General features: G+C 40.7%; 5 protein-coding genes across 6 annotated transcripts; all 5 read left to right on the top strand.

Annotated features, from left to right (window-relative positions):
- Window positions 1-27,659: 27,659 nt before the first annotated feature.
- On the top strand, window positions 27,660-33,955 carry csf3r (colony stimulating factor 3 receptor). Its single transcript, XM_070912058.1, has 15 exons — window positions 27,660-27,723; window positions 27,923-28,219; window positions 28,434-28,566; window positions 28,726-28,892; window positions 29,731-29,900; window positions 30,037-30,187; window positions 30,477-30,559; window positions 30,680-30,887; window positions 30,974-31,162; window positions 31,366-31,467; window positions 31,844-31,990; window positions 32,063-32,203; window positions 32,308-32,404; window positions 32,485-32,563; window positions 33,264-33,955. Exons 1-15 carry the CDS (start codon window positions 27,660-27,662, stop codon window positions 33,744-33,746), a joined length of 2,511 nt encoding a protein of 836 aa, XP_070768159.1. The 3' UTR covers window positions 33,747-33,955.
- Window positions 33,956-34,736: 781 nt separating this feature from the next.
- Window positions 34,737-39,203, top strand: mrps15 (mitochondrial ribosomal protein S15). Its single transcript, XM_070912242.1, has 8 exons — window positions 34,737-34,966; window positions 36,893-36,961; window positions 37,044-37,119; window positions 37,210-37,258; window positions 37,433-37,517; window positions 37,638-37,696; window positions 38,211-38,402; window positions 38,677-39,203. The coding sequence occupies exons 1-8, from the start codon at window positions 34,825-34,827 to the stop codon at window positions 38,785-38,787; spliced, it is 783 nt and encodes a 260-aa protein (XP_070768343.1). The 5' UTR covers window positions 34,737-34,824; the 3' UTR covers window positions 38,788-39,203.
- A 927-nt stretch (window positions 39,204-40,130) lies between these two features.
- Window positions 40,131-41,956, top strand: LOC139290608 (cornifelin-like). Its single transcript, XM_070912434.1, has 4 exons — window positions 40,131-40,153; window positions 40,915-41,087; window positions 41,215-41,351; window positions 41,562-41,956. Exons 2-4 carry the CDS (start codon window positions 40,976-40,978, stop codon window positions 41,664-41,666), a joined length of 354 nt encoding a protein of 117 aa, XP_070768535.1. The 5' UTR covers window positions 40,131-40,153; window positions 40,915-40,975; the 3' UTR covers window positions 41,667-41,956.
- A 752-nt stretch (window positions 41,957-42,708) lies between these two features.
- oscp1b (organic solute carrier partner 1b) lies at window positions 42,709-48,901 on the top strand. 2 transcript variants are annotated; one of them, XM_070912183.1, is made up of 11 exons: window positions 42,709-42,820; window positions 43,323-43,352; window positions 44,261-44,415; window positions 44,885-45,052; window positions 45,706-45,786; window positions 45,890-45,993; window positions 46,516-46,644; window positions 47,077-47,146; window positions 47,428-47,567; window positions 47,682-47,745; window positions 48,560-48,901. In XM_070912183.1, exons 1-11 carry the CDS (start codon window positions 42,709-42,711, stop codon window positions 48,677-48,679), a joined length of 1,173 nt encoding a protein of 390 aa, XP_070768284.1. In that variant the 3' UTR covers window positions 48,680-48,901. The 2 variants fall into 2 exon arrangements, with proteins under 2 accessions (XP_070768284.1, XP_070768285.1); XM_070912184.1 differs by lacking the exon at window positions 43,323-43,352.
- Window positions 48,902-51,941: 3,040 nt separating this feature from the next.
- Window positions 51,942-67,841, top strand: stk40 (serine/threonine kinase 40). Its single transcript, XM_070911979.1, has 11 exons — window positions 51,942-52,106; window positions 55,626-55,752; window positions 56,203-56,288; window positions 56,954-57,097; window positions 58,236-58,460; window positions 58,814-58,866; window positions 62,841-62,956; window positions 64,371-64,515; window positions 64,955-65,074; window positions 65,394-65,478; window positions 65,753-67,841. Exons 2-11 carry the CDS (start codon window positions 55,635-55,637, stop codon window positions 65,969-65,971), a joined length of 1,311 nt encoding a protein of 436 aa, XP_070768080.1. The 5' UTR covers window positions 51,942-52,106; window positions 55,626-55,634; the 3' UTR covers window positions 65,972-67,841.
- The last annotated feature ends 2,902 nt before the right edge of the window (window positions 67,842-70,743 follow it).

The raw sequence follows: 70,743 nt of genomic DNA, 5'->3' as shown, positions 1-70,743 counted from the left end.
AAATGCAAGAACTGACTTGCAGTTTAAAGAAGAGGAATTGTTTTTATGTGTGCTACACTTTGCTGTAGACGTCCAAATAATTAACCTTTAGACCTCATTTTTCTGAAGGGGAGAAGATAGTTCAAAATTTGAGGAAATTAGTAGCTGAAGGAGGTTCAGTGTCACACTTTCTCAGGGGCTTACTATGAATGTCCCATTTCTGCTGTGTATGCACCTGCATGCATAAGATGTTTTCATTGATATTGTGAGTCAATTATATGTTGGTGTTTCATCTGAAACATTATTGAAGTTTATTCGCAGCATGCTCCAGGCAATTCCTTCAGGGAATAGTCTTGTTCTTTGTCACCTCCTCAGCATGCAAGCAGCATATCAATCCATCTTGCAAATCCCTAACGCTAAAACTTCCACTCATATAGAGTGCAGGCTCACAGATGTTCCTGCCACGTTACTATTGTCAGCTAAAAAAAAGACAATTTTTGTATTTTTATGTATCTTACATTAAAATAAGACAATGATGATGCTTATTACGCCCCATTATTATTTGCTCATAAAATGGTTAGAAAGGTTAGATTCTTCCAAAATGTCATCTGGCTATTACATTACTCAGTATCTTGTGTGCAAGTACAACATTTTCGTGGGTGGTAGCACAAGATGAAAAGCTACAGATTTGACAAAATTAACAGGAATCATCCTCTGGGGACCATGACTATCCATTAATTGAATTGCAAGTATTACAAATACTTCAAATGGCCGACACACATTGGCATCTTTATGCCTTGGAGTTGGCAGATCAAACATTCATGTACATTGATGACAAAAAACACCTCTGAAGGTAAAAATAAGTGTTTTTAGACAACAGTGATATTTAAGAATCCCCAGTATAAGAAGGGTGATCATCACTATCATCCAACAGTCAACAACACTCAGTGTTTGTGGATTTGTTTTGGATATGTGGAAAAGTGAGACGGAGAAAACTGTCTCCTTGATATGCCAGATGTTTCCTCAGGAGCTTCTCATATTGCCCCAGGCTAGACAACAAAGAGACACAGAGAAGAAGTTCATTGAATCATAATTCTGTCTCCTCTTCCACAGAATGCTAACTTCTAGGGTTGTTGTTATTGTTGAGCTGCGTTAGCTTCAACATATACATTATTTGGTAGAAAACACCTTTCCTACCTATTGAAAGTTGTAAATATAAAAGTTATATTTCCTGGCGTAGCCTTGCATTATCAGCAGAACCTTGACCCTTTACATAGATGCCTACACTTTGCATGGATGCAAATATGAATCCAAAAGTATGCAGCGATTAATTGTGTCTCATTCATTCCTTGTCTGTTTCAGCAAATTGAACCCATTACATTGCAAAATGTGTCAACTTGTTTTTTTTAAACCATACAGTCAGCCACAGCCACAAGAATTACACTAAGTACACCATATGGTTCCTGCGTGTTGCAATCTGTGATTATCATGCAACAGTAGCTTCAGTGCGTAGTCTGTTGGTATGGATGGATGCATGAACGGATGGTCTGCTGAGGGTTGTACCTTACCTCAACTTGTGAAGTTTTGCCTGATATGCCTCCAACAATAGTTGACACAGAGCTGAGTTGAACCTACTAGTTCAAAAAGTCAGATTAACAAACAACAAATGCATTTATCGATCAGTTCAGAACAATGTGCTCCCAACCATGTATTTCTCTCATTAGTATGTACACCATTAATATTGTGTGGTACCCATGCCAGTACATAATCACACTCTACAAAATGAAGCATGTCAGTGTGAATCAAAGCAGCAGTTCACATCAGATAACCCGAGTTCTTGTGCTTTGGGGAGCTTGTGGGTTGACACAGTACAGGTAAGTAGACCTGAGGCACATCATCCCTTTTCACTCTGCAACTACCTCCTTATAAATATAGCATCAATAGAGAGCCTGTCTGGTGTTTTGGGTGAGGAGAATGAAGCAACTCCACCTGAAGTCTCAGTGATCTTAGATGAATGGGGTGTCATTCAGGGAATAAGCAGGGCAGAGTAGGGTGGATCTAGGTGCTGCAGCTGCCAGTGAAGGCCATTCCTCTCAGCCTCAATCACTTTCTAAAGCTTAAACCATCTTTGTGCTCCTTTGCGCGGCTCTGTGGAGGAGCCTTTCATGAGCTCCTCCGCTCTTGTACAAAAATGTTTAACCTCTCTTGCAAAGAGGACTTAATGTACCGACGCAAATATCTTGTAACAACTTTCAGTCTTCAATTATGAAAAGAAATCTCAGTGTTATTCCAGTGAAATTCAACTAAAATCTTAAAGAACGATGCACCTCGATTTACTTTTTTTTAAATCCCCTTTGGCTGAAGAGTATTATATTATCATAGTTACAAGGAGACTCATGAAGATGCATAGAGGTGCTTGGTCAAACCCAAGTCAAATGAAATGACTTGATGCTTTGCTAAAAGATTTGAATGAAGAATAACCCAGGATACCAAAAGGACGGGGAAAACATTACTTCTTGACCACATCAAAAGTTTGTTAACCACCAATCACCTCTGACTACTTCCAAACAGAGGCAGTTGAACTATTATGCAGGTTAACAGCTAAGGAAACATAAATATTAACTTAAAAAATGTTTTGAATGGATAACGGCAAATGTAGCCACATGGCATTTTGATAGAAAAACAAACAAAACAGTCAGAGCCGTGCCAGCTAGTTTCACAGGAAAAGCTGTTGAAGTCTAACTAAGGTTTTCCTAAGAGAATTATGTTAGACTGTGCACAGGTGGACCTATCAATCTAATGCCTGTTTACATAGCTGCCAGATGTTAGCCACCGTGACCAAGAGCAATCCACAACTTAGCTTTTTTACTTTTAATGAAAGACGGATATACTCCTTGACTCAAGTCTTTTAGTATTTATTAATATTTTATTTTGTGTTATTTTATGTTCAGTTTTTGTTGAAACTGTTTTAAAGGTGTTAATTCAACTATGGTCAATTTGGAGGACGTAGTTTATGGTATTGAACTCTCATTATACGGAGAGGTGTTTCTGTTATTTAGTCTACCTTCATTCGTATAAATGGAGTCGACAAAATATTAGAAACACCTGTCAGTATCATCTTCATGAAGATGTGATTTGTTGCAGGACAGTTGTATTAGACTGCATTAGTTTTTAGCTAGGAGCCCCTAATAAACTGGAAACTGAGTGTACATAGATTCTCTTTCCCAAAAGTCACATCATTTGGGGCAGTCCAAATACATGTGTGCATATTCACCTGTTATACCACGACTAAGGTTTTTTTTTTTTTTATCTCATTTTAACAGGAAATTGTAGTACAGACAATACATCAACCTTGCAGGTAAAGTAACACTCGTGTTAGAGATCAAGCCAGGTTAATCTCTAAACAGGACATGACAAGACAAGACAGGGCAGCACAGGACAAGACAAGTAAACAACTGGTCAAAACACACTGCATCACTGAGCAGGACGGGACAGGACAAGCTGGGATGTCACAAGACAGAATTGGGACACAACAGACCATTGGACATTTTAATGTGGTTGTGTCCTTGTTGACTGTGGATGCTGTCAGCTGCAGCTCCCTCAGCTTAACAAACATGAGCCACTGTTTAGTTTGTCGCTCTAGATGAACACTAATTGCACTAATAGTTGTGTTGGTGGTAGTTGCAGAGTCATATTGTGCCCTGGCCAGTAAAACAGCAATAGTTTGAGAAAGGGAGCTGGCAATGCTGCTGTTTCAGAGCAGTGCGTATCAACGTTTGTTTTTCTCTGGTGTTTGTGTTCCCCAATCTGTGTTTCTTTATCTGCCATGTTGTGAATGCTGATGCGTCTCTGCCTCCTGCAGGAGGACACACCTGGGGTTCCTCAGCAGTAAAACTGCAGAGAAACTCCAACAAGTTTGCATCTGGCCATTGGCAACATAGGTGAGTTTAGTTTAACTGACATTTTTCATTTTGTGTGGCCATTTCATGATAAAATCACAGTTTTGTCCATAGTCGAGAGATACATTTATTTAACCCCTCCATTGTACAGGATAGCTCAAGACATGAAATTCTCGCTAACATAAAACAGAGATATTCTATGATACGCTTTCTCTGTGTCTTGTGTTGAAGGTTTTTCGCATTATGGGGACCACTCTGTTCCCACTTGGTGTAATTTAATTACAGTGGACCTTGGCATACCCAGGCAGAGCCCACGCAGAGCTGTGCAGAATGCCAGCCGGGAACATCCTGTCTTAGGCGACAGGAACATCAGACGCGACAGATGGCTCATAAATCATGGAGGTGCGTCCACAGTGTCAATGGGAGGCCTTCCTCTGGAGAGCACACTGTGAGCAGGTGGGCAGAGGGAGCATCAGCTCAGCAACATGAGCCCTGGACGCATTACCACTCTGACTGGGTAACTGCCTGGTGTCACAGAGGCAGAATCAGGACGTACAACATGGAGAACTGCCTCCACTGTTCACTTTCAGTCAGCTTGTGTCTCAACATTTTAAGTTGTGTAAGAACTTGTTTTTATTTTGATTGGACCTGATTAAGATGGATCAGATTAGAGCTATGCAAGCATGCTCGATAAAGTTTTTACAGTCTCACTTCAAATGTGCACCATATGGCAGAGCTCTCACCTAACAAACTGGACCCAATTGTTGTTAATTAAAACTGATGTGGGATTCCTCTATGAATCTAACAAGGAGAGGAGCCAGAATAAAACAGGTTGAGCGTGATGCATTTTATACACAGTATGACTCACTATTCTCGTCACTGTTTTTTTCTGCAGCCCCTGACACAGGGAATTCATCAGTGTTATTATTTAGAATCAGGATCAGAAATACTTTATTGATCCCAGGGGGAAATTAGACAAAAATTTGAAAAAAAGGACCAGAACTCTCTCTACCAGCATGTTTGGAGAGGGTGCAACTTCAGAAAGTTGGTAGTTAAAAATACAAAAGTTATGATAAAGGAATAAAGGAAAAAAGTAAGAAAAAATAAGAAAATAAACAGGAGTGACTGTAACAGGCTGCATGCACTGTCTGCACATGCGCGCACAGGATTTATTAAATTTATTAAATGTATTAATTTATTAAAAAATTAAGATAAAACTAAGATAAAAATTATTCAGAAAAACAAATATCTGGTAAAAATCACCTTTTTAATAATGCAATTTACAGAGCAAACACTTTTAACCATCCATTACTTACTATATACCTGCTTAAAGTGACTGGAGCATAATGAGCAGCTCATTCACATTCTTCTATTGAAAACATTTTCTGAGCTGTTCCTTCTCTGGCTATGTTTACTCCTAAACTACTAAACCGTAGCATTCGCTTGCAACAGAAAACATAACATTTTGGAGCACAAAGACATAAATCTATTGTAACCAATCTGCAAACAAAAAGTGCATATATTTCAGTGAAAATTGGTTAAAACATAATATTATTTGTACTGTAAATTGAAAGTTACATGGTTTACTCCGCAAGATGAATCCTTGAATTAGCTTGACTCAAAACCAGGATTAAGAGGAAAAGGTCATGTATCTGTGATTAAGCTTTCATTGTGTCCTGCATCAGTTCTCCACCTATGCCTCGTAAAGCGTTTGACTCTATGCATCAGGTTTCCCCTCCACCACGTTTACTCATTTCTCGTCTGTTGTGAGTTAATTAAGACACCACCGCATTAATTGATCCCGATATGCTATTCATTCATAGGAAAAGTAATTTCCTTTCTGATTGCTAACTGCCTTGGCTTCTAATCAACGTTTTACTTTGCATTCACTCACTTGAAAGAGTTGCTGCTCCCGCAAGCGTAAGGCATAGTGCAGCAGGTGACAATATGCTACATAAATAAATAACAAACCTCCATTGAATAGGAGCTTGTTTATTTCTCTTTGAGTCCACATATTTGGCAGTGGGCGCATCTCAAACCCCAATGCACTGTGACACAGAGTTGTTCAAGTTTATCTTTAAGTTCTGCATACGACTGGCTCCTCTTTTTCTTTCTTTTGAGATATTAATTAAAAATATATAACTTGAATCAACTTAATCTCATACATGCCATTTCATTGATTTCATTTTCATGAGAAAAAAGTGAAGTATAGCTAATTACAATGCAAGACAAATGAATAGCAAAGATGTGATATAGCACAATGGAATATACTCCAAGATTAATAATGTGTATTTTTTTTATGGTTTGAGAACATGTGTTGTTATGCAGGTCATTCACTTGTAGCACAGTCTGGCATCGTTGAGCAGATGAACATGTGAGCAGCTGAAGTGGTGTTTTTGTTCCAAAACAAATAAGGTTTAAAAGCCAGACATCACCAGCTGGCAAAGAACCAACCCTGCAGATATATTATGGTCATTTAATTCTATCAGACAATAAATATCTTAGTTATTGCGCCTTAAAGCAAGGAAGACTTGATGAATATGTATGCAGCGTAGCATGTTAATTACACCCGGGTCAAATAGCATTTGCATATTATTAGTGTTTTGGAGGTTTGGACCTGCAAGGAGCAGCAGATGATTGGGGTTTACTTAATCAGAACGTTTTTTTTTATTGTCTGATAAGTTGGCAGTAAGTAAAGAATAAATTACTTTTCAAATATTACCACAGCATTGTGAAAAATGTAGAACACTAATTGCTTTGCTTGCATGCCAACATCTAGCCGTCTGTTACTCACCGTCTGTATGAGCTAGGTAAGGATTCATTCTAGGTAAAATATATTGAATATGTTTTTCTGTTTGTTCAAAGGAAGGAATCGGTCATGAAAAAAATAATTCAAGCCAGATTTGCAGGATGGTCCAAGTTCCAGTTGATGCTGAAGACCATTATGCTGGATCATCAAGATCTGAAAACCTACAGGAACAGTCAGTTTATGTGTCCAGTAGAAATGTTTATCTGCCTTTTTTCAGTTTTTTTTATCATCGTCTTAGAGCCATTATAATGACTTTCTCTACACGGTGAGCTCAGGAAGGTTACAGCTTAGCCTAACAATGAGAAAGCCAGACCTCAGTAAAGGTTATCATACCCATGCATTACACCTGCTTGATCAGTGGGGTCACCAGGCAAGAACGGCAAGCGAATGAAAAATTCAAGATGATTTCAATTAGTGACAGGGGAAACCCTTTGATAACCGGATATGTGGCTAGATAAACAGACTGACAGATGAACTGATGAATAATACACTAACAGACTTTATAAGTGAGATTGATTCCTTCTCAGATCAATGCTTCTCATACTTACCTTGATGTGAAAGTGCAGGTATCGCCATTCTGAATCAGAGCACATCACCGGCAGTCTCTAGGGAACCCCCGCTCTACAGTGTAAAAAGACTAGCTGAAATATTCAGCACTAAGTCCACTTAAAGCCAATGTCACTGGTTCTCCATTCTCCAGCTGGCTTGTAACACACACAAACACACACACACACACACACACATACACTCACACTCCTGGGTTTGCATGCTAATGTCTGTGTGCTAAACACCTTTCCATCATTCTTCTGATGAAATCTCTAGGCGCACACATCCACCGTTGTTTGAATTGTTTGTTTGGTGTTTGTTAGTCGCTTGTTAATGAAACACAAATGCACACAGCATCTTGACGTGAAGTGTGGCATGCTGTCGTACTCGGTCTGTAACCCAGAATAGGAACATCAAAAAAATCTCCAATGACAATTTATTACTCTGAAAGACGAATGTGGGTTGAAATTCGGCACGGCGAAGAAGCCAGGTGAATGATTTTTAGCACTGATTTTAAAGGAACATTCAGTTTTTAGCCACAGTAGTGGCGTGGCGCTAAGGATGGCAATGTCGGTTGGTTATTCGGTTGGTCCAGTACTTTGGTCCAGACTGAAATATCTCAACAATGACTAGGTGAATTGAATATAAAGGTGAATATGCCCAAAACATGTGTTTCCATTATTATTGGCCATCACTTTTTACTATGGTATTATATCCCCATGCTGTTAAAGGAACAAATCTAAATAATGTTTAAACAATTTGGGTAATGAACCCCTGTTGTTTGGGTATTTCCTTTCAAATAAGTGGTTAAGTGTATGATTTTTTTTATCTAGTAGTCATGCACATATTCCATTCATACATATCCCAACAATTAAGTTAATGATAGCTAAAACAAAAAAATGAAAAACCTATCTATAAAAACACATCTTCCTTTAAGTAACTTAAAATACCTTTCAATAAGTCAATATTTTATCATAAAAGTGATCTTCAAGGTAGGAATTTGAAACATTAAAGCAAAACCTTGTTAATCTTGAACCTCATATTTACCTCCTGAAGTCACTCTGGGATTCAGGGAGTAATAACTTCATTCAGCACATATCAGTCCATTCATACCACCAAGTATACTTTTTGCTTTGCTGAATCAAGAGTTGCGCAGTTTGCAATACTGTTGACTGACGAAAAGCAATCTTTTTTGTCTGTGTGACAGTGACTGCCAAAGTGATAGCTGTGATTAGGCTGCATTTTAAGGAATCATACATAAGGTGTTTGCTCAGCAATCAAAGTCTGCTCTCTGTCTTTGTATTTGGTGTTTTTTTTTCCTTTTTACCCCAGTTAGTCTCTTTTGTATGTTTCTACAAATACAAGCTTGTGGTGAACAACTTACCATATTGAAGTGCTGATTTGAAATGCTTTTTTCTCTGTCAGGCGGTTTTCTGTTTTTTAATGCTGAAGCAATTTACCACAACAAACACCTGATTACAAATGAGAGAGGCATGTAGGAGTATTGTAGTAGAGTAACTTGTTTCGGCCATTTAGATTTTAATTAATGTCATTATGTTTTCCATAGTTGTCTGATTGTGGGACTGTGGCCATGCATGTATTACATCTATTATTGTTGGTATCCAAAGGTGTGACTCAATGTATTAGTACCATTTCTCTCTCTCAGATGACATTTATTTTTCCCCTGCATCTTTGCTTATGGAAAGTCAATTAAAAGCTTCAGTAAGCAAGTATGACGTTGGTTTTGAATTTGAGCATATGAAAGGAGGACAAAGGTAAAGCATTGTAACCATAGTGCTATCAGCACAGTCTCTAACAGGCTGCGTAGGCTTGACCATTCTAAAAAGCAGCACATTGGAATTTGCATTTATTTTAAGCAGCTCATCCCATGGTACCAGCACTATGTTTGGCTGTTGTCAGCCGACATCCACCGAAACAGTAATTTTAGGAGCTGCAGGAAGACAAAGTTGGAGAGTGTTTGGTGGAAAAGATCCTTGAGTCTGTAAGGCATCAGGGAATTAGATATTTCTCAGTTTAGATGACTTTCCTGAACAGGTCATGTTTCACACATTTTAGTTGATCTTGCACCTGCAGCCTGGAGTGGATCTCCCGGTCTCCCAGCCAGTAGACGTTATAACACTGTCAGGGTGGAGCTGAACTTTGCTATGTTGCATGTCAGAGGCAGCAAATGTATAACCCATTTGTAACGAATAGTCCATCCAACCCCACAGCGCGAAGCATTGTTGCCACTTCCGGTCAGATTGACCGTGAGGAGTGAGTTAGAGACACACTCCAATTCTTCATACATTATCACTGTAAGTAGCAGATATACATTTGCTCCATGTTTATGCTGAGTGATGTTTGTTGTGTTATTGTTGTTGTTTTTAAGAGCATCAGTCCATCAGAGCAACTTTTAGTGCAGGTCTTTCAACAGCATTGACATTTCCTGTCAGCACACATACGACATTGCTCCATGAAGTTGTGGTTGTTCCTGGAGTAGATTTCCGCTGTATTAGCAGTACTGTCTCCTTTCACCACAAGGATGCTGGCCAATTAAAATCTCAAAATCTGTATTATTCAGCAAAACCAAATGACTGTTGACTGCTGTGCAGAAGCCTACAGTGCAGAGGACTGAACTTCCTCTGAAAAGTTTAGGGGTGAGCTTCCAGATGGTCGACAGATCTGTTTACTGCACCATAGGGGAGAATGTGACTACTGCTGCAATGAAATTACTCTAGTCGCATGTGACACTAAGTATTACAGCTAATTTTAAGGAAAACTTGACTAGATCCTATTCTTTACAATACATGAATACTTGTTGAAGAATTAAAGGGGAGCTCCACCAATTTTACACATCAAGGTCTACAGGTCTTGGGAGAACTACTGCATATGTAAAAAAAAAAAGTTGTATAAAGCCTTTTGTGGCTCCAGAGGGACCTGCGTGAAATCTGATAACTTTGCATGTAATGTGAATTGAGGCAGCGTCGGTTTGGGCTAAAAACTACAAGTTTGAAAATGTAAAAAAATCTGGGGGGTGTGGAGTTAGAAAGAAAGAAGTGAGCTTACCAGACCTCTGTGACCTGATCCTCATCTCTGCTTGAGGCTAGCAGCTCGAGGCTACTTGCATAATCCACCTGAATCTCCAACCAAACTGTCGATGGTTTAGTTGCATTGTGAGTAATGTAGGTGCTTTGACAAGGAAGAGGAATGTGCCAACAATGTTATAAAAGTGCAATGCTAAATCAGTGAAGTACTCTTCACTCTTCAAATCTCAGAATTTCTACATGACCAGGAACTGCGAAAGTGTTTCACATCAAAAATTTTATTGGGAATTTCTGTTTCCAAGTTCATTTTAATTTCATGGTGTCTAAGCGGTAAAACAGTGTACGCTGCCAGGTCTGGAGGCAGAAGGGCAGGTGGGTGCTGACAGAGACGGGTGCACAGACACCATGAGGGAACGAGCCAAGACCTGCCATGCAGACACAGACACCAGCAAGGCCCCAAATGACACAACATATGGAGTACCGCTGAAAAATCCCTCCACCCTTCTCCACCCGCCATCATCTCATCCTCATTTCCTGCCACACAGCAGCTCTGTGAAAAACAGGCACTGAAGCTGTGATAGCAAGTGGAGAATTTGAATATCTATTTTTGTAACAATGGCAACCATGTTAGGCATTCTCAGAAGACATGCTAAATCGTATCCCAATTCATACTGAGAGTCCCTCTGCTGAAAACATCTAATTCTGTATAATAAGTGAATCAGTGAAGCTTGTTAGGCAATAACATTTTCCCCTGCAGTTTCAAAGACTGTGAGGTGATACCTGAATACTGCCTTCTTGGGAGGACAAAGAATATATAAGAATTCAGAAACGCAGAATCTGAGTGCTGTTAATTGTGATGCATGTTTCTCTTGATACGATCAATATCGTCGATGTGCTAACCTCTACAAGTGCTGTCCACCTTTCATTAATGAGGCAGAGGCCGATTTCCACCCAGACCACCTTCCAAGCCTTCATTAAAGGCTCACCCCTTGTCTGCGGGCCAAAAAGGAGACAATGGAAAGAGTGCGTGACCTTCACTTTCCACCACTTCACTTTTTTCAAGGCAGATCTTGACAAAAAAAAATATTCCTGCCTTTCTTTGCCAGTGAAAGAAATATTTGTCAGGGTTTCAGTGAGATAGAGATGATGGAGGAATCAAGGCATGGCAGCAATCTCCAGTATCAGCCATCACAGCCGAGCGCTCCGTCTATTTCAGTTTTTCTCTCTTTCTTTCTTGGCCTATTTTTCCCTTTCTAGGCTTTATTTTCTACCCCCGTCTTTGCCCCCTCTCCTCACTGTGCCACTTGGTGCAGCACCATTGTGAAAGCATCCAAAACTTTACCACCTACCAGACCAGCAGCATGGCTATGACTGACTGTGGGGCATGTCCAGATGTGCAGTGGATCAGACCGACGTTACCAGCAGGCCTCACACCCACAGACATTTAGCTGATTCACAGGGTGTCACAGCCAGCAAATACATGCTTGAGGCTTCCCAGTTATGGGGCATTCGAAGCTGATCAAGGTCCAAGTAACTTCCACCCCACTGACTCGCTCAGTTCATCTCCTCTTCTGCAAAAAGCAAAAATGGGATTCATCCCTAAAGCTTGCCTGAACCCTAATCTGAGTTTTACAGATGGTACGTTATAAAATCATGATAGTGTTTGTTTGATGGCAGTTGATGTATTCAGTGCCAGGACATGACACCGCTATGACCACTTACAGTATTCATTACAGATGTCTTTCGTGGGGGAGAAACGCCTGTCGCCATCTGTCATCCCCCACAAACACACAGATGAAATGGCTTATGGTGGGCACATGGAGAACATGGAAACAGTAAAGTTCAAAGTACTGAACCATGTAGACCAGGGTCCCCCTAAATGAGGCCTGGCTGTATTAGTTCAGCGAGAGTCAAGAAGTAATGCACTGTATATACATGTATACTCATGAACCTAATGGGCCATTGTTAAGGTGTTTTCAGACAGCAAAAATCTGCCGCCCCTTATGTTTATCAATGTGAACACGACGGCAAGAAGAGGGAGGGTGGCTACGATGGCTGTGATGGTTCAACTTTTTCAACTTGCCGTTGGGGCCCACTGTGGTTTCTGTGGTTGCCATGGTCACAGCGAGCCATGACAGCAAATGATACAGGAGCTGATTTTCCAGGTATCTGAATTGACACTAAACCAGACAGCAGCCGGCTACACAACACAAGAGCCACAACAACCCACATTAGCTTTCCTGCGAAAGTCTCCCTCTTATCTAACCACAACCAGTTTTAGTCAGTTTTACCTAACCGTACTACTGCTATCAGACTATCCTCTGAAAGTCACTACACTAGAAATCAACGCAGTTGGCACTGAATAAGAACGTAACTTTTCTCTGTTTGGTCATTTGCAGAAATGCTTCATTTTCGCTGAATTTGAAGTATAAACTTGAAAGAAACACACGTTAGTAATCAGGGGCTCTTAAACAAATCTCGAAAGTCACAGCAACTGCCTAGACAAAGATGTGTTAAAAAGTGCTGAGAAGACATATGCTCAAATGACAGCCTGGATACTGCAATATACAGTAGCTCATGAAAGGAGTGAAAATGAAAATAAAGTGCAATCCTGGAATAGTACAGAAAGTAAAACTAATTTGAGGAAGGGGAACTGGAATTACTTGGCTGCCTTTACGACTACTGCCTTATTTGTTATAATGGTTATAATCATAATTAATATTGCTGTGAAAATAGTGAGACAGTCGTTACATTTATGAAACAACGTGAGGCTCAGACACTGGCAGCTGGCTTAGTTGGTGGGAAAAAAAACATGCAGTATGTACAGGTAATAAGCTGTGGGCAAAATACACTAATAATTTGAATTGAAGAAAGTATGCAGCGGAGACTTATAGCATAAATTGACTTGCATAATTAGCTCACCAGACTTAAACCATATAGTAGAGTTGCATGTGGCACACGTTGATTTGCTGCTACAGTTCAGCTTGTCAGAATTTGCTGCTGAGCATCATGGGAATTAGGGTGATGCCTTTGCTTGGATAGCAAAAACAGTGTGAGGAGAAGACACCTTTGTTGATTCATCATTACTCTTTTCTTTCTCTTGACTAGCTTGCTTGGGTTTGACGGCCTCTGTAGAACCAGTTGTGGCTAATTAATCTCCGACACGGAACCAAGCGTGGGGAGATGGTTTGGGACAGCACCATGCAAAGTGTAATCCACCACATCCAAATGAGGCCTGACAGGTGACCATGTCGCCAATGCAAGCCACTGCATGCATGCTGGAAGCAGCCACAAGGGGCATTTGTTTAGGATATCACAAGCAGTATTTGCTGACTGACTTTCTTAATTGGTATGGAATTTAAAGGAACCATCCTGGTGGTGTCATTGTTAATTATACTTCAGGCCTTACAGCACTTGTTGTTGTCACTTTTATTTTTCTTGTTATGGAAAGCCTGGAGAGAGGGACAGATTGCAAGCAACAGTCTATGTTCACTTAGTTAAAAGATGAGAAGGCAGGCTCCAAAATCCAAAATTAATTGTTGTCTCGAATCGCAGGCTCAGCATGCCCGGTGCAGGCAAGCCTCTATAATGAAAGTTGTATGAACAGGAGATGAATTGGAGGGTTTTCTAATTTGGTAATGTGGAAACAAATGGCTTGCTTCCTCTTGTACACAATCATTCTCTGTCATGTTTTTGTAGGTATCTAACTCAGTGTGTATTTTGACCATTTCTTTCTCACAGAAACTGTTGCTCTTTGTGTGTGTGTGTGTGTGTGTCTGTTCCTCCTCTCCTTTCCCTTGCTCCCTCTGCTGATTGCTATTTGTGCTTTGGAGGCAGCCTGAGCCCTAGAGCTCAAAGAGTTCAGTATCTGTTGTCCACAATGCTGAAAGGAAGAATGAGGAAGCAGCAATAAAATAGTAGAAATGGGACTTGAAATTCAGTTAATAAACGTATATTCATCTAATTATTGATCATTTCCATGAAAATAAAGTCCTGTGCTCTTATCTATTGGAAATATATGGTTGTAAGAGGTTGATAACACTTATTTTTAGCTACCATTCTCACTGTAAATCTTTATTACATACAAACTTGAGATATGTTTTTTCTCAAACAGTATCATGTGTCACTGTTTCTCTCATGTCACCTTCCAGCCTTAAGCCTTTATAGTGTGCTTTGTCTCTGTTATTCAGGCTCTTGATCTCTTATGTATCTTATACAGTTTGAGAACAATAATGCACTACCCACCGGCAATCATATTGCATATATTATAATGAATATAAATAACAAACATATATGGATATAGATTTATAGAGGCATTATTGTCTTGGATATGTGCTCTTTTATCAGAGATGACAAAAATACTTTGGTACTAATGTATGCACTTCGCCTTTAGCTGTTTTTGTCTACAAGAAAATTCACTGTAGCACTATTAAGCCCTTTAAAATAGCAAATACAATGTCTGTAATTCCAATTCTCTTGTCGTCTGCTACCTCAGTATCTGGAATAAGTCCTGGAGATATGCTAACACGTAAAACAGATGCACAAAAACATATTAAAGATTGCAAAGCTGCATGTACTCTTACTCTTTATCTCTCTCTCTCAACTCGTACATACAAACAAGCACGCACACACACACACACACACACATACGCCCACACACAACCACCGGAGAAGGCACTCTGGCAAATACTGTTTACTGATATGCGGATTGGGTTTAAGACCGGAACGCTGAGCATTTCAATCTAAACAGTAAACACTCTTAATTGGATTGTGTGCTTATGTGCTTTGATGTGAATCCTCTAAGGACTGTATATTATTAGGCCTAATTGATTCTGATACATATTTACACGACTTTGGAAAATTAGTCCAAAACAATTGTGAGTGGTTTCATCATGAATCTAATAGCGGCTTCATTACATACCACCTTTTGGTTGAGGTAGCCATTACTGGAACATTGTGCTGATGAAGTGTCAGAGTTCACTGGTCATTTGGCAGTCTGGTGAGGCTGCTCTCTCTGTGTCAACATCTTGTGGAAATGACACCGCAGACCTCCTGCTCATCACAAATGAGGCCCAGAGGGGGTGATTGGAGCTGAGCGAGGGGTCTAGTCGTCACTCTGAGGTTGAGAGGTGGAGCACTGATCCTCTGTTGCTGACCTCCTGTACCATCACCTGCCTCCAGAGGGTGTATGTCAAGTGATTCAACCTCACCCACATGGGATATAGGTCTGCTTTAGAGTCCCTGGAAATGTCAGCCAGTGCAAGGCAAAGTACAGTCATTTTTGCTGATGGACAGGTTGAACGTGTGGGTTCGTGTGTTTGACTGTATAGAAACCCACAAGTCAAATAGCAAAGTTCAAGACAAGTCTAGTCCATCCTTAACAACAGACAGGAGCAGAGGATTAGGTCTGTAGGTTGATTGAGGGTTGGTGCCACTGCATGTTCTCCACCCTCGGTAACACTGTGGTGAGAAAATAACAGGAGCTCCTTGACCAAGCGGGCATTCACATCTTTGGTTTCGCATCACCTGCAATTTCAATTCCATTACTTGCCGTGCCACACTTCAAACAAAGCTTGGGCCTATTAATTACCAAAGTATGGGTTCAGGGTAAAGGTGAACGTGCAATTACAGAATTAAATCAAGCCCCCCGTTTAGCTTGTCAGGCCTGACAGAAATCATTTGAGTGAATTATTAAATGCTTCCACTGCTCTCAGCTGCTTCATTGTTGGCTCGGTCATATCCAGTTGCAAGGATCCAAGCTTTGCTCCTTTCTCTTTTAAAGTAAAGCGATTAATTGTGCTTGTTTTTAATTAGCCTTGAACTGTACTAGTTTATGACAAACAAAAGAGAAACTGTTACTGCTGTACGTATGCCTCCAAATGTTTTCTGTGCTCTTTGAACCGTTTAATAAAAGAGGTCAAGCTTAATGAGATCATTTAAAATTTGTGGTGGTTATGGTAATCATGCGGAAATTGTATATCATTATCATGGTTTTAGGTCTAGTGAATTAGAAGTTTTAATTAGATACCTATTCAGGTAATTTAAAGTCCTGAAGTGATGTTATTAATTATGCTGGGATTGCAAACTAGATAATATACTACTCATGCCTATTTACATTACACAATTTTGTATCCAAGCCATCACAAACTTTTCTTTCGCAGTCGTATATAAATAAGAGATGACAGAATTTGCTCAAAATTGCACTGAACCATACATATTTGCATGACTCTTATCTCTGCTGCTCACATTGCCATGTTTTAAATGTGTGTTTCACTCCACTAAAATGAAAATAAACAAAAATGTCTTGTTTTGTCAAATTCTGCCGCCAGCAAGCATTTTAACTAATTGCCTGTAATGAAGCAATTTGCCAGTGGCTGACTGGATTCAGTGGTTGAGTTTTGGTCTCTATGACAACCAGCTGTCTGTAATTAGTAAATCAAGCCAGGGTGAGGTTTTGGGCAGTCAGAGTGGCTGCAAAAGAAGTCAAGAGTGGCAAGTGTTTTGAGTAATTGCGTTGCCATGAAGTTTATGCTGGCATAACAGCAGGGATGTGTGTAACTCTGGAGGTTTTTCTCAGGTATTTTAAACCTGAATGTTTCCTGTGGTTAAAAAACAATCATAGCTGCTCAGTGCTGTGTTGTTTGCCTTACAGTGCTTCGTTGTCTTTTGCAGCGCTGTTGTGCTTCACTCTGTGTCAGCTGGAGGTGTGTATTGTGCTAAAACAGCGAGAGGTATGTAGCGTGCTTTGATTGATGTTACTATTTTCTTATAATTACCAATTAGCAGGTATATTTGACATTTCAAAACAATGAAGCAGCACTCAGAGCAAATATAGTTTATTAATATTTCTGTGTGTGGTTCTGCTGTAGCCCGTGCAGCTGCCTTGGGTTTGGATTATCCTGGAGTCCATGGAGCCCCTGACCTCTATGGACCAGCTCACCATGGGATATACCCCAACACAATGCCTCTCAGACCTCAACCTTACAATTCCAATGATGGTGAATTGGCTAAGACTGAAGCTAACATGGCATATAGACAAAGTCAACCGGGAGTGAGCTCGCTAGATGACAGAATACATAAACAAGCACACCCCAGACGTTCTGAATCTACCTTTTTACTGAGCCATGACACTTACAATCCAGTTCAAAGTGAATACACCACTGACCAAGTGCTTAGCTTTCCCAGAGGACAGTCAGTTATTAACCGCGAGTTCAATTTTGAGGAGGTCAAGCATGTTGCCCCTCCGACTCTGTCTAAAGCCCCAGGCCAGCCTGACCTTGTGAATTGGGATCCTCAAGGTCGCAACAAGCCGCTCTCATTTGTCTACAATGAGCATGACCTTGTTGTTGATGAGTCTGTTCCAAATAGACGTGGCATGTCTGTGAGTGGTCTCCCCCAGCCCCAAAGCCAGGGTCATGGCACTTACCAGAAGGGTCTAACTGGATATGGCCTGAGAAGAAAAATTCCTGTCCTTGGTTCATCTCGGTTCACCAACAAAGGCCGCATCAGAGCGATGACTAGACGAGGTCCTGCTGTTGGTAGACTGAAAAGGATTAGGTTCCCTGTCCATCTTGCTCAGCCTCTGCACAGAAGCCTCAATGTCAAACAGTTTGTTCAAGGTAACCCTGTTCTCAGACATCTGACAAAACCAAAATCAGGTCCAGTTAGAATAAGTCAGTGAACTAAAGGGTCTGACGCATGGCTTGGCTGTCTTGTCAAATGGTGTCCCTGTGGGGAGTTCTTAAAGTTAACAGGCAGGCATGTTGTGAAGGAAAAACAATGTGATTTCAGAATCTATTTGTCTTTTTCTCTCTAATCTTCACTGAAAGAGGCAATGTCCAACTTATCTGTGTACAAGCTCCTGCACTGCTGCTTCCTCACCTGTAACACACAATAAACATAAAATTAAAAATGGTTATAATTCTCAGTGCCTCTTTTTTTTTTTTTTTTTTTTAACCTTCCCATCATACACTGAGGTCTGGATGTTACCAGAGTGCCATCTGTTGGTTTTAATGGGTAGATTTCCTTTTGGCTCACATTGTTCTACACAGGTGCTGCTTAACAGAAGGTCAGCCTTTGACAAATCCCATAATCTGTTTACAATCTGTTGTTTGCAAGTACTACTAGTGGTTATGCTAATTTCCCCAAATAACTTAAATCTTTCAGTGATGGCATTTTTCACTGGTGTTCTGGCATGACTGATTGAGAAAATTAGGTGTTTAAAATGCAGCCTTAACTTTTGGGTAACTGTGATGGCAAATATGGAATATTTATCCTCACACTAATTTTATTTTCCAAGGGAGAGCACAGATGGATTTTTCTAGACAAGATTAGTTGATGAAAAGCTTCATATGTGAACCCCTGGCTGTGATTCCTCACTGAAAGACATATGAATGTGTGAAATAATAGGCGGGTAAGGTTACCCAGTGATTGACCCATAAATCAATCAATCAGGAGTCAGAAAGTGAGTCTGTTATGAGCTATGATAAGGAAATGAGCGACAAAACAAAGTAAAGCAATCAACTGTTTATGGTGAGCGGAGGAAGGAGGCAGCCAAGAGGCCATACGTCATACAAGATGTCAGGTTGTGCAAAAAAAGAGGACGTTGGGCAGCAGCAGGCAGCCCCTTTGAAGCCCACCTGGAGACCACACATTTGGTGATGTCAGGCTAAACTAAAAACCTAGAATTATAGAGTATGTCTTGCATAAATTATTTTGATCTCTGAGTACCACATGAACCACAAAGTGAATGCAAAAATACAAACCTTTCCAGCACAACTTCAGCCGGTCCACACTGTCACACTGATTGCTACACACACACTTTTAGGGACCACATGTCCTGAAAGGTGCAATGTAAAAGGTGCATGTGCTTTACTTTCTGTTGATATCACACACTAACCATAACATATGAATGGATGCTGTTTGTGCATGTCGCCATAGGCATTTAATTCACATAAATGTAATGTCTACATTGTAATGTGTCTGCATCAATGAATCAAGTTAGACTCTTTGTGCACTCATTGCACTTGGCATATTTGATTGATTCTGCTATGCCACCCTGCAGTTGTTCGCCTCCTTACCCTCAATCAATAACTTAATGACCCCGTGTACAGTTGGAGAAAGGAGGGGCAGGAAAGTCAGAGCAGGTGGGAGAATCAACTGTGTATAAACATGTGGGCTGTAGCGACCTAAGATGAACCTGGACTCTCTTGAATACACCAAGCGAATATCGCCAGCAGCTCGCTGGTTTGATGTCACAATGTGCAAGACTGAAGGTTTATTCGCATAAAGTGACTGACAAATAAGTCTCTTTATATCTCGTTATATCAGAACCTCTGCCTTTCAGTGCAGTTTAACTCAACTTTAAGAGTCAGATAAGATGGTCAACAACAAATCTCACATGGAGAGCACAGTACTGTATAGCTTAGTGAATGGATGGGATTCATTTACATGAACAGAGGGATTGACAGTTTGTCAATGTTAGCATCGGTTTAGTTGAAGAAAAAGGACTAGAAGAAGAGGAACTAAATATCTGCACAAACAGCAGAACATTTAACTTGTCTTTAACATCTAACCTGTAGAATATAATGCAACCTAAAACACAAACCACACGATAGTGTTACTGTGATGTTTACGAGGAGGACCTTTTGTTGAGACATTGAGGGGTTTTTAATTTTAATTTATGGTAACTTTTGAGGCTGTAGTTTGTGATGTTGCACTGCCATATATTGTTCTGTTATCTATTCTTATAAATCACCACCACAAACTACTATTTTGTCTACTTGTAAGACAAAATAAACTGCTCTAATGTTACTGCTCTATTGGTATTATACTGTGAGGTGGTAAGGCCCTAAGACAGACTTATATACAGCTTAAAAACAGCTCCTTGACAGTCAACAAAATTTGAACAGATATCATTTGTTGCAGGACTATTGTATTGAATTATATTTCACACATTTTCTACTGTACACCTTCTGTAATTATCTGCACTATTAGAAAAGTCACTTGCTCACAGAGTCTGTTCCTCACTGCCTATAACACTATCGATTGTGCACAAGGTTTTGTCTGCAAACCAGACTTGCCTAGCTTGGGAAGTGAATGTGTATACCTGGCTGTAAGCCTATGCTCTTTATCATGTTTGCCCACAGAAAGCATTTATGCTTGCAAAAAAAAAGGTACAAACATTGAGGCACTGCTTATTCCTTCACATCCCTGAACAATGGCTACTTCTTTACAGTTTGAAAAATCAATGAAACAATGACCAGCACCAAAATAGCTCTGTAGCCATGTTAGCAGCTATACTGGGCACATGTAGACACTGTAAGTTTCAGTCTATCATTGAATAAAGTTTTAAGTTCTCTGGTTTCACATGTCGGCACTCCTCGAGTGCTGGCATCCCCCACAGAATACAACAAAACGGTCCACAGGCCAGTCTAGTTTTTATGTCAGGCGGATCATTGTCCACAGACCAACACACAGTAAAAGTTTATAGAGCCTACAGACAGTACCACTCAAGTCGAACCACTCAACTTAGTAGTTAGTGGAGCTTGTACTGCTCATATTGCCGGCTTTAGGCTACAAAGTTTTACAATTGTTTTCTCAAAAATCGTCTAAATGTCTGTAAAAAGTTTGGATATGAACATCATAAAATGAATCCATGTGCACATAGACAACCAGTGCATACTTTATCAATGCATGATGATTCAGAACAGAGACTGTTTTGCATACCTTTCTGTGGTGGTGCGTTCAGATATTTGGAGCATGAGTCCCCCAACGCTACAAAGGTGTAAATGTCATGTACCACTGTGAGTTGTAGCTGTATGGATCTATTCTTCAAGGATAACCACCCAAACTGTTGGAATTGCTGTTTACTATCATGAGCCCATGTGTTCAAGGCCAAAACAACCCTTACTAATGTGTTCTGAAAGGTAGGAAAGTGCTTTGGTCACTTTTAAAATCTATAGTATAACCTATGCGCTTTGACAAATATCAATGGTAATTTTCACCATCTTTTGATGTCAAAATATATCAGTGTGTATCAGAAGTTAACTAAGCTGTTTTCTGACATTAAAGAAACAACACTTGAAACCCCCATAATCATCAATAAAGTAGAGGCTTTGATACCTTACAATATTTAACTTTTTCTGCCTCACCAAACAAACCTCACCCCAGTTTTTTCAAAGCCCTGCCCCGTCCTGAGTGTGTTACACTACACATGTTGTACACACCTCTTCTAAAGCCACCTTCATTGTCTTCCTCCCAGAGAACGGTGGTTAATAAGAACGTGTATTTGTGCTTGTGTGCTTGTTTTGTAATGTGTGTGTTTCCTCCTCATGTTCCTCTCCTCTTGTTGTCCCACACTAGCCTCTCAGTGAGCCCACTACAGCCTGCCAGCACAACTGACCTGTGGTAAGGGGGAAATCAATAGTCAATTCCATTTTGCAGCCAGCGTGTGACAGGTACTAGATAGGAGTGGATTGGGTGCATGTAAGGAGCAGGAGCGTGAGTCAGAGCTTGTCTGACCCCTTCCCTCCCTCTCTCTCCGTCTCCCTCTCTCTCTCGCTCTCTCTTTGTGTGTCTCACTGTCTTGCTCGACCAAGCCTCATGGTGGAAACAGCGGTGAAGTGCAAGAGGCCACGCTCCCTGATGTACAACAACTCAGGGGTATGTAATCACATTAAGCATCATCTAGTGCAAATGCTGAATATGACCGATGATTGTGATTATAAATTAATCAGAATCAATAAAATATGCCAAGTATCGTGAGTGCACAAGGAGTCTAACTTGTTTAATTGATGCAGACACATTATATCATAATAGAGGTGTTACGTTTGTGTGAGTGAAGTGTATATGGCAGGACTCTTTGTTCAGCATGTATGCAAACAGAACCCAGAAACAGTGATGATAGGAACAAAACGTAAAGGTGCACATTGTCACTTTTCAGGACATATGGTTCCTCCATCTGGGAGTTTTGATAATGTGGGCAGCTTGTACAGCACATATCTGAACCTTCAGTTTCACAAGTCTGTATAAACACCACTTTGGTTTGAAATATCTCATATCACTGACTTATCATCTGAATTATCACGACTACTATTGCATGGATTCCCTTGACATTTGTAACAGATGTTGATGATGTCCAATTCCAGAAAAAGCTGGACCATTTTCTTGTCAAAGTACTGTTTCCAGAATCCAGAATGCACTTTCACACTACTGAAATTACAGAGTGATAAAATGAATTAAATGTAAATACTAAGAAAATATAATAGGTGATATTTCATGCACACATTTTTAAATCCTCCCCCCTCTGTGTCACAAGCACGTTAGCTTGCACAACACACTTGTAATGATAAGTTTACCTTTTTCATTCTTAATTCATACACATATGACCTATTTTCAACTGGCTACAATTTCAGTGGTTCTTTATTGTATTCCGTTAAATTGTGTTGATGTTGTGGCCCACTTTTTTCAACAAAGTCATTCACCTTATAATGAACTAAAGTACATTGTACATTCAAACGTAAACAGTCCAGTTCTAGCAGGTCTGGCATCAGTAATTACAGCTGTGTAGAGGGTATTGAGTATTTAATAGCACATAAATATGTCTGACTCACAGTTCTGAGGTTTTAGGGCTGATTAGAGAACACTTGTTAGACAAAAGAAAAACAATAGATGCAATGTGTAATTTCCTGTCAAACCCTGGGTACAGTATATTGATTGTGACTTATAGGGTTTGAGTAGAGTAGTAGGATGGGATTGTTTCAACTGAAGGATTAGATTTGAATGTAAGCATCCATAATTAGCAGAAGCCATGATTACAGTGGTTGTGATTGCAGGGAACTACAGTAATTCTCTGTGTAATAGTAGATGGATATGAGAGGATATTTCCAGCAGTGACTAATTTGGGGTTAGTCACATCTCTTATGTGAATAAGAATCTAAAGAGGAGACAGCATTCTATTAAGCACAGTACAAGAACCGTAATCAAACCTAGCAAAGCTTCATCAGTTCAACTTAGCTTCAGGGGGCTCAGCTAATTTTACTGCTCACTGAAACGTAGCATGTAATACCCAGTGGATGGAGAGCACTTCGTTCATTACTGCTGATTAGGAAAAAAGATCAAGCAAAATATGTCAACGCATGATAACCAGTTAATGTATTTTTAATTAGTGTCTGCTTTTCTTTTCTCCTGTTGATTCCTATTCAAAAACCTACCACTGCATGCATTTAATTCCTCCTCCAGCGGCCTCTTGATTAACAGTTAGCTTCCATTATGTTTTTGAGGGCGGTGGAGTGACCAAGCAGGGATACAGCTGTTAGATTAAAAGTTGAATGGGTGAGCTCACTGGCTCGCCTCGCGCACCATTTGAAATGAGGCCTCAGCCAGAGAATCATTTTACAATTTAATAAGCTAATAAACGTGATATGGCAAGTAGTTTCAAGTGCCCTTGGGGGGTCAAGGCACAGTTTACAATCCTATTTAAAAGCTTGTTCTATTACCATGCTGACAAAAGGCTTGGACAGGCTCAGAGAGCAAGATGAGGGCGCTTTGAGGCAGCCTCGGTGATACAGCACATCGGCTACTTCAAAGGTCACACTCAACACGGACGGGTCAACCTGAACCAGACTTATTGCATTCTTCAAGACGGCTCCCTGGAGTCATATTGTAGGGCATTTGACAGCTGCCATCTTAACACCTTGTGGGAAAAGACCATCAAATAAAGTTGAAATATCTCCATGTTCTGGTACAAGCAAAGGCCAGACAGAGATTGACATTTAATCGCTTCAAATTGAGGTGTAATGACTGTTCTTATTACTCCATGAGCAATCACAAAGGCAATATATTGTGACAATAAATAAATGTCCAATATTACCTGTGAAGAGTTATTGAATTTGTTCCAGATTTGAATATTTTTAGTTGTCAACTCTTTTCTTTCGAGAATGCTCTGAATCTAAACACCCCACTTACCTTCCCATGACTGGGCCCCATCAGTCATGTGTTTCTTCCTGGAAAATAGTGAAGTTTCACAAATTCAAAACAAGGACGTTACTGCTGCTGCTTGACTAACACACACATATGTCCTCCAATCTGAGCCACTTTGAGCCACACTGTTTCATCCGGTGCTATCAGGGCTGATGAGAGCCTCTCGTCTTTCTGGGTCTGCTGCAGCTGCTGTGTGGTGAGTGGCAAGCCTCTCTGATGGCTCTCCTTTATCTTCACATCAAGCGATTTGCTGGTCCTTTCATTTTGATATTTGTGCCAGATTGAAAGGGGGAAACTTTACAAAACTTGCTTCTGAATGACACAGGTTCAGGCTGGAGAGCTGCATACTGATCCAATTTATGGACAGCTCAGCTTAATTTCATTTAAAACACTTAATCAAAACACTTTTTGGCCACTCTGTTGTACTTTGCTCTGCCATTTATCATCCTTTGTAGTTTCCTGTCTAATAATGGCAGTACATATTTTTAACAAACATGAAGAGTCTTCAGATGTTTAAAGAGGATAAGATAATCCTTTTAAAGCAAAGATACTTGAAGTTTAAAGCTTAAAACATGTAGAAACGTTTATTACCTTGTGACATTATTGTGTCACTATGGAAGTAGCATTAGTGTGTTAATCTATAGAAAACATGTTTATGTTCTGGTCATCCATTAAAAAAGAGGATGTGAAACAGATTGCTTTCCTCCTTTTTAGCTTTTTGGAATTTTACAACTGCTGACACAAAAGGTCACAATGTCTGAGCTTGAAGGAACTGTTCTGTGATTTATAAGTGTCTGAATTCAAAACATTTAACTTTCTTTGACACTTTTACACTTTAAATTCCTTATTTAAAGCACAGTGCTTAGTGTGAGAAATAGGACCAAAAAAGGGAAATAGTGGCAAGTTTGTCATTTCACTCTGTGTGGCGGATATTGCCAAATCCTGACAGTGGGCGTTTTGTAACCCCCAACAGCAACGGGAAAGGAAACATACGGTGGCTATAGCAAAAAGTTTCCCTACACATATGACTCACTGAGACACACAAATGAAATAGCATATTTGCATCAAAACATTAGGAACATTCAGTAATTGGCCAATACACTGAAAATAGACTGTTTTATTTTATACTGTCTTTATTTTAAGAGTATAAAATTGTGTTTGTTGACAAAATACATAATAGCATATCTTTTCTCTCCTTCTCTCCCCCTCTCTTTCTCTCGATTGCTTTTTGCCAAAGCCACAGGCAATTACCTATTAGTAGTAAGCAGAAATTATAAAGAGGAAAGCAGGGGGGAAAATGGAGGCCTTTGTGCACACGGCTGATAAGAAGCATCGCATTAACGCAGACTTCACCAAATAGTAGGTTATTGTGGACTGAGGGCAGCGATCTGACTGTGAGTCTGAGTGATAGTTACAAATTATTAAAGTAATACCTCTTCATCTCATGAGGGTGCTTGCTATTTGACAGTATAGACAGAACATTTCTGCCCAAAGGGGGAGTTGTTCTAGACCAGAAATATTGGAAGCAGGATTAATGGAAATCTAATAACAAATCATCTCACTTTGTTCCTTTTGCCTTTAAAGAATAAGTTGAATTGAACTCTCAAAGGTCTCTTGACAATAAACATGTAGCCAAAAATGTTTTGGAGGAACAATCGACTTCAATTTCTCACCAAAATGAGTCAAGGGAGACAAAGACTGAGTGTTTCGAGACCACAGGAAGTTTCTCAATGCTGTGGTCTCAGTTACTGGCTCTGTGTGCATATGTGTGTATATGTGTTCGTGTGTCCCACTGTAGTGAATGAGCAAGTTTAAAATGAAATAATTAATCAATTAATGGTACCTCATTTCATACATGCAATGGCACTTAAAGTGTTGTAAGTGACACATTTCACCAGCTATCCTCGCTTGTAATGCTGTTAATCAGCTGCAACTCAAGTCAAGTAATGTAATGATTATTTTGTATTAACTGTTTTGTCCATAAAAATGTTTATCAAAACTTCCCAGAGCCCAGGTGAGATCTTTAAATTGCTTGTTTTGTTTACAGTCCAAAACCCAAATCTGTTCAATTTATAATACTTTAGGTGGAAATACTGAAACAATGTGGTGTTTGTTACTTGATAAATCACTGAAATGATAAATCAATCTTACAAAGAAATCATGTTTTGATATGTGAAATATATTGCCAAATATATTGTGAAATGTCTAAAAACCACGTGTGTGTGTATGTGTGGTTCATCGTGTGAAATGCTGTTTCACATGGAATGTCTTACTTGTGAAACACTTGAAGATGACTGGTGCCCTAGATGTTAGAAATGGTGTTCCACATGATAAATTCACATTTATTTATTTTCATTCAGGAAAATTTGTTGTCAGTTTTCTGTCAATCAACTAATAATTCGTCCAATCAATTGAACTAATTGTTTCAGCATTATTCCAGACAAATAACTGCTTTGTCTTTCCTCCCATAGAGCTCACAGAGACACAAAAATGCTGCGATGGCATGTCTAAGCCTTGTTGGCGTTGCTTTGTGAGCCGGAAAAGAGAGTTCAGTGAATTTTAACCTTTCATGGTTGTGTAATGGTGAGTATTTTAAAAACACACTCCTCAAAATTCAACTTCATAACACATGTGCTTGTAATGTAAAATCCCAGCAGGTTGTTGACTTAATATCAGAAGTACAATATGCTGGAGAAGTGCTCCCATCTGTTTAGCTTACAAGCTCCCATCTTCTGCTCATTATACATGACCAATCAGCTATGGAGCGCAAGCCCAACGAGGCTGGTTACCTTCTAGCAACTGGCAATTACAATCGTCCTGTCCGCTTGGAGAATTTTCTTCCCTGTAAATACAATGGTATAAGAGGAGAGTTACAATGTGTACCGACAGCAAACTTATTTATTCTGTCTAGAGAGAATATTATTTTCATTTTGTAACAGCTAGCAAAGCTTTAAATGTCACATCCTTTGTGTAATCATGTTGCATAAATGTGGACCCAAGTTGTCATGAAGTTTTATATTCATGAGTGTGCCATGTGTCAGTGTATGGGGTTGGTCATGAATGTGCGCTGCAAACACCTTACACAGACAGCGCTGCAGATTGTTCTCTACCATTGTGTTGGGGAAGCGGTGGGTGCATTCTCTGGCTGCCTGTTTATATTGAAATATTATGCATTATGGAGATCACATCCTTGCTCACATCAGCCTGCCATCCCAGACACTCGAAACACCGCGTTGATGATGTGTTTCGACGCGACAGACGTTATCACTCTCAATACCTCACCTCACACAATGTTGCTCGGAAAGGAATGGCAATTCAAATACTGTTTTGATAGGGCATGAAAGTGTGTAATTTAAGAATAATGCATTTCATTTTGTCTGCCTAACAGGTTTTATCATCATGATATCCACATGGGTATCACTGATTGTCATGCTGCTGGCATTTGTGAACGGAGCCAGAAATGGTGAGTGTTGCTCTCAGAATGAAATAGCAAATCTAAATGGAAATACCAAACCAGCAGTTACGAAGACAATTGTTATTTCTTCCATTGCCTGGGAGATTCTGTCCAAACTAAATAAATGGCTTTGGTATTTTTTATAAAAGACTGGACAATTAAGATTCTCTTCAACATGCCACATTTAAATTCATTATCTCGTTGTTAGAGGATGGCATACAGCCATGCGCAGAGGTCCAAACGTCCAGCTCAGTGGTGCCTTTGGGGTCACCTGTCACAGCCACCTGTGTCATCAGAGACAGCTGCCCTCTGGTCATTGGACAAGCTGTTCATATAGAGTGGCGCCTCGGAGATCGCTTTCTTCCCAGCAGCCCCGTGGCCAATGAGAGCGGCAGGGTTTCCGAGCTTCTTATACCGAGCTTCAATCACACCAGGGCGATCCTCACCTGCTGTGTCCAGGCCTCTCCTGTTCAAGTGGTAGGAGGAGTGGAGATCAGAGCTGGATGTGAGAAAGACTTGTTTGTTCATTTATAATGAAATTAACTTGCCTGTACAGCTTGTTCATGTCCCCAGGTAAAACCTGGCAATGTTTGGTAAATTCATTTTTTTGTAAGCAAGAGGAACTTTCAATGTGTTGGGTGGAGCTCATTACAAAAAAGCACTTTCCTTAAAACCTCCATTAAGAAAAGCCCCTCTTCACCCTGTTTTTTCATCTATAGATCCACCAGAAGTACCACAAAACCTCAGCTGTCAGACAAACCTCACCACCCCTAACACCCTGACCTGTAGCTGGGACCCTGGGCAGCAGGAGACCCACCTGCTCACAAAGTACACCCTCCACACCGAGATATGGTAATATTCTGCCTGTAAATGCTTTTAACCAGGAATACAATGAAACAGTTACCAGAAAGCAAACATCATTTTTGTGTCAGGAATGTTTAAAGTGTCATTTACAAAATATGTCTTTGAGGTTGCACAACTGTTTCCCACATTATAATTTCCTAATTTCAGGGATTCAAACGAGAACCACACCTACGAGCTACTAACAGGAGTCCATCGCTATACCATCCCTCGCTCTGGCTTTGTCCTGTTCTCAGAAATGAAAATATATGTAAAGGCAGTGAATGAACTTGGAGAAGCAACCTCCGTACCTATTACTTTGGAACCCGTCAGTGCCGGTGAGAAATATAGAAAATATGCATTTATTGAATGTTTTCTTTGATTGTTTCTATTGTGGGAAGGCAGTGACCTCTATCAAAACATAATTTACCAGCCGGGATGTAATACAATTATTATATTGCCCTGAACAAACCTTAAGGGGAACACCACAGATTTATACATCAAAGTCCATTTGCAGGTCTTGGGGAATATTACTACTACTGAAAACAAATGTAAAAAGCCTTTTGTGGCTCCAGATGGAGCTGCGAGAAGTTGTCCTCAAGTGATGTCACTTGAGTCAGCGTTGTTTGGGGCTGACAACTACAAGTTTGAAAATCTGGGGGAGTGGAGTTAGAAAGAAGTGAGTTTACTAGACCTCTATAGCTCACTCCTCATCTCTGCTTGAGGCTAGCAGCTCAAGGCTACATTAGCCACCACTAGCACAACACACCCGAATCTTTGACCTAACCATCAGTGGTCAAGTTGCATCGTGGGTAATGCAGGCGCCAGGTTTTCTTTTGAGAAGAATGCATGAAAAAAACAAAAAAACGTTTTAATTTTTTTTTTTTTTTTAAATCATAAATCTGCCAATGTTATAGAAGTGCAATGTTTAATTGGTGCAGCACTGTTCTAATTCTACTCCTCTATTTTTCTTTCATAATCTGATGTAGCTCCCATTTGTGTCTCTTATGCATTGCCATTACATTTGAGTCACCAAGCTCAGAATCATTTAACATTTGCTGCTGTTATATTATTATTAGTATAGACAAATATAACTAAAATATTTCACGTTGTACAAATCAAGTGAGAACATATGTCAAACCCAGCAACTGGGTTAAAGAAATCTTTTTTCTTCAGCCAAGTTTGACCCACCAACGATTCTGAAGGTTCAAGTGGTGCCTAAAAGGTATGGCTGCCTAAAGCTGAGCTGGAGCTTATCTCTGCACCAGGCCTGGATGCGTGACTCCCGCCTGAACCTGGAAGTCCGATTGAAGACTGCTGACAGCAGTCAATGGAGTGAACAACCAGTGAGTAAAATGAATTCCAGTGTCAATATAAACTGAAAATTTAGTTGACTAACTTTTTATACAGAAACTACACAGTTCATAATGTGCCTTCCTAAAGTCATATCTCTATGTTTGTGTTCTGTGTGACATATGTTAGATCCCACTGAGCTGGGTTAGACCAACCAGACCTGTGGACCAGTGTCGTCTCCTCCATGGGACTCAGTATCTCGCCCAAATTAGAGTCAGATACAAGCAGAGCCCCTGGAGTGAATGGAGCAGCAGCCAGTCTGGAGTCACCTTGGAGAATGGTAGGGCTTAAATCAATCCAGAGGGACACAATCAGTCATTCTAACATTCTCCAATCTATTGCCTTTTCTTCCATTTCCTGGTCTTTTCAATATATGCTAATGTCATGTTCTACATCTCCCACTGCTTTGCTCTATAGCGCAGGCTGAATTGATGTATTGAGTTCTGCCACACTCTCTGGCAGTGAATCCATAGACCTGTCTTGTATAGAAAAGTTTTATTTTTTAAAGAATGAGAGAAGTGCAGGCTTTTGACAAACCGCAAAGCTGACAGCCATCTCTTTCTTTTCAGCTCCCACTGGACGCCTAGACTCGTGGATGAAGGTATCGGGGGATAACATGGACAAACAACTCAACATACACTTGTTTTGGAAGGTACACACATCACACATGTTGCTTGACACGTGTCACAAACTGATGTGTTTTCTGTTATAGCTCTGGTTGAGTGTGTGAGGTCTGCCTTTGAAATATCTCCTCAATTTTTTTTTGTTTTAGCCATCAAAACAATTCCGTGCCAACAGCCAAAATGTGTCATACATTGTCTCGGTGCAAAAACTGCCAGGTGAAAAGGGAAAGGTGTGCTCTACAATGGAGAATTACTGTACTTTCCAGCTTCCCAGGAGAGCAAAGAAAGTGTATCTGAGTGCTGTAAATGCAGCAGGGAAATCCTCCCCCACTGAAGTTCGGATTTACCTACCTAAAGGTAAAATTGACATAGAATATGGCTCAGGTATGATACAGTTTAATACATTTTCCCCACAACTTGTATGATGTATTTTGTGTCTGTAGCTCTTACAGTAATGTCAGACGTCAAAGTCACCCCTCATGATGACAGATCCCTACTGGTCCAGTGGAGAAGCCTGATTTCTTCCAGTCTCACTGGCTTTGTGGTGGAATGGAGACCTTTGTTAAAAACAGACCTCTCTCTCACCCAGTTTGAAATAACTGAAAGGAACCAGACAGGCCTTGTTATAACAGGTATGTTTTATAGTATTTGTATGATCCATGTCCTTCTTATTTTACTCACCTTTTATTTGGTTTTCCAAATCTGGTGTTCATCCTTTACCACAAGGATTCACTCTTATGCGAGGTCTTCTTTTTCCTGTGCATGACCTGCCTGTACAGACTGTTAGGAGCTTATGGACACTGATACACTCTAACCTCCTCACTCTAATCAATAGGCGGCTTTGAGCCCTACAAGCCCTATGGGATCTCTGTGTATCCTAGGTTTAAGGATGGGATAGGCCTTCCTCAGACTGTTAATGCCTACTCGAGACAAAAGGGTAAGTCACCAAAGACACAAAGAGGATCACACAAAGAGCAAGCAGAGGCGTGAGAGTCGGGCAGCCTTAACTTTGAAGATGTGAGAGTTTGCCACAGTAAAAAAATATATATTGTGCAATCTATCAGAAACAACTGGTACATGATGGAATAATGCCCTCTTGTGGATAGAAGTGAATAATTATTTTTGCTGGCCTGAAGGTTTCAAATCATGTCAAATCAAGTCAGTTTTATTAATATACTCCAATATCACAAATTTGCCTCAAGGGGCTTTACAGTCTGTACAGCATATGACACCCTCTATCCTAAGACCCTCGATTCGAGAGCATAATAGCTCACTGTTGTAATAATCACTCATGATGATATTTACTTTTAAAGCTCCAGCCATGGCTCCAAAAATAAGAATTAAAAAGACCTGGCAGTCACATATTGAGCTTACCTGGGATGAAATACCGTTAGACCAAAGGAATGGAATTATCCAAAACTACAAAGTCTTCTACTGGAATGAGAAGGGACTCATTAAGGGTAGGTTTAAAACCTTCATTTTAAACAAATTGTATGTACTTGATGCTATCTGATGCCTGACTTTTCCTTCAGTTGTGAATGCTGACCCAGAAGAGAGGAGGGTGGTCCTGAAAGACCTCAACACTGTGTCTCTGTATGAAGCTTTCCTGATGGTTAGCACGTTTGGTGGGAGCCTGAACGGATCAATAGTTCATTTCAAAATTGAGCCCTTCGGTTGGTATCATCGTTTGGTGGTGGCTTTCTAGAAACATGACAGAAAGATCAAGAGGGCGTGTTTCCCCACATTTCATTCAGAATATGTATTTCTCTCTTCTCAGATGCGGTTGCTGTTGTGATGATTGTAATTGCGTCTGGTGTTGGATTGTCGTTGTTGATTATCTTCATAGTCATGAATTGTTTCTCCAATCACAAAAGGTGAGATCATTGCCACACTGTCTTATGCTGTGACGCTTAAATGTCATTTATTCTCAAAACACTTTTACTTTCTCTTGCAGGCTGAAGGGGCGTTTCTGGCCAGTTGTTCCAGATCCAGCAAACAGCAGCATCAAGAGATGGACATCAGCATCATCGCAGGTGTGGAAAATTAACCTGTGCAAGACAAAATGCTATACATAAATAACCCCCTTAAAGTTTTAAAGGTTAAAGATGCAATAATTGATATTTGTGTACTAACATTGGCTCAAATGACTACATGTAATGTGAAAGGGATTGCTCAAAGTGGTGAATCCACAGAGAATGATCACCAACTCTGCAGTTCCCCTCTGCTCTACGGCACATTTTAGCATCTTTTAGCTCATTGTTTTGGTTTTACAACCTGGAGTTTTACTGTGTTGGTACAGTTTCAGTGCTCTCCTCAACTTAATTTCCAGCCGCAGAAGGCAGGTGTTTTCAGCAAAAAGGCTATGATGAATCCTCTGTACACTACCTGCCCAGCATCAGACAGATATTTCCCTCAGGAGACCAAAACAGGGATAAAATAAGATAGAATATTGGACTTACATAATGGACTCACCAGGTGGCCACAAACACAACTCCACTTGTGGCTCCATGTCTGCAGGAAACAAGCAACTGTTTACCAACACATTTGCCATAGCATTATATATCAGTGTACTGTTTAAAGCTTGTTCCACTGCCCCCAAGTGGTAAATATTTATAAAACATATATTCATGAAAATACCAAGCAATATACATGACTAAGGCATGACAAGCCCTATACTATCATTTACTATCATTAAAGACATTTATTTTTGACTAATATATTTTCCTTTTGCAGGATACCCATCTTGCCTCGGATAGTGAGGGGCCCCATCCAATATACCTGTCCCATCTCAGCTTCCTGGACCTCCCTGAGAGACTAAGTAAAGCGGATGATGACCAATGGTTAAGCAGCGCAGAGGACACCAGTGACCTGGGAGAGTCCATTTGTGGTTCACCATTAATCCCGGGCTACTCTGGTTCAAACAGCGACTCTGTTCCTTATGCCACTGTGGTCTTCTCTGGTCCATGCAACAGCACTACACCTAAAACGCCTCATGTGTACCTGCGTTCTGAGTCCACACAGCCCCTCTTGGAGACTGAAGAATCCTTCAGTCCAAAGTTCTACCAGAATATGGCAACTGATGGGATGCCAAGGGAGCAATGTTTTTTTGGATCGTGCCATGATTGTGTACCCGAAGAAGCGGCAGACCCAGGCATTCTGTGGGACGACTTTCCTTTTCTACGAGCATTAGCAATGAATGATACTGAAAATGACTGAAAGCGCTTTGCTGATTATTTTTATTATTAAGTTACAGCTTTGCAAGATGTTCGTGTGGATCTGAGTTTGTCTAATGAGCCCCTTGTGATAAACTGATCCAGCATAACACACAGCTGTAAATGCATGCTAGATTTAATCCTAAAATCACTTCGATATTTAATGATTATGATGTCTATGCTTTGTCTGTACCACACTTTGTAGATACGTCATCTCTTTAGAAAATAAACTTTTTTACTGAAGAAAATTTTGATATTGTTGAGATGATATTGTTCTGGGTTATATGTGAACTTTCTCAAAAATACTTGTTTTTTATGCCAAGGGGACACAGTTAAAATCTTTGAATACCTATACATTTGGTATTTACCAACTGAGCTTGCCAAAAAAGTTGTTCTACGTTCTCCAAAATTCACTGACTTAGATGATGGGAGTTTTTGTTTGGATAAAAGACCTCAAGACCTGTTAAACATTTCCCCTTCATACTACTCTGTTTTTCATTATGTTGTATTTTTATTCCACTTGTCCTCTTTCTCTCTGTCATTTGCCATTTTATGCAGACTTTTTAATGTAAAACAAGAGCTACCACTGCAATTTGGTAAAGTAGGCTATATGTCCATATTTATATATTTAATCCTTAACTATAAATTGACAAATCATTACTGTTTGAGTATTTTGATTCATTGGATTATTGCTGAGTTGTATTTATGCTAAAACACATCCCACTCAACCCAAAACCCCATTATCTGACATCCAAAGCCACTCTCGCAAAAATCTTCTTAAATACAGTAAATGTTATGATTTAATTATTTAACAAACTATACCTAATGCTAACAGAAAGCAGTTGAGGAATAAAGACTCGCAAGCTCGATTTACTATTGTTTTTCATGACAGAAACCGACATTCATTCCTATCGATGTGTTCTGGGATTGTCAGCATAGCCTGGTCCCATCCTCACTCAGGCTCAGCTAGTTTGGTCTAGTCAAAATGGCGAGCCTCATGTAGGGGTCGAGTGGGATTAGCTGTCACATATTCATCACGTTTAGGGAGTTTATTTTCTACCTTGTTTGCTATTCCGGCAGCCATGTTCGCAAACGTTGCTCTGCGAAGTGCTCTGAAATTGTCGGCTGGTGTTTTGCGAGAAAGCGGCTCTCTGTGCTCTGCGCTGTCAGCGAAACCCTGGACATGCTGCTCGGCTTTATTATCAGGACCGAGAGTCAGCTGTGGTAAGTGCAGAACCCGAGGAAGCTGACAAGATGTTTTTTTTAGAAAAATAGCTTACAGACACATTTCATTATACCTTTGCTGTTTACAGTGCGTAACACTGCCTGTCTGTCAACACCTAGCTCGACCATCATTAGTTAGCTAACACCAACAGCACTGGGCATTGTTGACAGAGAGCTTCACTGGTGGAAAGGAGAATCACAGTATGCCAGACAACAAACCAGCTAACACTTTATGGAAAACGCTTAATAATGTCTGAATTTCATTTAGGCACATTCAATTATTGTGAATATTGTGGGCTTCTTTTTCCCAAAATGCCAATTTTCAGAGCAAAGTGCATTTACAATGTAGTGTTTTACAAGCTAGCTTACAAAATGACTTTACTGTACTGCTTGGAATCCATTAAAAAGACTAAGATTAATAGCCTATGATTGGAGTTTAGGTGCCAGTTTATTTTGGCACCTAGTTTTATTTTGTGTACTATTTAGTCTACCGTACTTTATATCAGTGAGGGTAAACTAAACATTAGAAATACCTCTACTACAAACTAATGCCTCCAATATTCCCATAAAGTTGAATCAACACTTCTTATTTGCCTTCACTATGGCAATACAGTGTGCTAAACACGCTTACAATAATCCAGACAGATTTCATTAACAGCCACATATTGAAGGACATATGCAGCTTTCAATGACTTGATAATATCCTTAAACTAATATGACCCATCTCTGCAGCAGCTTGCAGATTTGTTATTCAAACTTCAAGTATTTATATGTTATGTCTTTGTCTGCTCAATCTGATGCACCATCTCGCTTCATCGTGATCATATCAGGTGCATCTAGAGCAGCTTTACTTTCATTTCCCACCTCAAGTCTACTAGCATGTGTTTTCACACTGTTGCGTTCTATTTTCAGCTCGCTGGCAGTCACAGAAGTACCAAACCTTCATTAACAGGCCTGCCTAGGAACAAGTTGGCTTCCTCTTGCAGAACACTCTCCTCAACTTGATGACAAATGCAGGGAAATCATGAATCCCATGTGTATAAATGAATAGTTTTCTTCACCCAACGTTCTAATCATTTAGTTACTGCCTAACAGACTGGCAATATAAGAAATAAAGTGCAGTGGATCATCATGTTAGTTGTACATGTGTCTGGATTTTTGATAGAGGGATAACGCACACAGTGTTTTGAGGAAATTAGATCATTTGGTGTTTTGATTATAATGATGTTGAAAACGCTATCCTCTCACCATCTGATATGTGCGTAGTCGTGTTTTATCTGTCACACAGATGCTCTTCAAATCACGCAGTTTAAACTTGTTGCGTCATCATCCTGTAACTTTCTTCTCACAGGACAGAATAGAAATGTTTCTCATGCAACAATGGGGACAGCATCTCATTCATGCAAGTGGCATGCTGCAAATAATTCTTCACATGCAGGAAGTGACTAAGTGAAAATCACTCAGACCTTACTTCAGATCAGAATTAAGTGAGGTTTCTATCCAAGCAAAGTTGGCCTCATCAACATCAGACATTTGTCTGTCTTGTCCCTTCTGTCTCTGCTATAAAGTAATTCCCAACATGACCTACAAACCAGCTTTGTGACGTTGAAAGTGTGTCACAGATGTGTGGATTCAGCTGTGTAGTAACTTTAGCATTATGTGAAGTTTCCGTAAAGTTCACTGTCAGCTTTGACTGGCAACCACTGATCCTTTGCTGAGCCAGTTTGTTGTGCCAAATGTCATGTTGTCCTTTTTTTTTTGTTACTGGTTCACCTATTCTTCAGACACCAAAGCGTTGAATTGTTGGGCCCCTTCTTAGCTCAAATTAGCTATCATCCCTTCGTCTAAGTTGTTTTTATTTTGTTGTTTCCATCATTCTTTCCACTCACTACACATTTATCATTTTTCACCCCTCTCTTTCCTCAGTTGCAGGAAGCTTTGCTGTACCACCACCAGTGAGACACTATGCCCGGGCTGTAAAGAAAAAGAAGACGGGTATGTTATGAGGCTGGCACCAAACCATGTTTTGACATTTTTGAAATGCTCGCTTTTCATCCAAACATTTTGTTTCTTTCAGGCCCTGAGAGCCAGCTCAGTGATCTTCCTCCAACAACGATAAAGAAGGATTATACAGCTGTGCCCCTCGCTCAAACGTAAACATACATATATAGCATACCTTACATGAAATGAGTAAAAATAGAATTTATATTCACAAATAACACTTGTGTATTTTCTGTTAATAGAACTGATGATCTTGTCAAAAGACTTCTTTCGTTGGAGTTAGCGAGTCATGTGAGTTCTCTTGTCCTACCTTGTCATGTTTTACTCTGCTTTCTTGTTTTCCTTCCTTGTTTTTGTTTCTGATGATGATGAAGATTGCATTTCTTGAAATGTACACTGACCTACCATTTTAAGAAAGTAGGGTCATAAACAGGTAGTTTAATTCTCTGTGTTCATACCTTTCAGAGTGAAAAGCTACAGCTGAAAAAGGACCAGCTGATTGCAAAGGTACAGAGGGATGAGAATGACCGGAGCTCAGCGGAAGTCCAGGGTGAGTTGCTTTTCTTCAATGTTGTACATAGTGTTTTCACTGAAATACAAAGATAGAATATATATATCGTATTTTAACTGTATGTTGATTCCGTCTCCCTTGTAATGTCTTCCCCTTTAGTGGCTATTTTGACTGCAAGAATCCGAAACTATCAAGAGCACTTGCAAAAACATCACAAGGTGAGTGAAGGAGTAGAATCACCATCATCATTCTACCATCACTTTTCTCCCTTGCAAGCTAAACAGGAAGGCTGTGGACAGGTTTGATACACAAAAAAAATCTTTGATGACGTATCATGTGATAGGGCAGTTGACTTGCACCACTAGAACTTTCATGTATGAATACGTCTCTCCACATTTCCTCTCTGCCTTCCTCTGGTGTAAGGCATTCGTGTTCTACAGGATATCCTGTGTACTCCCCCACATCAAATAAGAACATGCGTAGCACGGTCATGGTCGGAAATTTCCATGTTACATCATACATTGAACATTTTTGTTGAAATTGACACAGATAGGGAATTGAGGTTGCAACTGCTAAACTGTTTCTCTGTGGCATTTTTAATGAAGTATCTCCTCATAACCTGATTAGTGTATAAACTGGGCTTGAATTGGTGACCTCAGTTCCTCCTATTTGAGCCTGTTTGAATCACATTTGTAGTTCAATCCCATTCTTTTATGTTGTATTTCATTCCAGGACAAAGCTAACAAGAGGCGGATGCTGATGGCCATTGACCGAAGAAAAAAGCTTTTGAAAAACCTTAGGCTGGTTCGCTATGATGCCTTTGAGAAAGTGTGCGAGCAGCTGGGTATCACCTACACCTTCCCTCCAGAGTACTACAGACGGGCCACTCGCCGCTGGCTAGCCAAGAAGGCCTTCTGTATTAAGGTAGCAAACAAATGATCCCATTATTCTGTGTACATCTATATTTTCTATGTATGCTCATGTTTTTTTCATTGGCAGTGTGTAATAATGGTATCAATTGGAGATGCATATATAAAGAATTTGAGACTTTCATTCCGCACTAGTGAAGCAGTAGTGCATATTGTGTCTGAGAGCATTACTCAGTCTTTCTGCTGGTTGATGCGTACACTCATCTAACTGACTAACATGTTCAGGGTGTTATTTTGTGCCTCCACTGACACTGTGCGTCTCTTCTCAGGTCTTCAACGAAGTGCAGAAGCAGAAAGCAGAGCAGAGGTTGAAGATGAAGCAAAGTTTAGCCTCCACAGACACCGAGGCAGCCAAAGCAAAAGCTGCAGGGACCCAATAAAAGACAATATGATGTATATCACAACAACTGATTCTAAATGCTTCAGATGTGGTTATGTTGCATGTGGATAAACAGCTCCCTTTGTCATGTGCATAACACAATATTATTTGCTTTTGCTTTCAAGTTGAATTCAGAATTGAATGGAAATAAAAGGTTCCAGAAAATTGTATCCAAATGGACTGAAATATATTTAACTATCAATTATATGTGTTTAAGAATTATCTTCACAGAAGAAGTGAGACCTCATTTGTGCAAGGTATTAACTGAAGTAGGGAACTGAACCAGATGATTTAGCAGTCTCCAAACTGCTGAATATTCCACTGTAGGCTGCAAACAAGGACTCCTGAATCAGCTGTCAAAGGCAAAATTCCTGTTGTCTCATCATTTATCAAACTAATAAAAACACATTAGTCCAACATTTGTCAGCATGTGGTGATATGACAATATGATTCTCCTTTTTATGAGCAATGTTTGATTGGGTTGAGGTCAAGTGTTTGCGGAGACGGATAGCCATAGCACAGGAGTTTGAAACAATAGCATGAACACCTGAACAATATGATGAATCTTCTACAAAATTGCTGCAATAAATAAGACATTTGAGAAGTTTATAGTGTTACAATTTTGTTAACAGCTGTAGAGGTGTTGATAAAACTGACCATGTTTGAGGCTGTACAGATGGGGTTGCTGCATTATAGTGCAATGGGCCTCAGTGATTAACCATGTTGTCACCATTTAATTTCATATCCAATATGCCGCAATAGCAAAACAATGATTTTAAGAGATATCAGCATCACTACTTTCTGACTGCACTTTATGTATAGGCGCCATCATCTTGCAAGTTTCCATTAATTTTTCAAGTTATTTCACACTCAAGTCTTGGAATACATATAACATCTGTATGGGTCATCTGTATGAACATTTTGATGCCCTCAGGGGTTTTAGTCAATCATAAAACAAGTTTTTGCAGCTGCATGTAGATTTGTACTGTTTTTTGCATTTGTGGGTATTTTTATGAAAGCATGGTCTAAAGGATTCTGGCAACTGCATGAATTCTCTGAACTGCTGATCTAATATCAGATTGGAAAACCATTTAAATCGAAGCCTTCACCTCCTGACATATACATGTGCTAGTGATCTGTAGCTGTTTGTAATTAAACCTTCGATCAGCCTCAAACCAAAGCAGCAGTTCTCGTTAATGGTCTGTGCTAGTCAGTGAATCACCACAGATCTTTGTCATCCTCAGAAACAGCAGTTTGTTGGCAAACCAGCAGTTCACAGCTCTAGCTCGTCACAGCTTCCTGTGTGGTGTGCAGCTTGTCAGTTTGATCAGGAGGAGTGCACACTGACAGAGTACACTCCTCTTCTGGTAAGTGACACCTTCTTTTCCTCTCGCAGTAGATTAACTTAAGAATTCACTATTAATTTTGTTAAACTGATATTGCTCATAAATCATATTTGCAATGCATTCATATTTTGTAGTTTAAAAGTTGTGCATTCAGAAGAAACTCCTTTTGACAGCTTTAATACAAGATCACATGGGTTGTCACTTTTTGTACTTCAGCTTAAGTAAGACCTTCATATTCATTTTCAAAGCCCTGTATAATTTACATACATGGCATTCATACACATCTGTGGTGACATTTACCAGTCTGTCACAATAACATGCTTTTGTTTTTGTATTATGATTCAGAACTGCTCTAAATAACTATAGACTATATACAGAAAATACATCCCAAGGGGGAAGAAATCCAATATATATGGCATTATTTAAATATTTACAATCTTTCAAGTCAAGTCTTTCAAGTTTGAAACACGAGTACCAAAATAATTTGGTATTTTCTGAGCAACATTGGTGCATGGGAAGTTGAATTGTTATACACTGATTGTGTTGAGGAGGATTTTCTTAAAATACAGGTATATATCTGATCAAGAACCAATGCCAATTGCCAATGTCAATTAGTGTCTAAATCACAAAAGCTTTCAAAGCACACAAGCTAGTGTCTCGTTCTGTGAAGAAATCGATGAAACACTACATGCTTTGCAGGGAGATTCATGAAAGCTGACTGAGCTGTATGAATAACACACGCAACTTTTAAACCTGCAACAAACTGCACTTTTTTTCCACAGCTGAATGTGTTTGTAACTTGGCAGCTGAATCAAAAACAACAAGCAGATCCAGTAATCCAAAATGTCAAACCCAGTGGTCACCCATCAACCAGGTGCAGGCGGCTATGGGACAAATGTCCAAACAGGAGAGTGGAGCACGGGCCTGTGCTCCTGCTGCACTGACTTGTTTGTTTGTGAGTAACATTGCTTAAATTTAACATTATTCAGTTTTTGTCCATACACCAAAGACACACTCAAGCACACTTTCATGCTTTTTCGCTGTCAAAAAATTACAGTGAAATATACTTCTATTGTGTGCAGGTGCTCTTGGCTGCATTTGTCCAATTGCATTGAACTGCTACACAGCAAATAAGTATGGGGAAAACTGCTGCTTGGGTTGTTTGCCAGGAGGCTTAACAGCCATGAGGACTCACATGAGACTGACCTATGGTATTCAGGTAAGTTACTCATATAATTATTGTATATTCCAAACCCTTGCTTGTGTTTTGGGTGGTGCTGTGAGTCTAATACAGGAAGATAACCTGCCTGTTATGAAACATAGGAAATGTTGGGTGTTCCCTGAAATTGAGAAACCCGAACTGTAGCACATTTCCTCATAGAGGCTTGGTGTTCCATGTTGTGATTTTGTTTCAATCTTTTAACCACAGGGAACAATAATCAATGATGCCTTGATGACCTTTTTCTGCGGACTCTGTGAGACATGCAGGATGGCGCGAGAAATCCGCATCAGGAATGGAGACGTTTCACCATAACAAGACATAAAGGATTCTGACCCATACAGTATTTTGTCTTTGATGATTTCCAACTATTGTGGAGGTGATTTGTTTATTCTTGTAGCAGGCCTCGCTTTCATGCAAACAACAAAGAAGGAGCAGCCAATGAATGAATGATTTAGTGTTTTAAATATCATTTTACCTGCAGCCTTATATGTATCTGTGTAACAGTGTGACAAAGTGCTAGTACTGACCTGCATTACTGTATATAAACTGCATTTTTCACTCACAACATAATTAATAATAATTAAAACATTAATTTTGTATAACATTGTCAATAAAAATTTGATTGTTTAATATTATTTCATTTAGCCTACCTATTTAATGTAGGAAATTATATAGCAATTTATATGTGATGATCCACATGGTGCGCCAACAAAACAAAAAAGTTTGGTATGTGGATTATTTTGGAGAATATAAACCCCAGTGGCTCCCAACCCCTTTGGCTTGTGACCCTTGTGGACTACAAACTAATTTCCTTTCCCGTTTTTAATGAGATGGGTTTTTAGAGGTTTTTAGAGGCTTGTAGAGGCAACTCGGGGGGGCCCGCGGGAGATCCGCCACGTTTTTCACCGCACGTAACGTAACGTAAAATGACGTCATCACGAGCTACAACGTGATGAAGGGAAAGGCAGAAGCCTTAGCTTTCCTCTGCAAAAAAATGAATGCTCTATCTATTATATTTTTTATTTTAGATTGATGCTGCGAGAAGTCTGGTTTCAAGGTTAATATTAAAGTCTCATTTTGGAACATTGAAATTGAATTGCATGTGCACTCTGGTGCACTAAGTCAGGTCCAAATAATTCACACTGTGGTTAAACTGAAAGTTTCACACCGCCTGACACCTCCCCTTCCCTGTACGTCATAACGCACCGCGGTCTAATTGGCTGTTTGCTTCGTGGCCTGGCAACCAGAAGAGGCTTTACCAAACAGACAGACCCCCTATCAGCAAGCATTCGAGCTAGCTGCAATCGCTAGCTGCTTACGTTTTCTGGACACATTCAACCTCCCAAATACCACCATGTCTTCAAAAACTCTGCCTCTGCTATTCATCAACCTCGGCGGAGAAATGCTGTACATCCTGGACCAGCGGCTTCGAGCTCAGAATATCCCTGCTGACAAAGCTAAGAAAGGTAGCTAACCTTAGCTTAGCAGCTGTACAGATAACAACACAAATGTCACCCTGCAGTAAAACGTTAATGTGACACTGCGATAACTGCACATTCAGTTCGGTCGGTTTGTCCGTTCACTGGTTTCGTTGCTTCATAGAAAGTCAATATAAAGACAAGTCAAGAGTTAAAATGTGGGAGTCATCTGTTTTCTAGTTAATTCCACATAAATAAAACAACAACAAAAAACCCCCAACTCAGATAGACAACAGTTTCTGTTGCATGGGACATTGTAATTAGGAGCCCAGAGCCAATTTAAATTTTCATGTGTATTTCCCAATGCTCCATTGTCCATAGATGGGAAAGTACTATTTGTTCTACCATGTGCTATAAAATATTTTGGCATACATTCAAATTTAGCATACAACAACATTGATCAAGTCTTGAGATGTCATTCAACAGTCTGGTTTTCAGGACATAATTTCATTGATCTATCTCCTTTTAATTCACAAAGTTTCCACAATAGCTGGCTGGATAGAGGAGGACAGAAGGAGAGGTATTATTGCAGACCTTTAGTATATTCATGCACTGATGCATTAGTAGCTCTTCGCTCTGCTTTGGCCTAGATTGAAGCAACATGCTGAATAAACAATAGTACGTGATACATACTAATACTAATGTACGGTGTTTGTCTCTGTACCCAGGTACACCATGTTAGTGGTTGGGTCACTCAAATGCTCATCTCCTGGCTACTAACTTTATTGGTTATTGGGGCCTTCATTGTATAGTCACGATAACAATGAAGGGAATTGTTTCAAACAGTGATATCTGCAAATTCTATTAATCAAATCGAAGAGCATTTCAAGCCACCAAGCAGGCCTATGTGCCACATATGACACAACACACACTACATGCCATTAGATAATCATTACATAAAATTGTCTCTTACCTCAAAGAACAAGTGCATTACACTTATCAATAAGCTCATCTGGGGTCACCACACTCTCTGTCTCTGCTCTGAGAGCAGTGTTTCATTGTTCACAGCTCCCTTTTTGGTAGTTGAACTTTGGCTTCCTTATGGGTAAGTAGCAGAAAATACTACCTAGCTTCACTGTGTTAAGCAAGTTTGTTTGTCTCACCTGTGAGCCAATAAAAAGCTTGTTAATTGTTGGAAAAAGGTGAAGTTACCTGATTTGACTTCTGACAGTCATAACAGTGACTGTGAATTCCTACCTGGCTATTCTATTGCTCTGCTACCAAGTAGGACATATGCTGATGGCTTTCAACGCTGCTGCTTTATTAGGGCCATTGAGATAGGCTTTGGATGAAACGGTTTGGGCCTTCATATAGTATGTAATGCTCATCTGCCTGCTTCTAAGCCTACAGTGTAGACAACAGAGTACATTTGTCTAACCTCAGTTAACTCTTTTGTGGACTTTTCTGTTGTACTGTTTGTCTGACTAGTTATGAATGACATCATCACCACCATGTTCAACAAAAAGTTCCTAGAAGAGCTTTTCAAGCCACAGGAGCTTTACTCCAAAAAGGCCCTGCGGACTGTGTTCGACAGGCTGGCCCATGCCTCCATAATGAGGCTCAATCAAGCTAGCATGGACAAGGTAAGTCATCATGTATACAGATGTAGCCCTACTGTGCAGCTGTATCCTGTTTTGTTTCCTGCACGTGTTGAATTGTTCCTTTTTTCTTCTAACTCGAATTTTCCCTTCAGTACACAGTTTATCCACACAGTAATCACATTCCCTCCGCAACAGCGCAGTGATGCCAGTTTGTCTTAAAGCCTCTTCAATATACACACTAGAATAGTATTTTAGAGTCAGATCTACATTAGATAAACGTACACATCAATCACTGCTTTAAATTCATATAACAAGTGTTTAAAACTTCTATAATTTTGTGTCCTTGAAGCATACAATACAACAGTAATTCTGAAGTATAAAGCGATGCATATCTTAAACATTGTATGCTCCTGTATGTGGCTCCCTCTGCTGTATATTATAACAACAATAGCATTCATTTAATTGTGATGGATGAGTCAGTGAAGCCATGCATGTGTGTCCCTCTTCACAGCTCTATGACTTGATGACCATGGCTTTCAAGTACCAGGTGCTTCTCTGTCCCCGACCTAAGGATATCCTCCTTGTCTCCTTCAACCACATGGATGCAATCAAAGACTTTGTGAAAGATGCTCCCAGCATTCTCAGCCAGGTTGACGAGACGTACCACCAGCTCATAGAGGTATGACGCATGACTTCACTCTCTTCACATTTGTTATGGACAGGAGTGGGTAGCAACATTACGCGTGGCTTGTTGGGGTTTCCTGCAGTGTGCTGCAAGGTATTTGAGTTTTTGGTGGTATGTGAACTAATTCAAAGAGGTAGAATGCAAAAAGGCCTCCAAACCAAAGAAAGGGAAAACCACTTCAGATGTAAAACATAGTAACGTTTGGGTTTTTGTTTTATGTTTAGTCATACATAGTCAGTTGTAGAGTTTCGAACTGACTTTACACTCTGGTGATATAACTCGTGATACAATGCAAGTCATTGCTTTTTTCTCAAATAGGATCTTAAAAACTGCTTTGTAGTACAATTTATATGGCCAAGAAGAGGAAACGCATTAACAAATAAGCGTGAGAAAACATCCACTTCAACAACATACTGACTCCAATAGAAACATTTGATAGAAGGAATTTAAGCGGCAGTGACTGCTGTCATCATTTTACACCATTTGGATTCTAATCACATACATTGAGTATTTTTTAACATTGCTTGATATTGTATGATCATATTAGGTTAAATTGTTAATACTTAACAATAAAGGGGGAGAAAAAAAAATAATGATAATGTTTTTATATTAAAACCTTGTTTCAATTGTACTCTCTTTTCTTTTAGATATATACACCCTTATCTTGTGGGGACTTCCAGCTGATCAGACAAACTCTCCTTATTTTCTTCCAAGACATGCATATAAGAGTAAGTCCATTATTTTTGGCAAATTTGGACCACGGGGAGAGAATTAACTGGATCATATGATATTTTCCTCTCAAGCCTGTCTCTATGTTTTCTTCTATTCCAGGTGTCTATTTTCCTCAAGGACAAAGTGCAGAATTCCAATGGCCGCTTTGTGCTTCCCACCAGTGGTCCTGTGCCTCATGGAACACAAGTCCCTGGCTTGATAAGGTACCACAGTGTATGGCTGTTTTCACTCAGACTCACACAATCTTCACTCTAAAGAATGATGGAGATAACTAAGACTGAGATTTAAAAAGTGGTTGGATAGTAAAATGTACCTTTGGTCCTTCCGATGATCTTTAATGTTTGCCTTTTTGTCTTTCATATGTTTTCTGATATTGCCCAGACGCTGTAATCTTACGTTAAGTAGGCCTATCTGCAGCTAATTGCATTACAGAGGTTTTGTTGAACAAGTATTTACATTCTAATTTTAGATGCGTTGTATGTTTGGCTTACTCAAGGATTGTATGTGCACAGTGAAACATTTAATACATAGAGGAAACAAGAGCTCACATGTAGAACATCTGAGCTTCAACAGGTCAACATAGGTCACATAACATAGGTCTTAAGGGTTCCAAATAAAGCAACTACTTTCATCACAGGAAAAAAAAAAGAAATTGGTGTGCATAGAAAGGGTACTGAAAGCATTCTTTCCATATTGTTTTGTGTTTTTGTTTCTGGTAATTCCAGGATGTTTAGCTGTACTGGTGAAGAGGTGACCAGGCTGCAGTTCAATAGCGGAGGAAACTACACTGCTGCTCTCCGGGAGGGATCGTTCGAGATATTTGGAGACAGGGTCACCAAACTAGGCACAAATATGTAAGACACTGCAAAGTACAAAAGATACAAAGATGAACATGACTTTGTGGTATTTATGCAATGCCACTGGGTTGATAATGATTTTCTGTTATCCAGGTCATGAGATATTTAGAAGTACTAAGTCAAAGGCAACTTTATGGTGTAGTCTTGACGACGCTTAGAGGCCTGATCAGTTCTACTGACTGGGGGTCTTAGGCATTTAAATTCATGTGGTTTGATGTCACATGATTTAACTGCATTGCAGTGTGAACAATCTATAGAGCTTTTGATTTAGTAATCTTAATTTATGTCATGATAGTTTGTCAGTCATGTCTGACATATTGCAAAGAACCATATACTGTAAATAAAGCCATTGCAATGTCTTGTGCAGGTAATCTTTGCCATTATGTTGCATGGTCATATTCATTCTCTCTTTTTTATCTCTTCATTCAGGTACAGTGTAAGCCGTCCAGTGGAAACCCACATGTCAGGAGCATCTAAAAATTCTGCTCAGCACACAAAGGTGAAAAGGCTTCACTGTCAGCACTGTAAACATTAATTGTTTTAGTAATACACAATATGTTCATGAACTTCATGCACACAAGTAGCATTTTTAAGACTGCTTCTGACTTTTAACTCTTTTTGTGGTGTCCACAGTACATGACATGTACATGAATTTGGTGAAGTGACCCTGATCCAGAACCATACACTACTTCCTGGTGCATCATCATTAGTAGCAGGATCTTGTTAACAACAGGTACAGCACAAACATACTGAAGTAAACAAGCCATTGTGTGTCAACAGGTCAACACTGCTCCCAACCCTCTGGCCAAAGAGGAACTGAATCTGTTGGCCAAGTTAATGGGAGGATTAGAAGTTCAGAAACCAGGAAATGCAGACAGCAGCTTCCGAGTCAACCTCTTTGCCACCGATGAGGAAGAAGAGTGAGTCCCCTTATTTGTTTGTGTACCGTCAGTGTGTTGTATGGATTGTGAAATCAAACCATTTAGCTTGTTGTGATTACTCAAAACTAACATTGTGACCCTCCTTTATCACAGAGAGGCATTAATATCAAGACCAGATGAGCTGTCATATGGAGTTATAAACATTCAAGCAACAAAGGTAAAGCTTTCTTATCTGTCCTCACAAAGTGTTTCTTTCAGTAGCAAAGAATTGTTGTCCAGTATTTGTGTGATGAAAATCTAACCTTTACTTCGCATTTAGTGACAAAAAGTCTGAGCATACATCATCTAAAGGGCAAGTGCAGGTGACAAAATCTCACAGTTGTTCTGCTGCTCAAACCACAAAACATTTTTTGTCCCTGACTGTTGTAATGTAGACGTTAGGGTACCCAACCGTCCACTCAATCCGAGGAAAGCTAGTCCCCATCTTCGCCCTCTTTGTAGCCATGATGTTTGTTTTGGACTGTCCACTTTTCCACCCTCTTTTCTCTTGTGCACTGATATGATACTGCTCTCCTCCCATCTCAGACTCAACTACAAGCGTATCTTGTTTTGGGCTATGATGAAATCAAACATTTAAAAACTGACGTAGCGCCTGGGACAGCTCAAAATGTGGTCGGGACTCATCTCAGAACCACTCGAACGAGAGAGCCTGTTGTGATGGATGAGAGCACAGATTTTGTGTTAACTCAAGGGTTTATATCTCAGATTGAAGAAATCTGTCTTGGATAGTCAAATCGTTGCAAAAGTCTCTGCACTGACCCAACCTGTAACAACTAGCAGGCTATCCCTTGTACCCTTGATAAACAACCCCCATGCCAAATTTTACTTATCTCAATGATAGGCTTAAAGTTATGCAGTCAATGATCAGAGTGGTGAGGCTTTGCCAGTCTAACAGGATTTACTGTAATGAGGTGTCAGTCCCTGTAATGACCGTACTGGCTCTTTGATTGGTTGATAACATTGTCTTTCAGGACCAGCAGGCCAATGCAGAGCTGGCCAAGATCATGGGAGAGTTTACAGAGTCTGGAGATCAGTCTCCCAGTGCCAGCAGCAAAGGAGACGACCTTCTGGCCATGATGGACGGCCTGTGACATGGGCCTCCTGACATAAATGCCCAGCGGGAGGGGCAAAATGCATCGTCAACAGTCGACTGTTCTACTGTCTGCTGTCTGTACCTGCAAATACACTACAGCAACCTCGCGTGCAGCCAGAAAACCTTCTTCTTTGGGCTTTTAAAATGCCGATGCATTTCCATTGGTTGTCAAATGACCAACTACAAACTGCAAATATGCATAGTTTACAACTGAGAATGTGGTGAGCCAAGCTTTAAGCTGCAATACACTGTAATAGTATGTTTGCTGTAAACTGAAAAGAGTTTCAGTGCATCAAAACATACAGTAAGCCTATATCGGTGTGTTGAACATATGTATGTGGTAATAGCAAAACATCTGCTTGTATAATGTCAAGATGTCGCATTTTTCTGGGTCTGGCTGTGCTGCTGCACGCAAAATACACATTCCTTTAATTTCACACAATGTCATTTATCTTAAATGTTAATAATACATCACAGTTTTAGGCTTATAGTCCATAATTCCATGTTTGTTTATTACACAGTATGAAGAGGGAGTTTGTTAACTTCTTCTTTATTCTGATGAACAACTGATTAAATGATATTGTGGGGGAATCGGAGGAAACCCAAGTGCTCTTTCTAATGTGATTCAGATTCCCTCAAATCTTTATTTTGGTAAGAAATATGTTTATGTTGCATCACGCTGTGCTACCTTAAAACAGTAAGAGGAGCAACTTGTAAGACATTTTTCACTACCCTGTGATGATGAGTTATGATTATAATGTAATGCAATATAAGTAATTGTCTAATATGTAAATATATGTTTATTGAATACTTATTTATTTGAATGTATCAGTTTCTGTGTATAGCGAAGTCCATATTGCTGCCGTTGTTGAATTGTTGAATGTGCAATATAAGTTTTTTAATAAATAGTTTAGTAAAAAAAACTTGTGCTTGTACGCATATTGTTGAATGAACATTATCATTGGCTTGAGTGCTGATAGTGTGTTGATAGCATGAACCTTGTAACAGTGTGTTGTAGTTGAAAATATTTAACAGTAGGGGGAGCTGTCTGATCTTTCTAAACGTACTGTATGTGGTCTGTCCAAACTGACTACTGCACATTGCTACAGTGCATTTTAGTATGCAGTCTTTTTAAAAAATGCACCAAATGGTAATTTTCTTCACTCGTTCACTTGCCTTAGGAGTGTAGGATTCACTGAAATGTGAACAACAAACAATGTGTGATTGATTATATTTACTTATACTTGCTATATTTAACCACCAAACCAGAGCATTAAAAACAATATGCTTGAATATAATCCACAATTAGACTCCCGTCCTCCAGCACAGACCTACAATGAGAATTGCTATAGCAACAGCTATCTGTACCCAAGTTATTTGTGTGCAGTCTGCCTGCAGACGGGTTAAAGTGAGATAGTCTAGTACTCCCCCAGTCAACCATACTCAGACAGACACACACACACACACACAACCATGGTGCATACCATGCAGGCAAAACATGCTGAGACATTTCTCTGAATTGATCTCGGGGAGGAGGATTCTGGTGAGGTCTTCCCAATAATCTTGGCAAAGGAGACACTATGTGCCCTGAGGATACAACCTAACTGCAAAACAAACAGAAACCAGATCTCATGCCAGTCACCCTGCAAGACTGCTCACTGGAGTCAGCCTACCTCACTAGAAAACAATATTTCTCAAAATTGCCTATGTATTTCATCACCAAGACAATTCTATTTCAGTGGCTTATTCAAAAACAACATAAATGTATATTCTAAGATAGAAATCACATATTTCAAAGAGATATTTCCCCTTACAAAGTTTAAACAGTGCTATAAAGGGAAGACTTGCATTGCTTGTTCCATTAAGGTCACAAATAATGCTACAAAAATATGAATTTACAAACAAAAACGTCTTCAAAATCCGGTCAACCTTAGTTTCCCTTAACATGCCAAAAGAGCCACTAAAACATGTTTCTCTCACAGACGCTGCATTTTGAAATATGATTCAGTTTCCTCTTTGAAGACTGTGGGCAGGACACTGTAAAGCCACAGGCTGACAAATGTTTCATGTGGCGGGGGGCATATGCTCTGCTGAGTCAAGGCAGGAAGACTAGTGCAACTCAAATAAGGCTCTGCCATTTAGGTTGCCCTCTCTGTGTCTATCACACCTGCCCACTGGTTTGAAACTGGTAGCTGTGTGTGGAATTTAAGGTTAACGGGGGAGTCTATATTTGGAACTTAGGTGGGCTTTACTAAATGTCACTGTCATTCAAAACTGTGCTTGCTGAGTAAATGAGTAAGACTTTTTAGTGAGCTGAATTGATGGTTGTGTGTTAGCAATGAAAACCTGCCTAACTGCAATTTCAACACGCAAGTAGCATCTCAAGCAGTCTCAAATTTTGAAAATCTAATGCTTTTTTCAGATGAGTGCGAATTTAACTCAATGATATACAGTTTCACTGAGTCATATGGTTAACCTGAATGAATTGCAATATGTGTCTCATTAAAAAGCAACTACAGTGTAGAGCCTTATCTGAGACAACAGCCAAATATCTCTTTGTGCACAGTTACATTCAGATTCATTACTTTGGCTATAGAAAGTTTAATGGTTTCCCTGAAGAGAAAATGCATTTTTATGTGATTTAGGTAGGACTGAAGATGAAGTTCATTTCATGTTATATTGCTCATTATGATATAATTTGAAGACTGCACTTTTTTATTAAAAGTTTCTTAATTTCTGATTACTTCTTCTGGTTGGATGATTATAAAAACTTGTTTTTTTTAAATAACTTTTTGTGGCAGCTTTTATTTGTACAGCTTAGGACAGAAAGAAAGGTTCTTAGTTTGCAATGTCATGTCAAATGTAAGCTGTTATGTTCTTTCTGACAAATGTTTCACCACTACAATGGTACTTTTAGTGTCCATGTGGGCTGGGCATTTATTTGTATAACACAATAAATAACAAACTATGATATTGTATGTCCACACTGACATTTGCAAGTGGTGTTGTTTCATAACACGTACATATATTTTAATTTTCAAATCTTTCTAGATAACTATGACGCAATGTGTTTAATTTAGCAACTTTTATTATGCAAAGAATTTCATCATCAGTGGGCAACCATTTACTAGGAAAAAAACAGACAGTTGTTGGCATTGGTCGATCGCAGCTGTCAATCAAATAAGTGTGTGCGTCATTTCCGTTGTCAGGTGGCGCTGTCGCTGTGGAAAGATGCGATCAGCGAAGAGCGGAGGCTTTTCCTTAATTGCTCATTTCGGTAACAGAGGCTAAACAATCCGTAACCAACCCTCTGTGGTCTCTCCTGTTTAAGCGAGAAGCTCCGCACATCCACCACAGCGTTTACCCAAGAAATGTCCATGTTGTAAGCAGACGACGCAGACTTTACCCGGCGGTTTTGGCTCGAGGTAAGCGAGGTGGCGACTACATTGCTATCTAGCTTTCTGGCATGGCTAGCCAGCTGTAATGTTACCTACTTTGTTTAAATGGCCTCCCGGCTGCTCTGTAGCCTCCGGCTTCGCGTTAGCTAACGTTGCCTGCCAGCAATCATATTGAAAACTCCCTGGCACACAAGAATACATGCTAAAGTAGTCGCAACCTAGCTAACGGCTGCTCTGTGTAGTTTGCACCGAAAGCCCAACTCCTTGTTGTGTTGTGTGCCCCTTTGTGTGGCCGGTGTGCCTGAAGCTGTGGCAGCGTCTTTAGCCGAGGAATTCAGTCAGCTTTATTGTCGTACTAAGTTTGTATGTGCACTCGAGCTTGATTTTATGTTGCCATACGTAAATATACATCGTAAAATAATGTGTAACTAGCTACGTTTTGTGTGTATTTAAAGAAACATCCCAGTCAGACGTTGTTACATCAACGCACGCCGTGTTATGCGGTTTAGCGTGTGTTTTTTAAACGTCTCAAGGTGGTCAAATAGTAATGGTTGTGGGCAAAACACATTAGCACCTGGCTACTCGAGTTATTAGCTGTCTGTGGAGTGGTTTTGCACAAGGTGTAAGGCATAACGTCAGCGTTTAACTCTATGACTCGTATGGTTTACACTGATCGCTGCCAGAACTGAACGCTGTCCAGACGTTGTGGTCGCAAAATGGCACCAAACAATATGACAGTCTGTATGCATTTGTAATTATTTTCGTTTAGTGGTTTATAATGTGACCTTATGTACATAGACAGATAGTTGTGGACGTTGTTACTGCAATAATGTAGTCAACAACTGCAGTAAGAGGTAGGCTTGATGGCGGTGGATGTGTGTATGAGCTGACATAATTGATTGACATTTCATTCAAGCAGCAGGATTGAAGCCTGAATGACCTTCGGGTTGCTTTACCTCTTTGTCCTGACTTTTGTGTTTGATGTATACATGAGTTAATTGATTTGGATCATACTATCTCGCTGGCTTTAAGATCGCTCTAGATTTTGTTATCCACTTATATGTTTACTACCCACTCAAGTGTCCTTATGCTTTCTTTGTCCATCCTGAGAGTTACCAAGCATAATTTTGTTTCATGCCTACAATGACAAATGATAAAAGTGTCTTATGTCTGATACTACCTTGATTTTGCAATCAAGCTGTTCTTGCAGAGCCAGACAAGTGGCATGGAGTCTGGGTGGGTGGATCTTGAAACACATACGTGGTTGTTTTGTTCTGATACTATTTAAGGAGCCCACATTTCTCGTGGGCACCGGCAGCGTGTCTCTCCTCCTTTTGTGTGATATGATTCAGAGGCTGTATCTGTTCTTGTCCTCCCTCTGGTACAGTCAGAGGCAGAGGCAGTCTTGCTTGCCAGATCACTGGCTGTGCAGAGAGGCACAGCAGTGTCAGAAAAGGATAGCTGTGTGCTGTCATCGCGCTGATGTCATTTAGGTCAGTGTGCATTAGTTGGTTGCATTGACCTTTGCTTTTTAGATGTGTCAGGGGTTGGCTCCACAGCACTACAGCTGGTGTTTAGTAGGTAGATGAATAGCCTTGGGTCCATTTGCTGTGTGTTGTGTCGCAGTTTGTGTCCATGAGTCAGTTTAGTGTTATAAGTCCGACGTGCATGGATTAGTATGTTTTTGGAACTCTAGCTATATAGCTGTAGAGAAAGGAAATGGTACAATCACAGATTGCACCTTGTTAGAAATGTGGGAAATGGCCGCATATGAAATGGCTGTTAGTTTTGGCCCTGTCTGCTTATTTTTCTCAATCTAGCAGCCTTTCTAGCACTCAACCAACAATTTAAAATGTATTTATCTGGCAGCACTAGAAGCAGTATGTACGTTGTCGATTCTGCCAACCACTTTGGCTGCTAGATTATCCATTACTTTGCCTTGCGTGCTCTAGAGTAAGATGCTCTCTTACTATTGGCAGCGTGACTTGGTGTCACTCTGGCTTGTGCCATAAATGCTGTCAGAAAACCTCAGCTCATCAGACTCAGTGGGTGATGACTAGTGGAGATGGAGACAGATGGGCGAGAGACATGATGATGACACTGTCTGCTGTCTGGGATCACAAAAAGCCTCATGGAAGTGAGAATTCATACCAGCCCATACTGACTGCCAACTGTCCTGCCTCCTCTCTGCCCAAAAACGCCAACTGGCGAGTGGCGCACGATTAGTTTTGAAACAGGAAGATGGCCCAATTCATTAAAAATATTAATTTTCTCTAGTTTGTTCCACTTGCAAGACTGGTTACATATTCTGAAGTTTTTTGGTGTTTGTCAGCTCTCCACTCAGTGTCTAAGTTTGCAGTTTACGGAGTGTTTTGGATTTTATGAGTCTGAATCACTTCTCTTGTGTAGTCAGCTAAAATATGCATCAGTCAGTGATATTTTTACTTCAGATATGTCCCTTTGTGTTGCCTTTCTTATGTACCTAACTTGTATGAGGTGACTATTTTTTCTCCATTTCATATGGTGCACATGTCAGAGGCTTGGGGGCACATTTCACACTCTTATTTGTGTCATCACCTGGACATTTAAGCATTTCTGTCCAATGGAAACTGAGGACGACAGCAGGGTGAATCATCCCTCTCGGTTCAAGGCACTACTTCCCTGTTACAGGAAACAGATGGGGTTTCATCACATTGGAATTCGGTATCAGTAAACAAAGCATACCTCTTGCTCTCTGAATTCTGGGAGGTAGATCTGCTGCGGCAGTTAAAGCAGTTTATGTAATGATGATGTGTCACACTGTGTCACTCGTTCTTCTGGCATGTAAATCTAGTTCCTTATCATAGTGTAAGGGCTTGGCTTTTTTTTTTTGTTTCAGCCTTGTTCGAACACGCATGTCCTGTCAGAGGAAGGTCTGCACAGATAAGCCGTCTGTACAGATTTTGTGATAAAACACACAGATTAAGAGCGGAAGGATTTTCTAAACCCATGTCCACTGCAGCACGAACAGCTAAAAATGGATATGTGGTTCAGTGCTGAGAGGCAAATAAAAAAATGGTTATTTTTAAAGAATTTTGTGCTAGTGCAATGTATTTACATGAGAGCATCTGCCATTTAAATTGCAGATTGTGGCATATTTGCATTGCCTGTTGTGGAGATTGAATCTGAGGTGTCACCCTTGACGCCAGCACCCATCATTCTGAATGGAGCTGTAATGGCCTAACATTCACACTGAGGTGTTGGTAAATGTGTGGGAGGGATATTTAAAATAGGCAGGGAGGAGCTGCCCTGAAGTTTACCTCCTTTCACTTCTGTTCACTAATCAGTGCACTCTGGACCAGCCTGTAAGACCACTACTTAAGTTCTGGGTATAGTCCTGTATTTTATTAACAGACCATTTATTTATAAAACCATTGTTGGTTACAGATAACTGATGCCATGTTTGTAATCGGTTGAGAGTTTGTGTCCTTGCAGTCTCATGTATGCACTTACTCTTTAACTTGACTATCTTTATCCCACGTACTAATCATATATATTCTCCTTTAGAGCTCCAGTATGTCCAAGCGGCGCTCGTCGGAGAGGGGGGCTGGAGAGACATCAGGCAGGGCCAGCAAACTGCAATGTCCTGGGATATCTGGTAATAACGCCAAGAGAGCCGGGCCCTTCATCCTTGGTAAGGAAGCTACTAATGTTTGCACAAACCCCAAAAGTATGGAAATAGTTGTTAAAGTGTGTGTGTGTGTGTAATCAGGAAAGTTATGTGTGTTTATGTGTGAATGCGAGAGTCATGGGGTGTCTCTGTGTGTATGCACGCCTGAGAAAAGAATGTGAAGAATTTAGCTGATCCCCTTGACATCGGCCAGAAAGGTCTGAGTCTGTGTTGGAGTAAGGCTATTTCCTACCTCTGGAAAATGTATTACTCTCCCATACTCTCAAACTTATATGTTTTCTACTACACAAACTCCTCCACTATTTGCAATGCAGAGTGCCAAAGAAAACATTACACTAGAGGTGTTAATGGGTATGTGCACACGCAGCCCTTAATGAGTTGCAGTGAGAGCACACACTCCAGCATGTAGCCTGCCTTTTGGTCATGCAGCTGTTCCTTTTCTTATCCTTGCAGGGCCTCGCCTGGGCAACTCACCAGTGCCCAGCATAGTGCAGTGTCTGGCCAGAAAGGACGGCACCGACGACTTCTATCAGCTCAAAGTAAGTCTGTTAGGGTTGGCACGTTTTTTGTGTTTTTCTTTCTCACAAACACATTGAGTTAAGCACATGGTTCAATAAAATTTGAGCATATCATTCAAAACAAAGCTATGATGTCCCAGTAGACATCTGAACCTTTGACCTTCCTTTGTTGGTGTTCATTTTACGGCCCCCTGTTTCAGTCTGGCGCAAACAACAAAACTTAAGCAATCTGTTTATTGGGGCTATCCAATGTCTGTTACACAAGGGAGGGGGCTATAGAAGGGGGGGAGAAAGGAAGGGAGGAAGGTAGCGCCCCACCTGGAATGTCGACTTTTAACCCCCACAACCATGTAGTGAGTCAGTGCGTGACCCTCCCCTCATACCCGTGACTACAGCGCCTCAGTGTCTGCTGCACAGCTTGTTTACTTCACATCAGTATATGAGCCACTGTTTTAAAGCTGCAGCCCTGTTATACCATCTCCACTGCACACATTGTAACTTCTTGTTAAATGCTAAGCAGATGTAAGTTAATGTCATGTCTTTAGGCATTTAAAAGGTTTAGTCTCAGGACTGAAGATTTACTTCATACTAAATGGTTAAAGTTCTCTTTCCGCTGTCTGATCCTGTATGAGCTCTTGTCTTGTGACCTCTAATGTTTGCTCTGTTCTCGTGTGTGGTTACGGCAGATCCTGACGCTGGAAGAGCGAGTGGACTCTGCAGGGGAGACTCAGGAAGAGAGGCAGGGGAAGATGCTGCTGCACACAGAGTACTCCCTCCTTTCTCTGCTGCACAACCAGGACGGGGTGGTCCACCACCACGGCCTATTCCAGGTAGACTGAGACCTGCACACACACAAATTACATTTCTGTTGACAGGTGCATAGTATATCATCAGTCAAATAATGAATATCATGGGCAAAAAAGAAGAGTTTCTTACAGTTTGTGGTATATTACTCAGGACTGTGTGGGCGAGTATTCTGTATAATTATACATGATAGATACACCAACATTACCATGGAGAAGTGTCTGTCACTTTCTGTTCAGTTCAGAATATGGTGTCACCATGTCAGTACAAGTAACAGCATGCTCTTATCAGCTCAGTAATAGCAGAGGTAAGCTTGTCATCAGTCCAGCCAGCTGCTTGCCTTTTCCTTATCAGGGTTGTTTCAATACAGAAGTGGGAATAACGTTAAAAGCCATATTTATCTGCAGTTGTTCTGTATTTGGCCCCATCCATTGAGCCCCCCCTCCCTCACCTGTCTTCCCGTCTGCCTCCTCTAACTTTGTTATTGTTCCATCTGCTCTGTGTGTGTGTGTGTGTGTGTGTGTGTGTGTGTGTGTGTTGTGTGTGTTGTGTGTGGTGTGTGTGTTGTGTGTGTTGTGTGTGTGGTGTGTGTGTGTGTGTGTCCCTTTGTCTCTCTTTTCACATCCTGTCTGTTCCACTCTGCCGGTGTTCTCAGAATAGCATCATTGAGCCATGCACTCTGATTCATTTAGGTCTGCCATATTGATTGGATTATTATAGTGCATCTCCACTGTGAGAGAACCAGTTAATAATGTACACTTTCAGAGGTGCTGACTGCATCTAAAAAAAACTGACAACCTGATACAGAAATCAATAAGAAGTGGTGACTCTGCTAAGACTGGAGTTGGAAGAAGAGGAATGACCTTTGTCATTCGTCCTCCACCACCCGGTGTGGAGGGTAAATGTGTCTTACTCGCATCGGCTTCATGCAGGCTGGTGATTGATGGCCTCTACCCTGCTTGAATTCATGTCTTTCTAAGCTGAATGAATCAGCTTGATCAGCCGGTATAGTACAGGAATCCATTCAGTTTAATGCATTCATGGATACCTTAACTACAGTATATTGATTGGAGTCTGTTGGAAAGTGCCTCTAAAATACATGAACAACTCTGTCCACCTTTGTAAAGATAGCTGCTCACACTTCTCTCTGTTGTTTTTCCTCAGGATCGAGCCTATGAAATAGTGGAGGACATGGAGGCCAACAAAGTGCGGAAGATGAAGAAGCGAATCTGCCTTGTGTTGGACTGCTTGTGTGCTCATGACTTCAGTGACAAGACGGCAGATCTAATAAACCTCCAGCATTATGTCATAAAGGAGAAGCGATTGAGTGAACGTGAGGCCATCGTCATCTTCTATGATGTGGTTCGGGTGGTGGAGGCCCTTCATAAGGTGAGTCTAGGACGGAATTGGGTGAACAACTGTTTTAAGAAAAGGTGCCCTTCTCTTAAAATGGTGTTATCCATCATGCTAGTACTCGACAGTGTCCATGAAAGAAAATATGATTGGGCAGTTTTCTATTTTCATCAATGAAGAAAGCTTGGATACTACAATGTTTTTGTCAATTGTAGGAGAAATTGCTTTGTTATTGTTAGCTAGTTGCACACCCTTTCCGATTTACTCATCTCCCATGCCTGTGTACCACTCTCAAAAACAAACTGATTGTTTAGATACCAATGATTCACTAAGCACGATCAGATCACTAAGCAAATGTTTTCTTTCTCCTCTTTCTTTCCTGCATGCAGAAAAACATTGTGCACAGAGACCTCAAGCTGGGAAACATGGTGCTGAACAAACGGTAAGATGAAACTCCTTTACTCATTCGGCCCTGCCAATCCGTTAGCTGACCAGTAACCCCTCCCTTTATACCGGGTCAGTCATTTTAGTCTGCCAGTAAGTCATTCTGTCTCAGCTCACGTGTGTGAGAGGCCTCGGCCGGCCCAGCAGCCTGTATCCAGTGTTCATTTGGCTTTAAACCCAGGCAGGGGTCACATTCTCAGTCTAAGAGTGAGATCAGTTATAGGAACCTAAAGCCTTGCTCTCTTGTGCCTGACTCTGGGTCTGTGTCTGGGTGTTGAGTAAAGGCTGATGATTCATTCCCCATGGCTAGATTTTTGGAAGCGGAGGGTGAACCGGACTGTGGTGCAAAACAGAGCAAAGAATATGTCATTGCTTTGTTCTCTGTGGGAGAGGGTTTTGGGTGGGTGGGCGTGAGCAATATTATGTAGCACACAGGACCCTGGTGAGTGCAGGTCACAGAGTGCTGCAGTTCAGATAGGCCCTGCAGAAAACCACTCATCTGTAAAGCCCTCTCCAAACACTGTGTGTGTGTGTGTGTGTGTGTGTGTGTGTGTGTGTGTGTGTGTGTGTGTGTGTGTGTGTGTGTGTGTGTGTGTGTGTGTGTGTGTGTGTGTGTGTGTGTGTGTGTGTGTGTGTGTGTGTGTGTGTGTGTGTGTGTGTGTGTGTTCAGGGGGTGAAAGCCACTCTATCACAGTTTGAATGCTAGCAGTACGTCTAGCTGCTACTTGCTTTTTAACATGAATTTGTCCAAGTTTAGATGATTCAGCCAGATTTTGCATTTGAACCTATGGAAGGCTGCCTCTGAACAGCAGTGGCCTGCACGCACATTCTTGGACAAAAAAAAAGATAATCATCCCACAAAGCCTGTCTTTTCATTGGAAGGACATGCCTAACACCGACACGCACACTCTCTGTTCCTACACTTGCTTACACACACACCTTCACATCCAAACATCGAGCATGCTTGCATCTCACACAAGTTTAATCATAGAGTTGTCTCACACTCATTCAGTCGCTTCATATGGATATCTGCATGTATGTCCCGGGATGTCCGTTGCCCCCATCACCAGCAGCAGCAGCAGCAGTAGCAGCAGTAGTAGTAGTAGTGGTGGTGATGAAACAGGAGAGTGTTTTGGCCAGGGGAGGAGGGTGGCGAGGAGCAGACGAGCGGAACACTCCGTCCCAGCTGGAGACAAAGGAGAGGCCTGCCAAAGGCCCCATAGCTCAGAGCTGACTCACACCGCAATGCATGTCACACGCACACATGCATACACATGCACACATAGTCATCATTTATTTACCTTCTACACCCCAATCCCTTTCCTGCTTCCATTGTCTTTCTGTTTTATCCCCTTTTGTCATATCCCTTTTCCTGTCTCCTTTATGCATCATACGTTTCTTGCTTGCATGTTTCCTCTGTCACTCCACCCTGGATGTTTATGAATGTACAGTCAGTATGGGAATGACACGGTCAATTTAGATGCAGACCGATCCCCAAAATCCCCTCTCCTCCCTTGCTGCTTGTCGTCACTCTGGGAAATGCACCAAAGCCATCAACAAGCTCAGCAGTTTATGCAAGAATGATGTAATTTCCTCTTGTAGAGCCAGCTGTTATGAAAGCCGGATGTCGTAAATCAATCTGCTGGTTCTACGATGTATGTCAGAGCTGTTTTGACTTCCTATATTTTTGTTGTATTTGCATTCATAGATGTAGACACACCAGAGCAAGGTGTTATTCTGTTTTTGTCTCATTTTGTTTTTATTTTTTCCAGAGAGCTCTTGTTAGTTTACATCACCCTATCCACTGTATCGTCTTAGGGATGAATTACCCCTTCTGATTGAATTAGAAGTTTAGAAATTTAGAATGTTTTATTTCATTTTTTTTGTGCTGTCTGGCACAAAATAATTCACACTGGAATCATCCTTGAAATGTGTTATATTACATTGCTGCTTTTGCAACATGCAAAGATATAATCCTAGAAATTAGAATAAAAACATTTGCTACAGTAAAGCTTGGCTCCTAGTGTAAGAAGTGAAATTTGCTGGTCTCTGTAGAAGTTGCCCTGCGTTTAACCTCCTTTCTCGTCCGCTGGTGTATTTTCAGCAAAATGTTGCGGGCAGGGAGGAGAAGTCATGGGGGCTGTTTAGGTTTCTGGTTTCCTCTCTTACCCGGGGTCACATGACCAGGAAGCAGAGATGGTGTGGTCTCTCTTCAGTCCTCAGGGACCCTTGCCTCATGAGGCAAACATGCAATTTCATTTAGCCAATCTCCGGTGCAAGAATAGAAGCCTGGGTCGTGATGCACACAGACAAAAGAACAGACTCCTCCATAAAGGAAGCTTTCATGTCGAGGGTCCTTGAAGCATTGCACTCTGTTCCTCTGGCCCATCCTTGTGCAGATCACAAGGCCACTGTATGGTTATAGAGACTTGGATCACAAAAGCTGTTGAAATGTTGGATCACATAAGTAGCTGGAAATTATGTGCACTGAATGTTCTAAGGGAAGATTGAGATTGGAGCATTTGGTTGAAAATTGAGTGTTTGACAGGAATTGGCTCCAGACGCTGTAATGGGAGCAATGAGTGTGTGTGATGGAGCAGGGTGTGAAAGTGAGAGAGAATAGGGGAAGCTGTTGACCTCAGGCTTTTTAGAAAGCGGATGTGGGTGAGGAGCGTGATCCAGAGAGGACCCAGGCTCAAGACCGTGGCTGCTTTTGTGTGCGCTCATGTGCTTTTTGAGTGCGTTTTCCTGTGTGTGTGTGGGTGCACTTGAAGTTGCACGCTTGTGTACATATTTTAAATCATCGTGAGCTTTATATATTCGTTTGCCAGCCCATCACCATGCAGGCTTAGTCATCAAGACAATTATCCCAAGCCACAGGTTGACTCATATGTTTGTCAAAGTGTGGCTTTTTTTATTTTCTCTTTCTCTGCTAAGAGAACGCAGAGATATAGAACAGTCCATAGCCCCTCGGCTTTAATACTGTTAACTTTTACTCCGCCACAAGCAAACTAAATTTACCTTGATGACTCAGAGTAAAATCATATAGTGCCACATTGTTTCCACAGAAACCAAATTACTCAAACATCGCTGGTAACAGCAGTGGGTCTTCTCAGATTTTGAAGCGCCAGTGTGTCTGGAGTGGTCTTGTTCTCAGTGTCTCAGGCCTGATGTTGGAAGATGGCTGTCGGCTAAAATGGTGATGTCAGTGATAATAAACTTACTTTATGTAGAGCATTAGAGTTTACTTAAAGGTTAAAGGGAATTTACAAAAACAAAAACACAAGGACGTGATAAGAACATGACGCACATTTAAGAGACAAAGTCACATTAAAGAGAATTATCTACAATAAACCTCTAATGCAGGGCGCTCTAGAGTTTAGAGGCCCTCATGGCAAGAACAGTCATCTGTAGTTGACACCGATGGACAGTTAGAAGGGCTCTGCCCATGGATGTCAGACTGCATGAAAAGTCTATGCTTAAAGAACATTCATTATTTATTTTAAAATCAGTTCTTGCAAATGTCATAGTATATACAAATACCAAGTATGTACGACATCTTCCAGATAACAAGTTGCACAAACTACTTTACAGTTGTCTTAAAGTTTTAAAAATTCTCTCGTGTGCTTTTCCTTATCATGATCTTTTCATTTATGATTGGTTTTGATTTCATAAAAGAGAACTCACCGTGTGGACAGGGAGATCTCCTGGAAGTTTAAGTTCCTGGTCAGAGTGTTACATGAAGAATCTTGTGTTGAACTGTTGAAAGAATAAGAAAACATATGTCTTAACTGCAAGTACAAATAAGGAGATGGGGGAGTTTCTTCTAGTAAGACTGGGTGTGTGTACTGCATCTGGCAGTCTCAAATAGAGAATACTGGGGGGTGTTAGTGCTTTTGGGTCATTATTTGATTCAAAATCAGAAGTATTTGTATTTATCAGGTGTGTTTGCATGTCTTTGTGTACTTACAGGACTCACCGAATCACCATCACCAACTTCTGCCTGGGAAAGCACCTGGTGAGTGAGGACGACCTGCTGAAAGACCAGAGAGGAAGTCCGGCCTACATCAGCCCTGATGTATTAAGTGGTGAGTGAAAACCGGATATGTATCATACATGTTCTTCTCAAAGGAGGATATGTACATCAAATAAGGTTATTTTCAGAGTCCTTTCTGACATTCGGTCATGGGGAGGTCAGCATCACCCAGTTTTTGTCACTTTCAAAAATGGACAATCCAACAGTCACACCTGTTTTTGCAGCGACTGATCACATGTGCACAGGTGTGAAAACCTTCCTCACTGCCTTTAGATTTGCCACTGTCCACTTTAAGATGTGAAATAGGGTTGTGAAGTGTATTAACTGCAAAACCAGATTGTTCTGGTTAGAAGAGTGACCCTTGTTGATCTGAGTCCAGATGGGATCCTGAGATTCTTTTAAAGAGGATTGCATAACGTTAAGCAGTCAGTCTTGTGTTTGATTTTCCGGTTATTAGGCAAGAAGAAAGAGGTTATGTTGCAATCTCAGACTGGCAAAAACTAGGAATAGCTTTTTTTTCTGTCTTTGTTTGTGTAATCACAGTGATGTTGCATTTTGTCATGGTATGTTATTTGTCTGTAGAGGAAGCTGAAAAAAAAAAAAGCAGAAATCCATTGTTCTTGTTTAACATCACAATGTGTCATTTGTCAAAGTAAATGTGCAGACCTGAGCATCACACACCAATCAGCTTGACGCTTAAGCATGTACGTCCATGGTAGACCTAGTCCCATGCATTTCAACATTGATTTCCAGAAGATCATCCTGGACAGTGTACAAGATTGAGAAGAATCATTTGAAACCGAAATCATTCACCTCCAACCACTCAAACTGTAGATAAAACCGGGGCGTGTGTATCAGCATAACGTGACAGGCACACAATTAAACAGAGCTTCAGTGACTCACGCACTGATGACTCACTGGAGGGAAACTACTCCCATCTACCCCCATCCCCTCCCATCCCCCGCCCCGCCTATGTGTGTATGTATGTGTGTGTGTGTGTGTGTGTCACAAGCTTTAACATAATTGCCTGCTGCTGTTGCTACCGCCTGCCTGGCTGTAACAACACTGCCTATGGTCATGCACAGCCATAATGCTCCACCCTCACCAGCTCCGGTTTATTCGTCACTGATCCGCGGCTGATTTAATGGGCTAGGATTAATGATAAAAACAGTCCTTCCATTTTAAAAGTCAGCAGTGTGCAGGGAATTTCTAGGAAATACAATGGATGTGGAGTCATTACTTGTTTGTTTGCTCACCTCGTTAATCATTAGACCTGGTGACGTGACAGGAATTGAACTTGTTAAAGGGTTGCTCACCCCTGAGTCACAGGGCAAAAACTGTCATTGCAGGAAACAAATGTTGATTTCAACAATTTTGGAGTATAGCAAAGCACTTTGATGTCAACAAATGTGGCATTTGAAATGGTGACAGCAAACACTGATCCTGATCCCCTCTCCTGTCTCCAGGTCGGCCATACCGTGGTAAACCCAGTGACATGTGGGCTCTTGGCGTGGTCCTGTTCACCATGCTGTATGGCCAGTTCCCTTTTTATGACAGCATACCTCAAGAACTCTTCCGTAAGATCAAGGCTGCCGAGTACTCCATCCCAGAGTGAGTGCTTGAGTACTAGTACTTGTCCTGTTCATGTGACATTTGGTGGAGATTTATTCAAAGCGAAGAAATCGAACTACTCTGACAGTCACAGCATATTAAAAGCACAGTTTGTTCTGTTAGTTCTCTATTCATTCTTTCATAATTCTGCAACACAGAATGAAATTAACTGTAATACTGGTTATACTGACAGCAATGTTGCCAGATTTCCCCCTCAAACAAAGTGAATCATTGTTTATATGTTTTTACCAAATATGTTTGCATACTTCAGGTGGGTTTAAGACTTTGTATGCAGAATGTTTGCTAAGAATTGACCACAATTTCACATTCAGTTTGGGGCTGACAAAATGGCAGTATAATCTTTCAATAGCGGCTTTGTGGACTTGTGACATTTTGCAAATAAAACTGTCCCTAAATGCTCTCCTCCACCTCCTCACAGAGACGGTCGTGTGTCTGAGAACACTGTGTGCCTGATCCGAAAGCTGCTGGTGTTGGACCCTCAGCAGAGGCTTACTGCAGGAGAGGTGCTGGAGTCTCTCAGTGTCATCATTGCCTCATGGTAATTGCTCCCCCTGCTGGATGTTTGAAAAAAATGCATCAAATTTATTGATTCTCAAGTTATGATAATTGTGATAAATTACAAGTAATTTGTCTAAGATATCTACTACTAGCCGTGTAGCGAGTGTTTAAAGATTTCCATTGGTTGGCTTTCCATTTAATGTTAATATATTAAATTATATTATATCCTGCACACACACACACACACACACACACACACACACACACAGTGTTACATACAGTGATTCCACATAGGTAATTTCAAATTGACAAGCTTACTGTTGTTAATCATCATTCTTGTTGTGTTTTCCTAATCACAGGCAGTCTGTATCATCGTTGAGTGGCCCTCTGCAGGTGGTGCCGGATATTGACGATCAGGTCCATCATCCAGAACATCTACAAGAGGTAAATAATTGGACAAACATGACATCACAAATCTGAATATGGAGCCTGTTGGGTGAATCCAGAGTAGCTAAAAAATAGCTACTTAAGATGAATTACCTAGCTATGTTATGCAATTAGAGAATTCCCTAAATGCAATCAGGTTGATATAATTCACCCTTTTCCTGTGATTTTGTTTTCCATGTTTACATTAGTCCTCAGATTCACTTAGAGAATGTTTATTTCAATCATCTCAAATGTTGCAGCGCATTGAGCAGAGTACATTTTCTTCCCTCAGGCCAAGGTGATAGAAGAGTCTTCACAGTATGAGTTTGAGAACTACATGCGCCAGCAGCTGCTGTTGGCTGAAGAGAAGAACAGTATCCATGAGGCCAAGAGCTTTCTCACCAAGCGCCAGTTTGGCAGCATCCCACCTGTAAGGCGTCTGGGCCACGATGCCCAGCCTGTTAGCCCGCTAGATGCTGCCATCCTGGCACAACGTTTCCTCCGGAAGTAGTCCCCAACCATCCATCTCAGTCTCTCTGACCTCCCCAGGGAGTACAGACCTGTGGCGTCCAGAGAAGACTGAGGAGGATAAGCCCCAAAACTGAACTCGCATACAGGAGGCCCAGCCCGAGCCAGGGTACAGACGGCCCCATTCGCAGGTGGGCTTTAGGCAAGCTAGGTGGAGCAGGCGTGAGGAGGGCACAAGAACAAACTGCCAATGTAGAACTTCAGTCCTCATGTCTGGATCCTCCAGTGAAACATGGAAAGCCCTGGAGGAAGATCTGAACCAAAGGTTCCTTGCCCTCAGGTGACCCACAGTCAGATCTCACTGTGCAACCAACCTGATGGCACAGTCACATATGGGGCTAACACAAGGCTCTGTCTGGAGTGTTGAAGAGACTATTCACCCCATATTCCTCCTCCTCCGGGATCTCCCTACTGTAACACTTTCCCCATCAACTCTGGATCCCCTGAGCAATACAGGACCAGAATCATGTAGCAACCCCTCCTCTTCCTAGTGGTTAATGGTATTGCCTCAAGTCAGATCACCTGATCACAGATGTCACTTCTCAATATCCCCATTCCACCCTCCTCCTCTCACACCTTCCTCTTCCTCTGTACTGTTTTCCTGTATCGAAAATGATCCAGACTGGTCCTGTCTGTAACTCTGACTTCAAATCAATCTACCTCTCTGTCTCTCTTCTCTGTTGGTAAACCATGCTCACTGTTCTGAGACAAGGGATTGTAACAATGGAGTCTTGATGCCACCAGTGACATAAAGCATTAATGTTTTCTGTCAGTGATAATGCTTTGAAACCTTCTCAGTGGTTTCGAAAAATCTGAATAAGCTTTTTCTCATATTTACCTTAATAAGTAGCATTTTATCCCTACCTTTGGATTGAAGATACTTAATATCAAAGTATGTCTACATGCATCCTTTGATATTTGCAGAATGCATTGTCTCTTGCTTTTGCTCCTCCCTGTGGAAATCTAATTTTAGCATCTAGGCAGCTAGTGTGAGGAACCTGGAAGTCACAATGCCAAGAACTGAATGGGAAAAACTGTTGGATCCTCCCTGCCAAGGCATATTAATGGTAACACTTCCTCAGTGCCATTATAGTGAAGATCAGGCACTGTCATGTTTCTATTGCCAAAAATCATGTCTTAAAATTACTCTTAGCCAAGGAAACTGGTACCCACAGCCTCATTCAGAATCAAATGGCTTCCAGGTATTCCAACTTCCCTGTTTCTCTTCAGATCAGATCATTCTGATCAGACCATGGGACAAGTGTTTTTCAGTATGAATGTGAACCGTCATTCTACGCTTCGATACGTCTGCAGTATCCATGAGTGTGTACGTGTGTGTTTCGGGCCAGGCAAAATAAGAGTCTGCAGAGCTGTCGAGCTGTTAACCTCTGACAGTCACAGACCCTTTAAGCTATCCTCCAATCATTGTGTTCTGTTATCTGGCCTGCCTCGGTGGCAGACACTGTGAAAACCAGAGCAGGCTTTGCTAAGACGGGGCTTGTCTGAATGTTTTAGCGATTGCCATGAATAATTTCTTAAGATTGGAAAATGTCACATATCTATTGACATTCTCAAGCCCTCTCTCTAGCTCAACTTGTACATGCTTGTATTATCTCACCATGTAGGCTCTCAATACAGAGGGGCTAGCTGGTGGCTGGTAATCGATACTGTAATATTTCATAGAGAAATGAAAATACAGACTCATAGGTTTAAAGTTCAGTTGCTGGGTCTTCTCGGCTATTGATGCATTCTTCTCTTTATTCAAAGGGTTTCTTCAAACCATGGCAAAGCTACTAACCAGTGACTGTTAGGCATCTGTACACTGCAACTTGCCTTTGCATATTGGTACCTGCTTTAGGCTATGTAGACTTCTTCCTATTTATATTCAAACTGATTGCATGAACATAGGCTCTGGAATATTTTCAAATGTCTTTTACTTCTTTTTTCTTTGTAATTTCATGTTGATTTATTTATTCACTCCCCCCCCCCCCCCCTCCAAAAAAAAAAACCCCACTGGGGCTTGTATCACAGACATTGAAAGTAGTGCGTCACAAAATGTCCCTTCAATGGAAATATCTTCTAGCTGCAACTTATTCCAGTGAAACAGGCCCCAAATCTCTTTGCTCTCTCAGCTTTAAGAAGTCCAACAGTGGTCCTCATTTTGATCCTTCTCAGCCACATTCATGTAAGAGTAGCATCTGTTTTTGTGTTTTCTTTTTTGGATTCCTAAATAATTTTCTTGCCATTTTGCCACAAAGTCTGTGGTCAACTTAAGCTACACTAATAACGAGACTGACTTTTGCATAGTTCTATTTTTTACAGAAAACAAAATGATAATCGTACATTATCTTGATTTATGGGAGGGTTTTTTTGTAGTGTTTTTTTCTATCATTAACTCCAAAAAATCCCCACACAAGGCTGCATTCTCTGGTCAGTATGTAAATATGTACCATCATGACTGCGCCAGTCATATTGTATGTAGTTCCACCCAGTGAGATATCAACTCTCTTTCAACACATGCCGATTGACGTGCATTATAGGCCACGTTGGCCATCAACCACCACATCCGGAGGCTAAAATAATATGTAAAGAGAGCTGTCTGCTTTCTCCCACCTCAATGTGAATTCCATGGGTATACAGCAGTATTGTAGTAGTCTAGGTTGTTCATCAGAGAAGGGTGTTTCATGAACACCGTAGCTGAATGCTGACATTAAGTGATCGTCGGTGGAAAGCGTCTTAAGCCATCTTCCATGACGCCCGACTACAGATTAGTAACTACAGGTTCAATAGACCGTCGATGTAGATGTTATTTTCTGCCTCTCCCCTCTAATCAAAAAGTGTTTCACTTTCTAGCTAGTGGATTGTACCACATTCAATGTTTGTTTTACAGAGTTGTATTGGTAGACTGCAACGTGGTCTGAAAAGCATGGAAATAGTGAGGTTAAACTCTGTGTAAAACATGTGAGTGTTGCATGATTTTAAACTTGCAAGTCGTGCCAGAGCAACTGATAAAGAATATGAAGATGACTCACTCCTTTGTGTCCTACTACAAAGCAAAGTAGATATACCCCTTAATTGGACGAGTACTAAAATGTTATTGTTAATTTCCCAGTTTTTATGATGATATTCACCCTGCTTCTAAAGTCGTATGTCTTCAATATACAACCAATATATTGTTGACAGTTTCAACTGGAAACTTGGTGTAAGATATGAAACACGGTGTAGTTTAAACCCAATGGGATAATGTGTTGTAAGCTGCTTGGTTGGACATGGGCATCTAGATACAGAAAACTGCGTAATTGTACAGATGAAAAACACGTTTGTATAAAAAACATATTTTTCTACTTCATCAGATCTCTACATGCATGTCAGCAATAAACTTTGATATGGAAACATTAAACTTTGTCATGTCTTTGAATTCGGATTCTTCCTTTGCCAGTAGGTGGAGCACTTTCTTAAAAAATGAACCAAAAGCCAGCAGCAGGAGCAGTATATTTAATGTTGGCACTTGTAGCACATTATACTGAATGTTCGTCTTTGTTGCCTTCCACATATTTCTCTACCAGATGTGGACAATACAATCTACAGAGAATGTTCAGTTGCACAGTGCCAGCCATCTGTATGTGCTTTTTCATGATGTGGTCTCAGGCCTCTGAGGGTGAGACTTGTATGAAGCATGAACAGAATATAGAATAATTGAGTCTCTGTGCATCTATACCGCCTTAGTCTTGCGGTGAGTTGGGTTTTGGACCAGACTGAGGTAGAGGTGCTCATACAGGAAGCAGTCTGCTGACTCTGACAGCACTGCAGGACCCTGTGGGCTGCTCTGCCGATTTCCCCCACCTCACCTCAGGCCTTTGAACGTACACATGCACACCTTCTTCAGCAGGGCATTAATTCCATCAGAAATCTTGTCATGCCTGCCAAAAAAATACACACGATACACATGGAAATCTCATATCAGATATATTAGATTAAATTTGTGATAAAGGCATGTGCAAATGTTACATGAAAAGTCACACTGCAGAATCACCATTTTGGCCCTTTTTATACCCCTCTGGTACACACCTACATGTACACTGTGACTCCGCATTTTGCCAGGAAGATTTTAGAGCACAAAAGTGGCTCCCACTGAAGGGAATTAAACCTTAAACCCACAATCGCTGTGGCATCGAAGGACAAATTAGGGGATCAGACCTGTGACCAACTCATTATAGATCAGTTTCAGTCAATAAGTAGTTGAGGCCAAAATGCTGTGCTGTCTCACTCAAAAGAAGAATAACAGAGTTCTGAGTACTCTTTCCCATCCTTCTGAGATCCTCACAACAGAGTTTGTCTCTATTGGGTCTCTCCTCTGGATCATTACACCCTTCTCCCAACATGTCAAGCTGGGTGGATAAGTCTCAAGGGTCAAAGTTGCACAGATGCTTTGTCCCCATAAACTACAACCAGCTGCACTTGAGAAGGTCCATCCTGGATTCATGTGAGTCTCAAACTAACGATTGTTCATGAAAGACTACGTCAGACATCTGCAATGCTCTTGCTTAATTACCGTAGAGAGCATTACATATTCACTTTAACCGGAAAAGAGCAGGCTTTATCCAGCTGGACATGGATGACAAAGGATGAACACGGATCCACATTTCCAGATGTGCTGTCATAGCTTTGTGTGTGGGTACTTTACTGGTAGCAGTGTATTTAATTGTCAAGAATGTATTAGAAATTATTGATTTAAGTGCACAGCTGCATCTGCTT

The sequence above is a fragment of the Enoplosus armatus genome, chromosome 9, assembly GCF_043641665.1.
Source record: "Enoplosus armatus isolate fEnoArm2 chromosome 9, fEnoArm2.hap1, whole genome shotgun sequence".
In the NCBI taxonomy this organism is placed as follows: domain Eukaryota; kingdom Metazoa; phylum Chordata; class Actinopteri; order Centrarchiformes; family Enoplosidae; genus Enoplosus; species Enoplosus armatus.
The sequence above is the reverse complement of the archived record's forward strand: the minus strand, read 5'-3'. Positions and strand labels throughout refer to the sequence as shown.

Bases quoted from the DNA above. Each gene is read 5' to 3' on its own strand.
- csf3r (XM_070912058.1), top strand. From the start codon at position 27,660: ATGATATCCACATGGGTATCACTGATTGTCATGCTGCTGGCATTTGTG. The intron at 28,893-29,730 runs GTGAGAAATATA...TTTTTTCTTCAG, and splicing joins TTTGGAACCCGTCAGTGCCG to CCAAGTTTGACCCACCAACG. The intron at 31,468-31,843 runs GTAAGTCACCAA...TTACTTTTAAAG, and splicing joins TGCCTACTCGAGACAAAAGG to CTCCAGCCATGGCTCCAAAA.
- mrps15 (XM_070912242.1), top strand. From the start codon at position 34,825: ATGTTCGCAAACGTTGCTCTGCGAAGTGCTCTGAAATTGTCGGCTGGT. The intron at 37,259-37,432 runs GTGAGTTCTCTT...CATACCTTTCAG, and splicing joins CGTTGGAGTTAGCGAGTCAT to AGTGAAAAGCTACAGCTGAA. The intron at 37,697-38,210 runs GTGAGTGAAGGA...ATTTCATTCCAG, and splicing joins ACTTGCAAAAACATCACAAG to GACAAAGCTAACAAGAGGCG.
- LOC139290608 (XM_070912434.1), top strand. From the start codon at position 40,976: ATGTCAAACCCAGTGGTCACCCATCAACCAGGTGCAGGCGGCTATGGG. The intron at 41,088-41,214 runs GTGAGTAACATT...TATTGTGTGCAG, and splicing joins CTGCACTGACTTGTTTGTTT to GTGCTCTTGGCTGCATTTGT. The intron at 41,352-41,561 runs GTAAGTTACTCA...TTTTAACCACAG, and splicing joins GACTGACCTATGGTATTCAG to GGAACAATAATCAATGATGC.
- oscp1b (XM_070912183.1), top strand. From the start codon at position 42,709: ATGTCTTCAAAAACTCTGCCTCTGCTATTCATCAACCTCGGCGGAGAA. The intron at 45,053-45,705 runs GTATGACGCATG...CTTTTCTTTTAG, and splicing joins CGTACCACCAGCTCATAGAG to ATATATACACCCTTATCTTG. The intron at 47,568-47,681 runs GTGAGTCCCCTT...CCTTTATCACAG, and splicing joins GCCACCGATGAGGAAGAAGA to AGAGGCATTAATATCAAGAC.
- stk40 (XM_070911979.1), top strand. From the start codon at position 55,635: ATGTCCAAGCGGCGCTCGTCGGAGAGGGGGGCTGGAGAGACATCAGGC. The intron at 56,289-56,953 runs GTAAGTCTGTTA...TGGTTACGGCAG, and splicing joins ACGACTTCTATCAGCTCAAA to ATCCTGACGCTGGAAGAGCG. The intron at 57,098-58,235 runs GTAGACTGAGAC...GTTTTTCCTCAG, and splicing joins ACCACCACGGCCTATTCCAG to GATCGAGCCTATGAAATAGT.